Here is a 72,089-nt window from a genome sequence, read left to right as displayed (position 1 = left end):
GCTGTCCAGCTCGCTCTTGGTCTGCCAAGCCGAAATCACCACTTCTAAACCATGCAAACCACTTCTGACACGTTCGCTCAGCTAGAGCATGGTCACCATACACTTCCACCAAAATACGATGACTTTCAGTCGCACTTTTCTGCATGTTAAAGTAATGCAGCAGGACACCCCGCAAAAACACTTTATCAGGCACAAATTGCGCCATGTTCACTTAACTACAAACTGGTGTTGTTGACGCTTTAATCCACTGCCCTATACTACGAACGATACGCGATGACAGGGATTTGCAACACATGTGTGGATACACGGAACTGTGGGACGCTCCGTTCGTTGCGCCATCTCTTGTCCACCCGCACGAATTAATTCCTAGACCAAATATTTCATAGCTGTTAATAATCTTCAATTGTTTCAATATTTAATCTGTATTTTTCGATACATTTTTGATAGTTCATTTTTTTTGTTTTTTCTAAATAAAATAAGAAAAGAAAATATACTGATTTTCCGTTTAAAAGAACCTGATATTGAATTACCTATAAAACGGTATATTTCTAGTGCAGTTCGTAAGTGTATTATTAATATATTTGAATTTAATGTTAAATTTATTCAGATTCATAATCTTTAGCCATAGATTTGATAATACACCAGTTAATTTCTTATGATAGAGAAAATAGGTCTAACAACTCTAACCCCTTAAATACTTTATATAGTTGTCCTGGATCTAATATCCAGCGGCCCAGAACGGCGTCCATCGAGGCACGTTACAAGCATCACGAAATTTCATTTTTGATATATAGCAACCGCACTGAGAAAAATAATTGGGTTGAAATTGACTCTATTGGTGCATATTTTAACCCAACCACATGGCTAAAACTGCTCCGACCCAAATAGGGTCAAAGCGTTTAGTTAAATTGGGTTGAAATAAATTCAACCCAACGTGTAGTTAAATGTAGGAGTCCAACCCAACGACCCAATTGGTGTAAAATCGCATTACCGGTTAATACGTTTAACCCAACTTGGTGTACAATATGACTCAACAAAGTGTAAATTCTATTAACCCGATATTGCGTTTGACCAAACGTGTATTTAAAAGTGAACAAGCGTGGGGTCACTTGCAGAAGGGAAGGAATGCAAATAATCCAACAGTGAGGTAAAATTAACCACGGTGGAATTGAAACATGACGAAATAATGGGTTAAAAAACAAAATGTCACATTAACCGGTACTGGTTTTAACAAAACATGTGGTTAATATTAAACCATCACTTGGTTACAAATGTAACCCAATACTACACAGCACAAAATGATTACCACTTTAACGTGTTACTTGGAATTTTATTCGACACCAAGGATACATCGTGTTCCAAGCATATGAGAAATAATTATTTACTGGCTGTGCATATTTTTATTTCTCACAGCCAGTAGTAGTTATTTCAAAGCTTTGCGCAATATATTTAGCATTTGTGCGAAGCAACAAATAATGTTCTATGTCTCCTATAATTGGCCAAAATAATCGTTTTTCAAACTTATTAATAGTCTGACAACAGTTACATGGGTAACAGTGGCGTCATCTATTATTCTTATATGCTAGGACATAAGAATAACAGACAAGGAAAAAAAAAGATTACAGCTAGAGACCTGCACGGACCGTCACGGCAGGGCCCGAAAAGTTTTGCAGATTTTCGACCCGAGCCCAGCCCGGCCCGATAAGTTTTTTTTTTAATTTTTGGGCCAAGCCCGGCCCGGGCCCTATAAATTTTAAAAGTTTTGGCCCGACCCCGGCTCGATAAATTTTTTAAAAAATTAGCTCGAGCCCTAGTCTTTCCCAAAATTTAGCATTAGACTTGACCTAACCATCGCAAACATTTTCTAAACTCTGGTTTACAACCTGACGCTTGCCTCCCGAATAGCACCATTGCCTCCTAGAACTTTGCGTCATCGAGAGAACAAAAACTCCATTCCCTGTAACAAAAATCTAACTTAATTGATTTTTAGCATAAAGTGAAGATGGCAATATTGTTTAGCGACAGGCAAAACATTCCCACCCCTTCTTGTTATATTTTGAGTTCAGCGAAGGTCAAGGTCAGAGCTCAATTTACCGCATAATGCCTGCAATCTTCTATAGTGAAAGTGGAGCCGCTAAGAAACACAAAGTGTAAATAGCTATTGCATTGTTTGTAACATTTTTCACGAGCACACTTTTTCAACGTTTGGCTTTATTCTAATTATCGTTTAACGAAAGTCAATAATTATTAAAGAATTGCAATTAATCGGCCCAGCCCGGCCCGACCTCAAGAGAAATCAGTGTCGGCTCGCCCAAGCCCGGCCCGCTGGCCTGGCCGTTCTTCTGGCCTCGGGTCAAACCCGGCCCGTGCAGGTCTCTAGTACACAGGTGGGCGCTTCAGCAAATGAAATCGGTGCCTTATTGCCACTAAGACTGCATAGCTCTTTTGAGAAATAACGTGTAAGTGCAACATTAGATTAGTGCTTCATTGTAAAATTATAAAATAAGCGTATCAACCAATTTTGTAAACAAAGACCGATTTCTCGATAACTGATTTTTTAAATATATTTATTCTTGGGCGTTTTTCAGCGCTGGCGCCCTAGGCACGTGCCTACTGTGCCTGTGACTTAGTGTTGGAAAGTTTCATGAAAAGTTCGCGCGAAAGTTCGCCGAAAGTTCGGCTCATTTTTTAAATTGTCCATTTAAAAAAAATCCCTGTAAAATTACAAACATTTTGATATATAATATGGCTATATTAAAAATCGAACTAAATTTATTTTAGTTTTTTTCCTCTTTCTAATAGTACATAATTTTCACATTTTTTCAAAATTCGTTACGGAGCGTTACAAGCATGTATTTCAAATTTCAAGCCTATATCATAAAACAGTATGTTTTCGGCAGAAACCTTCAATTTTACATGATGCTGACAATCGAAAACTTAAATTTGACTTGCACAAACAAGTTTATATCATAAACTCAGGCATTACCAATAAAAGATTAATTTTGTGTGTGTGTGTGTGGGTGGGTGGGTGGAAAGGACTGGTTCAGTTACAATAATGTGTTTTACGTGTTTATCCATATCATGTATAATGTCAATATGTGTCAGTCCATCTTGTATCATTATGGTGCAAATAACTATACTGTATAACACATAGGTAGCTCACAGTCATCACACTATGTTCAGAATAAGTTATTATAAAAATGAGTGTCGCTAATTAGTAAATAAAAGAAAGCGAAAGTTCGGGAAAAGTTGCTTATGAAAAGTTCGGAAACGAAATTTCGAAAATGATAGTTCGCCTGAAAAGTTCGCTCATTTACATCTCTACTGTGACTTAATCCGCAACTAGTTATACTTATATTTATAGTCGCCTCTTCATGAATCATCCTGACACTTAAGCACATCATTGATTGAAACAAACAGTTCTTATTCTTGATATAAAACGTGGTCCAGTACAGGGTGTCATTTTTGACAGTTCAACGAAAACAAAATTTGACTCTCTGATAGTTGAATGTATACTTTACACAACATTATTTTATTCATTTATTTTTATTTTACGACTCCCAGCATAGGATAATGAATTGCAAGTGAAACACTGAAGTTGCTAATCATACACCATATATAAAACTGTACAGAAAACTGTCGATCTCGTCTATCACACTTAAAACATCACACTTGGCACAGCTTATAGAGACATTGTGTGTGAAATGCTACGTAATGTTGGGAGTTCAATGTTTTCTGAACTTGAAACACGTATCAACTGTTGGATTGAATAGTCCATATGTCAGTGACTAAGGATAATTATATCTTAAAGGTATTTTAACGACGTATGTCGTATATCTGGATATAAAATGTACTTATATACACATTGAGAGGTTAATGAATCTTGTTAATGTGGTTCTTTGACAATTTAGCTAACACTTAAGGGCTTGAGTGTAAAAGCTATAAGCCACAAAATGTAGAAATGGAGAAAACACATTTCAAAATTTGCAAGTTATTATTAGTAGTATTAGTAGAAATAGCAAGCACTAGTTGTTGAAAACGTATGCATATAGCGCTGAGGGATATGTTTATACCAACTTAAATGAGAACTACAGAGACAATGACATGTTAGCAATTTTTTATGTATCTGGGAATTGTTTCGGACAACTTGATTGGTTACTCGTCTGCTTCAGCGTTCTTGATTGATCATTTTATTCTCGATTCGAAATTCAATTGACTTTCTCGTAATCTTCCATTAACTAATACGAATATAGTAGTATAAACCAAATACCTCACGGGGTGAATACGAATATCCACATAAAGTGATTGATCAAACGACAACTTCCAGAACTGAGTATTAAACAAGACCGGTTCGAGCATAAAGCCTCTGCTCTACAGATGTGAAATGGAAGTATAAAAGTGAAATCACTTCAAGCTCTCTCCTGAGGCTGGTACCAGAGATGAAGTTGATTTTGAGTTTAACGTCCCGTTCAGCAGCGTGACTATATCAGACGTGGACCTACAGATTAACGTGGAATCCGAACCACCTGATCTCCCGCCGGGAATCGAACCCGGGTCTCACACGCCAAAGGCGCGTACGCTAAGCTCTTATCCACGGAGGAGCTCAGGTACCAGAGATGGAGTTGAGAAGTGGGTCAGCGAGGCGTGGGACAACAGGACGTGACCTATTGCGACCTACCACCCACAGTAACCCACTCTGACCCACCGACCCACCCTGCTCAGTGCACTGTGGACACCTTTTGTCTACGTTTTGGATTCAAGGCCTCAATTTTTCTTCCTTTTTCACTTATTTCTATTTACTTACATACGATAGGTAAGTGTAAAAAACCAGGCAGTTTTGAGTATTGATATTTTATGTTGATCTACTTTACCTTGATTTGATACTTTCAAATTTCATCCTATTTTCGACTAAAAAATATCTGTAATTTAAGAATGAAATACTTGTATTTTTTAAATGATAATGAAATTGGAACCCATCCTAATATGGTGACAAACACTTTACCATTTTATATCGTACAGGTCAGATTCTGTTACAGAGCGGTGCTTGAGCGATTGGCCGCAGAAATTCAAGGCGTGGATCATAGGTCAGAGTTGATGACAAAGTGTTTTTGGGTAGTTGATTAAAATTGGTCATGGCAGGTCGTGGGTCCAATGGGTCGTGAGTCACGTTAGGGTTACTACGGCTCATAGCGAGTCACTTTTTTTTAAACTAAAAGTTACTTTTTCTCAAGTTGGTCACTAAAAGTTACTTTTTTTTTCAAATTTGTCCCTAAAAGTTACTTTTTTGGGAGGTAAAGTGACTTTTTCGTGTGATTTATGTTTTGCATTGGCAGTTTTCTAAGAAAAATATTATAAAACTAAATGGAAAAAGGCAGAAACTTGCTTCTCATTACTCTTCTGAAAGCTTCAGTACTTCCTGCCACATAGGAAACTCAGCTTTATTCTCAGTGGATGGTTGGTGGATGCTTAAGCTCTCAAGGTGGGGTTGAGAACCCTTCTGTGTCTATTCTTTCTTCTATCATAATAGTCTTTTATGATAGTCTTCCCTCGTAATAGTTAACGCTCCGCTCAACGTTGTGTGTGTGTTTATATGGTTCATCATGTTCGTCTTGTGTTATGCTTCTTGTATGTTCTTCTTACGAGTAGGTGATGAATTTCAATATTTCATGGCTTTGAGAACTCTCAATGATAAGTTAAATATAATGTCTGGGATGAAGAAATTCGGAAATAGGCCAGAACTGGTTCCACTTACTCAGAAGCTTCTTACATCTGCTAAGTCTGCTTACCGTAATTACAAAGCATGTTTAGAAAACCTAAGAAAGAAGGAAGTTCAAAAAGAAGAAGAAGAAGAAAAGATAGGTCAAGTTTTCATTAATTCACAGCATCTCTGGTTGGTACCATCAATGCCCATCTTCATTCCGAACAGTTGAAACCGATGTATGCAAGCGAATACAAGGAAAAACACAGCACCTATAATTCACACTGGCTGCTATAGAAGACGTGGTTGTTTGTGTAAGGTTTGTTGAAATATGAAAGAAAGCGGAAGAACACTGACAAAAATTCACGGTCACAATGTTATTCGGGCAGAAGAGACATTAAGAATGGATCAAATCAAATATTTGGATGACATTATGATACAGCACGTAAAGTAAAACGCAAGTGGTCCTTCTTGAATAATGATACGGAATTTTTCTTTTCTTCGACAGCTTTCATTCTGAATATAACAAACGCATGAAGAATTAAATAAGTACACGCCTAGTCATTCAAACGGTTAATTTTAAATTCTATTAGCTTCTCACGCCACACCAGAGATGCGTATCATACTTTTACGAAATGAATGTTACCTAATATATTGTTTTTAATAAGCTATCATTACGTAAAATCGGTTGCTTCAAGTTTACGAAAGAAAGAAAGTCAAAAAAAAAAAAAAAAAAAAAACAGTTTTAATTTTCATTTAATCAATATAGGTTTGGTCCTAATTATATCTTCTGTTGTAGAAAAGACAGATAATAGAAAAGCCTATTATTGAGATCATGAATCTATTCAACAGACGGTGTCTGGTTACTTATTACCGTTCGATTTCTATAGAGATCAATATTTAAACGAGAAATGGCAGTAGATATCAACAACTTCTAGTTTTTGTTTACAAATAAAGCAGAAGGTGGAGCCTATTGTACCGAACCTGAATCTATACAAAATTTATATAAGTAACTACCCTTTCTGGCCACAAGTTAATACACCTATTTTATTAAAATTAAAAATAAGATCTTACAGTTTCAACAACTTAAGATTGTCTTCATCAGACGCTCAAAATGAGTGTTCGATTGAGAAAACGGTCACTTGCTGGAACTGTAACTATTTGTTTTATTTTTAATAAATAAGTGTGCCAAGCTCTGGTCAGAAAGGATAGTTATTTATTAAATAAGTTCTAGAGTAGAAATGGATTCGATATCTCTTATCATCAGGGCCGGTATTATCTTGATGGTAGCAGCTGACCGATCCGCTAGTGCCGTTTTTACTTAGGGTTGTGTCTGCGGACGCTACTGGCAATAATGGAGAGGCAATCTGCCTTATGCAGAGTCGTTTTCACGTATGATTAGCGTCATACTAAATGTCTCAGTACTGCAGGAAACATGTTAGTCGAACCCTTTAGTAAGACACTAATCACGCGTCAGAACGACTCTGCATAAGGCTCAATATGTCTACTCAGTAAGATAGTGTTACTAAAGTACTGAATGGATTATTGTAATGTTCTGTCTTGAAAGTCACTCATGTTTAGATTCGTCCACTTTAGGCAACAACAAGCAACTGTAAACGTGTTCGTTATTGTGAGGATAGACAGCGCTGCTCACGGTTAGCGAACCGAAATGCTGTGGATAAAAGGTCCAATATAATACAACGTAAATAGATAATGGATCTCTGTTTCGATCCACGGCCAAGTAAGTTTGTGGTGGACAACATTAATCTTGTGAGTGTCCTCGGGGTATTCCGCAGTGGCTCAGTGGTAGAGCGTTCACCTCCGGCGCTTGGGGTCCCTGGTTCGATCCCAGCTCGTGCAGTGTGGACTTTGTGGTGGACAAACACCGTGCTCGTGTGTTTTCTTGGGGTTCTCTCGTTTCCTCCCACTTTCTTCGTTCCACCATTTCACTCATTTCTCATTACCACCGTCTCCCTTAGTCTAACAGGCATAAACATGGGACGTTAAACTCAAAGATTTCATTTTACGACGTAAGTAGAAATCGATCCACCGCCGCGGATCGTAACTACCAGCAGTCGGATTTTCAGCCTGCGGGGTTGGAGAGCCGCACCGTCGTGTATAAAAATACTCTGTGACTCGATGTAGGGTGAAAACGCGGTCTGAAAACAAACAGATGGATGCAAAGATGGACAAAATCGTCTATAAAACTTGACATACTTAACCATCGCAGAATTTGAAAATATAGAAACGCTGTTCAACATAACACGTTATTTTAAACAAGACAAGTTTCACTTTACCAATTCGAGCCAGTGAATTCAAAAATGACATTAAAATTTGAAGATTACCTATTATTTTCGAATTATAGTCTTGATCTGATTTCTTTCGACTAAATTATGGTGTTCCAGGTTGACAACATTGCAAAAGGATATCATACTTTTCATAATATAAGAACTTGACGTCATCGGCTGCTCTTGGCTAGCTCTCGTGTTTATAATTTGTTGTGTAACCATAATACAGAGTTTTGAAATTGGTTGAGTTTAGCTTAAAGCTCAGCGTTCCATAAAGCAACGAAGCTATAAAACACTGGGATCCGAACTACATTAACCTACGCCGGGAATTGAACTCAGGTCTTCTGCGGTGAAGATTCGTACGCTGACCATATAGCCGCAAGAGAGGTCAGTTTTGGAAATGGGTCCATATTTTTTATACACCCTGTAGTACTGTTTTCTTTACGAGTGAAATAGCCGCAGAAGATATTGTATTAGAAAATGTTGATCTCGAAGACAAACACATTGCATCTGATCCACTAATAAATCAAGTAAGGTCTTCCTTGCCTCCCAATTCCCAAAACGTAAAATAGAAACTTATATAGAATGGCTTATATATACGAGGATCCGGTGTTTTTCTGTCCACTAATTTGTCACATTTTAAAGATCTGAAATCTGAATCAGTTTTAAGTGACAAAGAGAAAGAAGCTTGACAGTTATTTACGAATTTTTGGAATGATTTACTAGGTAAATTCGAAGCATAATATTGCAAAGAACGTGTAGCTGAGATGGATTAGCAAGAATAGATAAAGTGCATTGTCATTAAAAAGAAAAAAAAAAAACTTTTTGCAATTATATTTGGATATCTTCCCGTCAAATGCATCTAACAATACATATTGTTAGATAGTAGCTTTCGAAATGCACGATTGAACTTAGCAAACTCGCCAGCAAAGCAATCAATATGCTAATTTAGCAGTATGTACACTCATGTCCAAAATTATTGTCGCATGTCTATAAATATGTTGTTGTAGGAATATAATTTATAACAAATTCGCCCGGCATTTCTTATAATGATAGTATGTGTATAATCGGCAAAGACATGCATGTGGCAAATTTTATGTCAAAAGATCAGTAAATAGGAACAATAAAACGAAAATAAAACTTTCTTGTCCATTTAGCTCTATTTTGTTTTACTCACTCTAATTTTGGTATTTATAATTTGGAGAGTTTGGATGCCACTTGTGTCGTGACTAAAGAATATTTAGTGGAACATAATTTAATACAATGGACATTTCCACTGATTTTTCTTATTGCTCAAAAAATAATAATAATAATAATAATAATAATAATAATAAAAACCTTCAGAGCTAGCTGATTACGGAGAACACTTCCTTTTGTTCATGCGACGATCCTAACTAGTCGAAATTTGCGATTGAATTCCGGTCTGCTAATCGTGCGCTTAAAACAACGACCACCATGTTTGTACGTCACACATCAGTACAGGGGAAAAGGTCTGCGCCGCTCACTAGGGAAACGACTTAGCGAAAGATACGATGCATGTTTTTTCAAATGTGTACGACGTTGCTAATAACACAAAGAATAAGAAAAGTAACAGAATTTATGGTTTATTATAAAGCATAAGTTTTATTTCTTTATTACCAATTATTTGAATATACTTGAATATCTTAGGACAAAGTTGAAGTGTACTAATTTGCTGTATTATTGACATTGTTTGCAGTGTGAAGTAAGAAACTAATTAATATTCTCATGTTTCGGTCACCGATTGACCTTACTAAACGAATTTTATTCTTAAGAAAGAAAATAAACATTTAAAAGCATAGTTATTTGATAGTAGAATGCTGATTTCTTAACACTTTAAGCGCCATGTGCATATATTTTATGCACACTTGGTCTGTTCCAGGGGGCCATTGCATATATCTTGTGCACACTTTTGTTTTCTCCTGGAGGCCAACGCATAAATTTCATTTTTTTTTCTGTTTCGGGTCTCTCTTTTTTTATTCTTTGTTTGCTAAAAAAAATAATTATTTTGTTGTTCTATACATTTGATTATATTTTATGATGATTTTTGCGAAAATACGAGTGTGCATAAATGATATACACATGGCCCCTGAAATAAAATTGAGAAGTAAATTTTCATGTTATTGAAATTTACGATAAATTTATTTCTAAAGTTTGGCTAAATAAGTTCTTATAGTGCTCAAAATTACAAAGTATTTGGAGATAACATTTCAAACAAGTACATTTTTCTTATTTTTCTAAATATTCATTCTCCACTTTTATAAACCAAGAGATAACAAAGATTTTCTGATAAGAAAATATAAGAAAAAAATCACAGTTTATCTCAAGAGTTAGCAGGGAATATCACAATTTTTTTCAGTTTTTCACATTTACAATGTGTTTTTCAAGAAAACAATCTTGGCAATTCGCTTTGTCCTCTGAACACCCGGGACACACGGTTGAAACTTGCTTAGAGTGTTTCGCTGCATGTGCTCTTCCAAAGCTCTGAGACAGCTTGGTATAGCATTCTGTACAACGACGCCTTTTCTTATTTGATGTTTGAAGAATGTTTTTCTTGGAGAAGGTTTCCCATCGGGATGAACTGTGTCTTCTTTCTTCTTACGAAATATCTAAGCAAGGGAAAGCTTTTCACGAAAGTCAGTAATTTGGTAAGTTTCGCCCGTCACCTTTTTGAAACGCGTGCGCATTAAACACAGCCGTGTTAGTAAGTAGTTCTATTGCCACTTTTCGGTACCATTTCACTCCCTTCCGTGTTGTTTTTGCATAAGAAGCCATCTGGTCGGATAAATCAATATACGTCTTTGCTTCTTTGTATTCCAAAATCGTGGAAGGTTTTGTTGTTGTTGTTGTTGTTGTCGTTGTTGTTGTTGTGCTTCTGTCATGGTTGGCACATCTCTGGTGGAAAGAAATAAAACATCACGCTTATCCCTCCACTATACAACAATCACATTGGTATAGCTCTGCAGAGCGATAATTTCACCTTTTCGGACTTTCGCTGAAACTACGGGTTTTGGATTTCCTTTCCGTTTTTTCCTCAAGGTTCCTATCAAATGTGTTTGATTGCTGTTGAGTTCGTGAGCCAAAGCAACACTGGTATAAAAATTGTCTGTGAACAACGTTTTACCGGCATTCAATAATGGACTCATCATTTCCATCACTATCTTCGTTGACACAGCTTGCTTTGTTGATTTGGCCTCCTTTCCTCCGTAGAGTTTTACGTACCAAGTGTATCCACCCTTGACACAAAGCTTGAATAATTTCAGTCCATATTTGTGTCTCTTACGTGGTATGTACTGCTTGAAACTAAGTCTTCCTCGAAACGGTACCATTGTCTCATCAATGCATACATTTTGTTCGGGTATGTACACAGTCTTGAATTTTTCATTCAGCATGGCTTTAAGGGGATTGATCTTATGCATTCAGGGGCCGCGGTGGCTCAGTGGTAGAGCGTTCACCTCTGGTGCTTGGAGTCCCGGGTTCATTCCTAGCCCTCGCCAAGTGAACTTTGGGGTGGACAAACACCGTGTGTGTGGGTTTTCTCGGGGTTCTCCCGTTTCCTTCCACTTTCTTCATTCCACCATTTCAGTCATTACTCATCATCACCGTCTCCTTTAGCCTAACCGGCATAACCGTGGGACGTAAACCTCAACGATTTCATTTCATTTTTTTTCTTATGCATTCGATTAGATTTGTTTTCCACTGACTCGTTATCAGAGAAATGAAAGATACTATGAAGTAGTTCAAACCGGTTTCGAGGCATACACTTACTAATATTGTTTTCATACAGTGGGCTTTTAGAACAGTATTTCCTGATATGTTTTTTTATCCAACCCCATCCATAAAGTCAAGCCTAAGAACTGGAGTATTTCACTCTTATCTGTATCACACCACATGGACAATCGTGCATGATCATATGAGAAATAATACATTGCTCTGCGTATCTGTTCGTTTCAGTTACAATTAAGTCCAATACTGAGTCATCAACAAATAGCTCAACGTCTTTTGTACTTTGCAAAATGTGAATAACCTCGCCCGTCACACCACTATCGAAATCACATTCGAACTCGTGCAAGTTTCCAGACACTGGATACCACACAATTTCTTCTGTGGAACTAGTCCCAGATTCGGTTTCCTTTGGGTCTGTTTCGGAATCACTCAGTTGATGGCCACTAAATATTGATCCACTATTCTCTGATCTACGTCTTATTTTCCGGCATGGCTTAAGGATATCCTTCATATTCTTCACTGCTAGAAGAATCATTGACAGTCTTGGGTGTTGAAAAAGGAGGATCATCAGAATTAGTAATGTTACTAAATAAATCTTCACTCATATCACTTTCCATTCCTTGCAAAACATTATTTATTGCGTCCTCGTTTGCCATATTGAGGTGAAAAAGAATTATTACACGGAGCAGGTGCTTCTCACAACAGCGTAATGTTAAATGAAATGCACTACAATTTAGCTTCTAACAACAATGAAATTTGATTGCCTGCAGTGGTACCAACTTTTGAGTAATTAACGGCCTATCGCTGTATGCTGTTCCCAGGGGCCAGTACTAAATATTTGTACATTTGTTTCAGCGATAATTGTATAGAAAATCTCTACACAAGCCTATAATCAGTACACTGAATCATGCAGAAAATATATGCACATGGCCCACAGGTAAAAGCTTTTTGTGCATACAATTTATGCACATGGCCAAATAAGGGAAAATAGAAAATATATAGTTGGTCTGAAGAGGAAATTCTGATTTTGACCCTTGGCGCATAAAGTGTTAAATGCAAGTTCATCGTGGATTTGATAGTTATGCACTCAGGGGGAAGCCCAAGGAAATTAATACAGGCCCGTATTCAATGGGGGGGTTTAGGGAGGCCGGGGTCACCCTAAATTTTTACGGCCCCCCTTTACAATTTTCACGGTACGCTTGCAAATGAACTATAATATGATGATGAAATATGATATGGTTCGATCACCCTCCCCCCAGGCACGTAGCCAAGGGGTGGGTCCGGGGGGTCCGGACCCCCCCGTTCGAGACCAGAAATGAAAAAATTAAGGAAAGATGAAAACAAAATGAAATTAGAAAAAGAAGGATCAGCGTTAAATATAAACTACAGGAAGCTTTTGGTTACTCTTTCTTATGAGGAGATTTGTATTACTTGCAATACATAGTGGCGAGGTGAGCGAGATATCCTGGAAGAGTCAGGGAATTTGCAGTTTCTAGAAGTTACGGAGTTGTCAGAATTTCTGCTACTAGTCAGAGAGATTTCAAGCTTCCGAAAGCATAGTGCCGTTGTGTAACTGTGTGGACATTTTTATATATATATATAATTTTTCATCAAACATGTTATTTCGGTATCAAACGTGTTATTTCAAAAACAATTTTCTACTGCTCTTTTGACCTGTCATTTGGAACAGACAGTAGTTGACGGAATAATAATAATAAAAAAAAAATATGTGGAAAGTTCTATTAACATTTGATACAACAGAGAAAGGAACGCAGATATTGTAAAATACTTACATTATTGAGACAAGACAATACATTATCAACAAGACATAATTGAGTATGTACTGTTTATAATAGTGAATATGTACTTTTTATAATAATTGAGGTCATAATGAAAGGAAAATTGCTATATATGAATAAACAGAGCAAGCACGTAAATAGTTTATAATCTTTTCCAATACGTTTTTTATTATTATTTTACTCGAGATTTCTTCATAGTTTGTTATTAAAATACTTAGCAACATATCCTCATGTTATTGTCCTAACAAACCAATATATGTTGATAGTGAAGTAGTTTACATTGATCGAGCCTTCAGAATTTCATGTCACTCCCCCCCCCCCCCCCCGAAATCATTGCTAAACGAACCAATATGTATTCCAGTAAAAAAGTTTAGAATGATCGAGCCGCTAATTTGATGACCATAGTATTTCATATCACGGACCCCCCCCCTCTTCACGAAATCCTAGCTACGTGCCTGCTCCCCCTCCTACATTTTTGGGATGGCTACCGGCCAGAATTAATACACGAAAAAGCACTTCTCCAAGTAAAAATACTCTAAATTCTTTATTGAGTTCAACATAAGGACGCCCAAACTTACGATGATAATTATGTTCATGATCAGTCTGATAATTTACCAGTGCTATTATCGAACTATTTCACATATTAGCAATATTATTTCATCATAATATTTTCGCGGTTACTGTCATTTTCTCTAGCCCATGGAAGATACTCGCAAATTATTTATATTACTCCATGTGAACATTTACAAATTGGCTGAAGGATTTTGAACACAAGAGTTAATATTTAAAGCAACAAATAAACAGGTGTGGTCTCACAGTAATGATAACAAACTAGTTACAGTGGCCTATTACTGAATAAAATAAAATAAAATTTCTACTTTTATGTTCCACGAATACGTCCTGTAGGCAAAAGGAGATGGATGATTAATGAGAGTGAATGATTATAAAAGAATCGGTGGAATAGTCATGTGGGAGGAAACGTCTGTGATGTCCACCACAAAATCATATGGCTTGAATTTGAACCAGATACCCCTCACACTAGAGGTGAGCGCTCCACTATTGATGATCCAGTGTGTCCTTTGATAATGAATGTTTGTGATATGTCATGACGAGTAATGAACCCAATATTCTGTTCCAATGAGTGAAACAATATAAGAAATATATCTACTGGACGAAACCTATCAAAGGCGAAACTCTTCTAACGTTTGCTTTTATGATTTTTTTTTTTTTTTTTTTTTTTACCTGTGGACCTCAGAACATAAAAAATGCAATACTTTTTGGATATAATCTTTAGTAAATGTACTACCATATACCAAACATTAATTATCTCGGAGCTGAGGGCAATCTTGTAGCCACCGCAAAAATGTAGGAGGCCCGGTAAAAGTTGGGGGGGGGCTAATCCAACCATATTATAGTTCATCACCATATTATAGTTTATTTGCAAGCCTACTATGAAAATTTTAGGGGGCAGTAAAAATTTAGGGGGCTCCTTCCCGTGGAAACGGGCCTATCTGAAGTGGAGAAAGAATATAAATAAACTTATGTTTGTATAGTTAGAACACTATTTCGTGTGAGGTTATTGAAAAGAGATAACTGAAGTTGTAAAGTAACAACATACGTAACACATAATGAATTTCTGTCAATATTCCTCTTGTTGCGAGTAGCGACGATTCCAGTGACAACAGTAATTTTATTTCAATAATGTGTTACTACTAAAATTGACAATAACGCTCGTAATACCTACATAGTACTGATTGTTGATTTTTCTATAGTGATTCACTACAAGGAATCATTCACACATGTTCTTCGATTGCCCAATCACTTGTTGCCTTTTCTAACATAGTGTTATTCTTAATTATTGGGATATTTATGCATCTTAACCTAATTTTATGTATTGAGATAGTTGAAATTCAGTAAGTAAGTAAGTAGTCGATATATACTTGTATAGTCGTACAGAGTAATAGGAAGGATGTTTAGCCACAAACTAATAATTTTGAGCAGTTTTACAACTAAATGTCAGTTGAAGATTTGCCTCTACATGAAACAACAAAGGATTTGAGCTCAACTGGTTATTTCAACCAAAAGGATACGTCTGAACGTCAGAATGACCCTAATCGCACTCCATCCTCGTTAATTTGTTTTTTGGCACCGGACGACGGCGTTACAATTAGTTTGAGCAGAGGAAATACCATCTCAGCATTGATATATTCTCCGTTCTGTCGTATATGTTACGAGGACGCAGCACTAGAGTACTTAGTAGCGCCGTGTAATTGTTCCGGATCCATGGAGTACATACATAAGTCTTGCCTGGAAAGCTGGCTTTTACAATCTGGATTAACCATATGTGAACTCTGTGGTCACCAATATATTGTGGCTCACATTCGACCGCATACACGATCAACAGCCTTCTGTCTTTGGTTAGGTATTCTGTGTAGAACGAACCGATCTAGAACAAAATTGGTTGTAGACATATTAAAATTACTAATGTTTCTGCCATTTTGTTGCTTAGGTTTTTATATTAGCTTCCAAACTGTGAAAACTTTTCAATTGACTAAAGGAGCGAGTAAAGTTGGTACATGGTGGACAATCTTTGGAATGCATTTTATGATGGCGATACTTGCTATTTTTTATGCTTTGGTTGTTTAACTTATGTTTGATAAGTTAATAACCAGATAATAACCAGAAATTGTCGAAACTTTCGACTCTGGTGGAATAGTACAGACAAAATAGAAGTTATTTTACCTCGGGATTGTAAAACCATTTACACCGTTGATGATACCTAAGTTTTTTTTGTCAAAGGTATTGCAATTAATATAAAGATTATAAAACATATGAATTTTATTAATTAGAAATATGAACAGAGTATTAAGTAGCATTGGTGACAAGATTTCATCTAAAATGGCTGCAGTGAAGTTGATTGATTATTTTATCACAATTTTTTTTATAGTGATGTTGGTATGACAGGCCTATGGTGAGTTTGCACAAGGGAATTAAGTTCAAAATCCAAAGTTGTAAGAAAAAGAGAAGAAACTAGTAGTGTATGTTTGAAGTTCATAAATATATTAGTTTTTTTTATTATAAAAGAAATGTGTTCAAAATAACAAAAGTGGATCTGATTCCCTTGTGCACTAAACGCTACATATAGAAACAATAATGTAAAATGGGTTTCTTAAAAGTACTCGAGTTTGCAACCAAGATGTGGTATACTACTGGAGATTGAACCTAGGACTATGCACAGAGAAAGTTCAAGTGATAGACATTTTAATACAAAGAAATACTCCAGGGTAACCTGTTAGACTCTGTTGGAATACCGTACCCATTTGACTCAAGATACAAGATTGATGTCTAGACGAATATCCATCATGCGAGTGCATCTCCCCTAAGACAGAGTATAAGATTTTAGCGATTAGTTATCAAATGTTAAATCAAGAACGATTCATACAATTTAATTTAACATAATGGGAATACTTGTAAAACAGAAAAAAGTAGTGGGAAACATTATATCCGCTCTACAAAGTTTCGGAATCGAACCGAAACTAAAGTTACTTGATCGGTTCAGGGGCGTCATTCCAGACTTCACTTGAGGGGGGCAACAGCACCACCGAAATAAGACATTCACGTTTTGTACTAGTATATTAGTAGACAATCTATTAAACTCTTGGAGGGGCAATTGCCCCCTCCTGCTCCCCTTTAAATGACGCCCCTGAACCGTTAATTAATCGGTTAATTTGAAGTTTAGCGTATCGCTCAGTAACAGGTTATACGAGACATGGAACTACACCTTAACGTGGGACCTGAAACACATGAGCTCCCGTCTGGAATTAAACCCGGGATTTCTAGACCGAAGGAGCGTAGGAAGTTTGAAACCCGAAATAAAAATGTGTGCTTCGCACTCATTTTCATCCTTGATATAAGCATTGTCTGATATGAATCAAATTTTACGTTCTACATCATACTTCTTCAGAATTCTGATCGAAAAGCTGCTGAGTCGATTAGCTTATGCAAGCAGACAGATGTTGTTATGAACTACGTATTAAAGTAAGTGCCGTATCGAGTGGTTCAATATTTGTTGAGTTGATTTTGAGTTGATTTTAGTTTAGCGTCCCTTTCAGCAGCGAGGCTATATGAGACGTGGACCTACTGATTAACGTGGAATCCGAACCACATGAGCTCCCGCCGGGAATCGAACCCGGGTCTCCCACGCCAAAGGCGCGTGCGCTAACCGCTTAGCCACGAAGGAGCTCTGGTTCAATATTTGTGTCACCATATCGAGTAGTTTGAGTAGAGCGAACCGCTTGTGTGAAACGCAAATCCACAGTTCCAAGTTCATTCAACTCTTCTGGCTTGGATTTGTATTTTTTTTTTTTTTTCGCCGAAAAGAGAAATAGTTTTAGGTGTTTAATATGTCGAAAAACATTAACGGGTTCATAAAAGAAGTTGAACGTCAAGCCATAATTCTACTTAGCATCCAAATGAATATAGTAAATTTGAGGGAGAGGAGATAACCCAAATTGCTGCAGAAATTTAATAAAATGAATGTTAATGAATGTAACTGTATTATTATTATTATTATTATTATTATTATTATTATTATTATTATTATTATTATTATTATTATTATTATTATTATTATTTACCGTAATTATTAATTTCAAATTTCTCATGATAATTGAAAGATAGTCAATAGCATCGTAGCACATGACACTATCTTCAATTTTACTTTCAATATATAGAATTGTGTTTCTCAAAAGGTAGTACGAAGACTACCGGTGATCTACAGCGTGGACGATACATAGTAATTTTTCAATCACATCCAGAAGCTATATATAAAATGTATGCACTAGTAATTTTATTTTATTTTATTTTATTTTGTTTGAAATAGTGTTTGAATGATTCTTTTTATCCTAGGTTAGGAAGGATTATTTTTTGAATTATTATTTAATTTCAAACAGAAAGTAATAAAATAGTAATATATGAAATGTGATTATTTTAGGTTTGTAAAACAATTTCTGAGAATTTGCTTTTGTATCTACATACATACACACATTCTTGGTAAGATACCTATTGGAAAAGAATAAATATATCTAATTAAGTTGCATATTGAGTGGTAAACTCAAATGTAATTAAGTATTCTTTCTTTTCTCGTTTTCAGTTACCTCATGATAAGAAAATAGCTATAGTATAGTCGGTAAGGTTCTGGGTTCGATTCCTGGTGAGGAACGTAAATGTTTCTTATCCTACCCTCGTCACAATGCGGCTGTAAGATTCACCCAGTCTTTGTGAAGTGAGTACCTTGGGCAACCTGGGTAACTACCTTAGACAACCTGGACGACCGGAGCATAGTTTTGACTACATCTCCCGCACTATATGCTGAAATTCAGTAAACGTGTGAGTCCTTATTTTCATACATCCCGTGGGTTCATTAAATATGGCTCGTATTGGCTCACCTTTTACATATTACATGTCAAGTGGAAAGCATTAAATGGTTAACCAAAGAAGGAGTATGTACACCACTGAAAGAGATTCCAGATACTTTCTTTTAATAAAGCGTAATAGCTGGAATAGGTCATTAAACGTTTTCTTCCAGGGAAGGAGAATACAGATTCCAGGAATGACATGATTGGATATACATTGTACGTGTTGGTTGATTGGTTGTTTTGGCGATTAGAATTTCCTTCTTCAGCACCGACACTATACAAGATTTGGGTCTAATGGTTAAGATTGAGGTTGAATCACAGTAATACATTCAAAATTTTCAATTTTCTCCCACCGAGAATCAAAACTGGAACCTAGTGTACCAAAGGCATGCTCGACAACATTTGGACCAGCCGATATATAATAATAATAATAATAATAATAATAATAATAATAATACTCAGAATTGTGTAACTTCTGGCATTACTTTATAAAGCTTTTATGACACAACAATGCCCGCTAGATAATAGCTAGACGGATCGTGTATCTTTTCGTTTATAAAACAAAATACCAGAAATTATATATTTATATAATAAACAAAAATGTTAAACTATAATACTCTTTAAAATGTTTTTCATTATTACCTTTCGTAAAAAAAAATAAACATTATTGTATTTAATACCATATAGTAGTGATTGACGTGCTTTCTTACTATCGTCCTCTTCCATTTCAACTGCAAGCAATTAAGGCGATTGGAAAGTCTCAGAAAATAAATCGACTTTTTTTTTTTTTTTTTTTTTTTACACAAAACCTATCATAATTTTTATGTAAATCCTCGGGGAAAGGGACTAGAGTCCGGATATTTTAATGACTAACTGCAAGAGTGAGAGTTGTCAACCCCTCAGTAAGCACGTACGTCATGTTATGTTAAAATCGAATAAAATTAACGAAAGCTATGATAGAACTTTTTTAATCGGGGGAGGGGACAAGAGAGCGATCACTCTTTCGTTCTTAATTGATTTTAAACCCAAGTATAGTAGAAATGAGATTAAAGACTCAAAAAGTATACATCAGGTTTTTTTTTTTTTTTTTTTTTTTTTTTTTTTTTTTTTTTCTAAAGTTATCTTCGATCATATTTTTAAATCGGAGAGTGGAGGAGAATTAATCTATACCACATTAGGGCGCTAACTTCACAGCTCATTCTTGTTTTGATCCTAAAGATAGGGTATTATAAAAAAAGAGTCAAAGAAAATACATTGTACCAAAAAGGAATAAGTTTCATGTGTTATCCTGGAACTATAAAAAAAAAAAAAATCGACAGAGGGTAATTTCACTATTTCATTCCTGATTTATGCGGAGTGATTCATTGTGAAGCCTTAAAGAAAACGTACGACATATTACAGCAAATGAACAGCGTCGTGATACTTTTTTTTTCCTTTAAGTTGAGGGAGTAGACTAATTCATTCCACATGAGAATACTAAATTTATCTTCCGTTCTTAATTTGATTTACTTCGATCACGAGAAGTACAAAGACGAAGTAAAATGTAAAGTTTATTCGTACAGATTGAACCAAATAGTGATCATATGGATAACAACATTTTGTTTCGAAGCACATGCTTACAATTCGTGCTCATACTTTGAAGAATTTGTTTTCTCTTTTACTCATACAGCTCAATGAAGTTAGAAAACCAGCATTTCGTTATACGAAAATAATGAATGAGCTTTGAATTAAATATAAAGTTGTCATCCATCTGGCTTTTGCCCGATGTGTACCTTTTTCTTTCTTTCTTTCTTTCTTTCTTTTTGTCAATTTTCGTTGTCCGGTAAGAAATTATATTCGAGTATGGATAAGAGTGGGTATGATATAAATAGCGTGCTTTTAGTGATATAGACGAGGCCGAAAGTAAACATGATAGAACTCCATCAATTCCTGTAAACAACACAGTTTCATTTTCATCAACACAGTTATAAGTTTAGCTGTTTTTAAAATTATATTATAGGCTATACTTATAGATATACTCATAAAAGAATGACTTTTTAAATGAAAAACTAGTTTGTTTTTATTTTATAAAAAAAAAAGAATTTCCGACATTTGATAGGACTGCCATAACTAAGGTGACCGGGCAGGGAGGCAAACGCCACTACTTAAGTTCACCTTTATTTGAGGCAGGCGCACTTCAAAATCCAAACATTTTTACTCCACATGATACCAGATATAACACAACATGAATATATAAATGTGAAATATATATGTGAAATAGGTTCACATAAAAAAAAAACTCTTAAAGAAAACAAAAATGTGATCTGGACACATTTCCGTAAAATTTATTCTATTTGGACCCTCAGAAGTTATATATATTTCTTATGATTTTAAATTGTCAAATATTGTCCTTTCGATTCAACTAATGAAGTATGGAATAAGACCATTACATTATTTCTAAAAGAACTGAAAATAGTTTAACGTGGTGGTTCCATAAGATAAAACATAATTGTTATCTGAATCCTACTTCGTAAACTATCAACTTGTGGTCCCTAGAATAATTTTAAAATATTAATTATTTTTTTTAATTCTAAAGGAATCTAAATTTCGTATTTTGAATGCTTCTAGGAGTTTCAACTTGATATTTTTACAGGCCTCATACTGTATGTTAATATTTGTTCCCCGTTTCCAGGAAGAGTTGTAAGTTAGGGTGCTGTTGGCATCATGCTATGAAATGATTTCTTAAAACTTTTTGGTAGCATTCTTGAAAGTATTAGTACAAATGAGAAGTAACAAAGGTCTACACAATCTTTGATGCATTATTATATGATACAATTTCCGTAACATATTCAATTGACCCACATTTCACTTTCCTTTAACAGTGTAAATAAATCCACGCTTCAGTTACGACTCATGGCTTTCCAACGTAGGAAAAAACAAATGAAGTACACAATATTTCGATTGAGTAATAAATAATAAAAAAAAAATGATTAATAGTGAAAATACGTAGCAGCAGCATTAAAAACAACGATTTCATTGCCAGTCTGATTTCTCGTACTATGACCTTGAAGTTTACATGGCGTCAACCAGATAGCATGACCGTGAATTTGTTAACACTTGACTGTGCATGTGTGAGTTTTATTAATAGTGTTTTTTTTTTTTTTTATTTCTGTTATACCAGAACTTTATTTTCTTCTTTTTATTATAAAGAATATTTATCAGAGGCACTTGACAATCGCAGGAAAACACCTCACAAAAATAATGATGACACACAAATAATAAACAAAATAGAAATTCTATTTTGTACAATGCAACATTTTCTGTGACGTTGCACGTGGCAGCGATGTTCCTGTCAATCTTCGAATGACTTATAAAAATCTCTGCTTCATTGAGCATAGATATCAGTCGTTGGTTAGCGGTCGAACGAGCACACAACGAAACAACATGGAAGCCAAGTACTTACTTTTCTTAGTGTTAGCATGTGTCTTAGCTCAAGTAAGTAAAGTAGTGAATGATTTTTTTAAAAAACTATTACAGAGTGTACCGGTATTATGCGTGTTATGGTGAATTTGGTTATCTAGATAAAATAATATTAACAATCTTTGTTTTAGTTTAGTTAAAAGAATTTGTATTTGACAGTGAAAAAGAAATAGGATTCAAAAAAAAAAGAAATGTTTAAGAACCGTATACAAGTGATACTCTGTATTATAGAAGTTCGTGATCCACTGTCTCACTAAATTCAACCTCAAATGTAGGAATAATTATGTAATTTCTGACAAAGCGAACACTATGCTGTATAAAGATCGGAGTGCTTTACGAAATCTTTCCAAAACATACGTATTTTATTTCAAATTCAGGGGACGAATTCACTTCTTTCGTATTGATCTATTTTACTTCAAGTAGTAGAGATTATACAACTCAGAAACGAAATTATACTCGAGTTTTTTTTTTTTTTTTTTTTTTTTTTTTTTTTTTTAATCGTAGTGTTTGGGAATGGAGGAAGGCAAGACATGAATCCTCATGGGGCGTTTACACTTGGTCGATTTAGTCGCACGGCTAAATTGACTCGCTGCATTTGCGACTAAATCGAAGCAACTAGGCCGAATCAGATCGATGGATGTGTTCAATTGTTTCAACCGAAAATGAATGCTGCTTGTCGACTCGCTCTCCTCTGGTCGATTCGAAATCGACTGGCAATTTTAAAGATGTCCAAGCAAAAAGTAATTGGTACAATTTACGGTGTTATAGCAGAAGAAAATAGAATCGACCACAGAAAATAGAACGTCTTTCAATTCAGTTGCTAGTCGATTAGTCGCTTTCGATCAATAAGCGATTAAGTTGAAGTCCTGTTTACACGGTCGATTAAGTTGAAAGTGACATCAATTCAACTGAATCGAACGCAAATCGACTAAGTGTAAATGCCCCATCACTGTTGACTGTTTTCAACTTCAAACACTACAAAATGTGTGAAAGCATTAATAAACATAGGCCTTTACATAATATGTCAAATAGTTTTCTTTCTTTTTTCTTTTTTAATAAACGTTATCATAGGACATTTTCCGAAAACTTAGCTGGAGACGGGGAGGGATTATAAGAGAAATTGACTCTCATATTCTCAATTGTGAAGCCTCAAGAATATGCGACAGATTGCACCAAATCTTTTTTTTTTTTTTTTTTTTTTTTTTTTTTTTTTTTACGAAAGATATTTTGAATATACAAATGACATCTTTAACGTCTCACAGTTATGCCGGTTAGGCTAAAGGAGCCGGTGATGATGAGAATAGATGAAATGGTGGAATGAAAAAAGTGGGAGGAAGCCCACGCTTTCTGATGAGCTCACTTGGTGCGAGCTGGTGTCGAACCAAGGATCCCATGCACCAGAGGTGAACGCTGTACCAGTGCCAGTGACTATGGTGGCCCCGTTCTCTAAAAGGGACTGTAGTATGAAATCTGTTGAGGAAACCTAAGTGAATTGAGAAACAGACAGACACCACAGTACCTTGCCTGTCATGGTTGTATTTTCTCTTATTTGAGGATCTGTGACATGCGCAGCATATATAATTTCTGTATGGTGATCAGTGCCGTTGCGTGGGAAATCAGCGCCCGGGACGAGAGTATACGACGGCTCCCCCAGACGTATATACCAACTAATTTTTTCGAAAGCGGTATCGAATTTTCGATAGCGCTTAAACACGTACTCTGTTATTTTTAATGAAGATTAGAAAATGAAATGAAATATTTGAGTTTTACGTCCACGGTTATGCCGGTTAGGCTAAAGAGGACGGGATGATGAGTAATGAATGAATTGGTGGAATGAATAAAGTGGGAGGAAACGGGAGAACCGCGAGAAAACCCACGCACACGGTGTTTGTGCACCACAAAGTTTACTTGGCGGGAGCTGGGATCGATTCCGGGACCCCAAGCACTAGAGGCGAACGCTTTAGCACTGAGCCACCGTGGCCCCGTAATGAAGATTAGAGTTTATATGCCGAGTTTCATCACTGTAGCTTCAGGATTTCGTGAGGTACTCCATCCTTATAAGAAAAATTGCCAAGTAAGCAATGATGATATCAGATGGTGGGGTTAGATAAGTGGGCGCTCATACTGGCTATGCCTGCCACCCCGATCTCCGGACTGCAAACATAGACAGTGGTGTGGTAACGAAAATCAACTAATATAAATAATATTCTTTCTGGTATACAGTAAAATGCCTCCTAAAAATGACTTTCCCTTCTGTTTGTCCCGCTCAAGGAATAAAGAAATTAAACCTGGCGTTGCTAATTGAGAGAACGTGCCGTCTTTCTTTCTTTTTCACACAATGTAATGTCCACGATACGAGAAATAAAGTTGTCTAGTCTCGTCTGATCTCATAAATTTTGTAGATTTATTGTCTCGTTTCGAATCCCGAAGAATTCTTTCCCGTCTTGTCTCGATTCTCAAAGGAGCATGATGGCTCATTGGTATTACATTCACCTTTGGAGCATGGGGTTCCTGATTCGATCGCAGCTCGCGTCAAGTGGGCTTTGTGTCGGTTAAAGATCTGTGTTCGTGGATTTTCTCAAGATTCTCCCATTTCCTCTTACTTAATGCATTCCACCATTGCCTTAATTTATCATTATCACCGTCTCCTTTAGTCTAGCCGGCATAATCATGGGACGTAAAGCCCAAAGATTTCATTTAATTTCATTTCATTTTGATTCTCCAGAAAGCTTTTCTCGTCTTTCTTTTTTTTTCTTTTTTTTTTTTGTACAAAGATTGTCCTGATGTATATTTTTTTTTTAATTTCATCTAGAAGTTATCAGAATCTCTTCACGTCACGAGAGATCTACGAATGGTGTGATATTACAATATTCAAATCATATTCGTTATTGGAGCAACGGCGCCGACTTTCCAAAATGTATGTGGGTGCGTATCAATGGCGAGACGTGTTATATGTTTTCAAGGGAGTTTCAATATTTTTTGATTGATTTCATTTTAGTTAAAATCTGTTATGAGCACTGTCTTAAAGATCTGTGCTGTGACGCAAGCCGAAAATATGCGATTATATTAACAATATAATTCCCTTTTTTAATATTTTTATTTATTTATTGTGGGGACTGTCTTTGACTAGGTTAGAGACAGGCAAGGAAGCGGGAAGTGGGTTGTTTGGTTGCCTTCGCAGAAACACATTTAAAACAAACAATAAGGTTTAGTGGTTAGAAATTTTAACTTCCACCTCAATGTTTTAATTGCTTATTATTTTTTGATAGTGGCAAATGAGAAATATTTATTTTATTTTGTTTCTATCAAACTAAAAATCTTGTGAGTGCGGTGCACCCACAAGATTATTTGTGTGAGTGCTGGAGCCCCGCAGCACCCACGTAGTCGGCGCGCATGTATTAGAGTATATTGTGTATTGACTTTCTAATCTTCTAACGTTGATAAATGCTCTTCATTAGGTTCATACACTCGGTTAGTCACTTTTATACTATGAATCATGTAACACAAAAATAAGTGTTTGGGATCCAAGACTTGATAAACGAGTGTTGCCCAAGGAAACTCCAATCATTTTCTCTTATCTCGAATATAAAATATATATTTCTCTTTTTGTTTAAGTGACGAGACGAGAAATTCGACTCCACCAATCCAAAGATGTTCATTTTACAATCGAGCGTCAATCGAGTTCGCGCCGGTTCTGCCTCACTATCGCCAATAATCTTCCACCTCTTTAAAATCAATGAGACTAAAATATCTAAAGATGATACTCACAAGAGCTGGTGCTCATCATTTACAATGAGGGTTTTGCTTACTTTATCCTTTAACTACTCTGGTTAATATACACTTCTGTGGGGTCTTCCGAACCCCGATTGCCTCTTAAGCGAATATTGACTTTGTGGTGCCTTTTCGTTGTCTCACGTCAGTCAGTAATCTTCTATTTCTTTTTTGTATTACAAAGTTAAAAGAAATAGGACCTGTTAAGATAATAAAAAAATAATAAATTGTAATAACAATAGAATTTACTGAAATGGTGAAACAGACGTCTGGAGAACTATTGTCCTCCACGCAACTACTCCAGTGTTAAATCTAGAAAGGAACATCTGGCACAAGTTACAAGTGTGAGAGTTTATCTCACACTCCCTGAAGGTTTCGGCTTACTATTCTCACTGAAGGTTGCACTGGTTTTGGGCTTACTTTCACTAACTTTAGTTTGGCTCGAAATCACTCAGACTCGACTCTAACTTGCTATCCACATACAGAGCTCGTGTCCACAGGGCCTGCGCTGCAGATTGAAGATATTTTTGGTAAGCTTCGTTGACTGCAGAACACGGCTACTTCTTGTTACCATTTTTACTCTGTAGCAATCAATATTAAAATCCAACGTGGTTGATTTGCTTCCACTTCCGGTTTGAATAGAGAGTTAAGAGGCTTCATCCCGGCGAAATTAAAATACCGCTAATTTTACAGTAATTATGTGATATCTTCAAATAGATAAAAGATAATTGAAATGTGGAACAAGGGCGCCCTGGGCAATATTATTTTGCGTGAGGTACCGTTATCACAAGTCACCTAGTGGCTTTCCGTTTTCAGCCGTTTAGAAACGCGAAAATAAATGCTGATTTTCAAAATGGCTCAAAATCGGAAGCAGATAAGTGAGTCGTGATAACGGTATCTCATGTAAAATTATATTGTCTAGGGCGGTCTTGTTCCACATTTCGATTATCTATTATATATTTGAAGATAACATATAATTACTGTAAAATTAGCGGTATTTTAATTTCACCGGGATGAGGCATCTTAAGAGAGAGAATATTGGACCTATTCCTAGAATGAGCAAGCGATTTCAGAAAATAAACGTTTCTTACTCTCTCTTAATATTTGCTCTACGTACATTAATACTGAAACCGGAAATTGTGAATTTCTATAACTTCCGGATTTAGTACAGAGGTTAACCATATGGATAAAATGTATTCATGGAAGACTCAATCGATTGCAGAAAACCGCATCTCGCTATCTATTACCGCTTTTGCTCTGTAGTGATCAATATAGAAACCAAGAATGGTTGATTTGCACCCACCTCCTTCAAAGAACTCATTTTTTAACTTTTGACCTTCTACAGGGTGTTTCAAAACAACTCCGACAACGTTTGGGAGGTGATTCCTGACACCAAGATAAGACAAAAAGCATAGATAAACCTGGGTGCACAAATGCTTCCTTTAGGAGTTATAGACTGCCCAAAACATGAAAAAAATGAAATTTAAAGGTCCAAAGCTCCAAAACTATGGGATCTACCGTAGTCGGGTTAAGACTTCACTTAGGAACTAGTATGTGCCCTATTCAAAAATACAGGTTTCAGAATCCTAAGGTACTCATGCAACAATTTTTATAGAGGTAGTTGAAGAGTACTTCTAAGTATATGCCTGTAGGCAAACTCCCTCGATAAAAATATCTTAGGATTCTGAAACATGGATTTTTGGATAGTGCATATATTTGTTCCTAAGTGAAGTCTTGACCGGACTGCGGTAGGTCCCATAGTTTTGGATCTATGGACCTTTAAAGTTCATTTTTCCATGTTTTCGGCTGCTTATAACTCCAAAACGAAGCATTTGTGCACCCAGGTTTGTCTATACTTTTCGTCTTATCTTGGTGTCAGGAATCACCTCCCAAACGTTGTTGTTGTTGTTTTGAAACATCCTGTATATCCTGTCAAAATTGTTGGTGATTCATCACGCAGCTCTTGACTTTTGTTTGTTTCTCGGGTTGACAGACACAAACTTTTTTTTGTTTGTTTGTTTTGGTTTCCAAACAAACAGGCGTACGAGTAACGGTTTTGGTAAACAAATTGCTTCAACTTGCGATTCCATATTCAAACTAATAAGCATAAAAAAGTGCCTAAAGTTTGTAATAAAAAACTCAACTGTAAACAGTGTTTATACATAATTTCCCTTAAGACAAAATACTTTCTCACTCTTCACTTGCAGTATATGTTGTAGTACAGTACGTTCTCGCTTGCTTATGCTATTGAGTATGTTTCTTTTATCTTTTCTGTAAAGTATGCTTCTATAAAATACCATTCCAAACAATTTTTAATGTGGGAAGGGGGTGCAAACAGTGGCGTAAATATTGGCCCCGCAGAACCCGTATTGTGAGCGTCCCAAGGTATCAAGGGGCTCCGAAATCGTGAAGTGGGACGCAGAGAAGGGGCCCTACTCCACATTGTTTGCGGGGGGGCCCCCTCAAGCCTTTAGTTAGGGGGCCACTGGGTGCGAACAGGACGGAATGAGGTCTCCTCAATTTTTATAGTAAAATTCGGGACACGGGATGTTTAAGATACGAGCAACTTTGTCCAATAGATTAATATCATAATCTGGCCATTAAAATGATAACAAGGCGATCATTCAATTTTGGGACACAGAGTTCAATGAGAGCTTTGTTTCTAAATTTTTGAAACCTTATTCTTCAAATATTTAATTGTTATAAATTTTATTATTACTGTGGTAATTTCAAATAACCTTTCCAAGAAAAATAAAGCGTTATTAACATTTTCTTTTCCGAAACAGAACTCATACGTAATACTTAAACTGAACCTTGGGTGCCTCTTGTTTACGGTATTCTATTTAATATTCACAGATTGATAACTTTTACACTGATCGGGTCTCTACTGACAGATAGCAAGTGGACTTTGAAACTGCAAAATAACCGAACTTCACTCTTTGAATTTCATATTCCTTGCATTTAACTACACCCCTGACCTTCAAAAAAACAATCATGCAAAGGAATATGAAATTTATTGTTTATTTTTAATAGGAAATGGGAGCACTCCATCACTTTCTGGTTCAATAAGTCAGTGGTGCAATATTGTTATTTATAAGTGCTGACATATGGATTCCGGTGTTGCTAAATTATGGTTTATGGAACACTGGATTTATATCCTGCTTTTCTTCTTAACAAAAATATAAAGGAAATAAAAACGTATGTTTCTTTCATATGATATATTAGTTGGTTGAATCAATTTGAAGTTCATATTGAAGTTTATTTAAAATTCAATTTAAGTTCATGTTGATGTTGGTTGAATCTCATACCTTTCAACTCCGAAATGATATGAGATTTAAGTGCTAGCCAATAAATCAGCAGAGAAGGCTAGCTGATTCGTGTAACACTGCATTTAATAGAGACTTTGTGTATCTGAAATTATAATTGTTTCGGTTAGAGATAGCAGTATGATAAAAACATGCTATTACTGAAACCAACACTTTGTTTCATCTTTATATAATATTAAAAAAATATTAGTGTTATTACACACCTTTCAACACATACATAATCGTTGCAGAGTATTCTGTATAAGAAATAAAATTTGTTATCCCTTTGATGTACGGATACTTCTAAAAAAACATCACCTTATTTACATAATCAGGATCATATTGACTCATATACACAGTGGCGTACTTAAGGGAGGTTTCTGGGCTTAACCTCCTCCTCCGAAATTTTATTTACTATATTAAAAGAAATTAAATATCTTGCAGAATTTTTACATTTATAGAATGAAGTTAGTAAAGCTCTTAAAACAAAATCGTTAATACGCCTCTACATATCAGAGCCCTGCACGGGCCGGGCACATTCCGGGCCGAACCGAACCGTACCAGCCCGGCTCGGCCCGGACACTCTGAAAGACGGATCGGAAACTAATGTTAGCCTATGCTAATCGTAATGTGTTTGGGAAACTAACTCTTTATTCAAGACTGCAGAATACTGTAATACTACTACTATTACCACTTCTACTACTAATACTACTACTTCTACTATTACTACTACGACCGCTACTAATACTATTACAACTGCTACGACTTCGAGTCAGAGTTGAAATGTCTGGTGGTACCAAATTTACCTTCTAAGTACAGAAAAAAAAGGAGAAATACTAGTTACTATGGCCGGTATGCGTAGAATGTGAGCCAATGCTTGATCTACGAGGGACTACGGTGGCTCAGTAGTTAAAACACTCTCATCTGGTGCTAGAGATCGTCGGATCAATCCATGTTCGTGCTATATGAGCTTTGTGGTGGACAAACACCGTGTGCGTGGGAGTTTCCGGGGTGGTCCCTCTTCCTCCCACTGTTTTTATTCCACCAATTCATCCCATCATTCATACGCCCTGAGCCGTAGTTACCTAATGAACGTATGATAGTCAAGTATTTGACCTACTAAGTAGAATTTGGTACGCTACCATTGGACCACGGATGCTAAAACCGTGAACTGACATGCTCATAAGATCAGCGCAATTTGTAGTAATGTTCAATTAGCAATGGAAATACCAAATAGTGTTACATGTTCCTGTATTTTTTATAGTATGATACTACAAATATAACAAAATATAATGATCAAATAAACCACCAAGATGCGAGGGTCGATTAGATGTTCCTGGAACGCTGGCTTAATGGTTGAGCGTTCACCTCTGGTGCATGGGGTCCCTGGTTCGATCCCAGCTCTCGCCAAGGGAACTTTGTGGTGGATAAACACCGTGTGGGAGGGGGGTTCTCGTCGTTCTCCCGTTTCCTCTCACTTTATTCATTCACTATTTCTCCTTTAGGCTAGCCGGCATAACTGTCGGACTTAAAACTCAAAGATTTTATTTTCATTGCTTCGTTTTCGTATTACTAGTAACAGCAGTAATTACTAGTGATATTCGCTGTCGTATTAGTATAGTAATGAGTAGTAGCAGTAGTGGTAGTAGTAATAGTAGTAGCAGTGGAAGCAATAGTGGAATTAGCACTAGCATTCGTAATCGTAATAGTAGTATTAGCAGTAGTAGTTGTAGTATTAGTATCACACATGGTGTAGCAGTTTTACATATCTTCTCTGTTACTCGTAATGCACTAATGAGTGTAGTATAAGACTTTTAAGTCCATGAGCTGTATTATTGTACCTAGGTATAATAAACATGGCTGGACAGAGCAAGCACAAATAACAAATATAGACACAGTATAAGGATATAGAAAACAAACCTTGGGTAACCTTTCACACGATTTTTCCACTCGAGAAGGACAAATAGACATTGCAATATTATGACGACGCATTTTTCATTTTCCATTACATATTGAAGGATTGACTTGATTTATCAGACTTGGTTCTTCTCAGGCCGGTTACGCCCGGCCTGTTTAGAGCCTGACCCATTTGTGCCCGGCCAGTTTAGGGTCCGGCCCGTTCTCCGCCCGGCTCGAGATTCGGGCCGGGCCGGGTCGAGCTGGGCACAGAATACAGATCCATCCGGGCCGCGCCGGGTCGTCTTCGGGCCTGGGTTTGCAGGGCTCTGCTGCATATACAGCATATTTGACTAGAAAATATACTCAAAAGGAACATTAAAAAAAAAAAAAATCTTCTGTAATATTCTTGTGGCACATTAGTGCTAATGCATGTTCCATGTACCTTATATTTCAGGATTTGAACTTCATAGATTTAGCGACTTTTCTCCTGGATTGCTAACACTGTATATGACAATGATTTAGCGTCTTTGAGTTCAATTCAATGTGTTGCTGTTCAACTACGTAGTTATATGGATATAGTATAGATCATTGTAAAACATAAACTAATTAAAAACAGAAAAAAAATGTGATTGAAATTTTAGGAAGGGTCAAGAAACAGGTCTAGTTAGGGGGGGAAAAATTGTCATTCATTAATGTTAGGATTTTCTAATTAAAAGTGCACAATAGCAATTAGTGATTATTATTATTATTATTATTATTATTATTATTATTATTATTATTATTATTATTATTATTATTATTGGTTTCATTAACATGAGCGATAACTTGGTAACTAGGAAAATATTTCACGTGCGTACTCACCACTCTCAGGTCTAATTCCGTACCAAGTTCGGTGAACGTTGGTCGAATTTTGTAAATTACGTTTGATAGCCTATATACAAAGATCGTGTAGCTGATTTGAAAGAAAAAATATAGCGTCGGAGTATGCCACATTAAGAAGTTCTGGTTTCTATGATATCAAAAATGTAGGAAGTGAGACAGCTAGTATGTTCAAAACGCTATTATATGAATTAATAACTGTCCAGGGTTCGATTCCCGTTCGAGATCCTAAGCCGGTAAGGAATTTTTTTCTAATCATCTTGAAAATATTTGAGAATATAATCCTGAGACGAATATTCGGATCCGAGAGGAACGGTAATTTTGAAAGGCGGATACTTCATAACAAGAAAATGCATAATTTGTACCATTTACCAAACATTGTTAGGGTCATAAAGTCTAGGAAGCTCAGGTGGGCACGTTATGTAGGCAGAATGGATGAAAGTAGGAACGCTTTCGAAGTTTTGACTGGAAATACAATCGGAAGACGTCCATTAGGAAGACCTAAGCGCAAATGGGAGAACAATACTAGGATGGATCTCGCAAAGATAGGAATAGAAAGTAGAAACTGAATCCAGTTGGCTCAGGACAGAAGTCAATGGGGAGCTTTAGCGAATGCAGCATTGAGCCTCCGGGTTCCACAGTCACGGAATTAGTTAGTTAGTCAGCCATCTAGAGTGAGAGGCTCCTGGGTTTTCCTTATTAACACTAGACAAATGGACAGATGGTACTTAACGTACAGGTCCCAGACCGCTTTCTTCCTTTCTTATTCCTTTCTTCCTTCCCAGCGTAGTGTGCTCGCCGAAGGAAGTCATCCCTCATACGTGACGGGATTAAGGTCGTAGATGTCATAGTATCTACAAATATATAAATAAATAAAGTAATAACCATTTCTAAATCTTTTCTTACAGACCAGATATTTGGATGAGAAACTTATTGCGTCAAATTGTTGGCACTCAAATTTATACACTATACGAAATATATATAAAAATAAAAGCAACTATGATTGTAACTTAATAACTCTTGAACCATCCGACCGATCCCGATCAAATTTTCAGCATAGATGAGGTTCTAATCTGGGATGGACACCCCCAAAAACATACGTTTTTCATATTAAAGGCATTGTGCTGCCACCTTCTGCCAGGTACTCATTATCAGCGACCTCAGTAGTCATTAGACATCGTGAGAAAGCAGAATGGAGCGCTCCGCGAAGCTCATGGACTTCGAACGTGGTTAGATGATTGGGTGTCACTTGGATCAGAAGTCTGTACGCGAGATTTGCACACTCCTAAACATCCCTAGGTCCACTGTGTCTGATGTGATAGTGAAATTTAAATGTGAAGGGACACGTACAGCACAAAAGCATACAGGCCGACCTCGTCTGTTGACTGACAGAGATCGCCGACAGTTGAAGAGGGTCGTAAAGTGTAATAGGCAGACATCTATCCAGACCATCACACAGGAATTCCAAACTGTATCAGGATCCACTCCAAGTACTATGACAGTTAAGAGTGAGGTGAGAAAGCTTGGATTTCATGGTCGAGCAGCTGCTCATAAGCTACACATCACGCAGGTAAATGCCAAACGACGCCTCGCTTGGTGTAAGGAGCGTAAACATTGGACGATTGAACAGTGGAAAAGTGTTGTGTGGAGTGACGAATCACGGTACACAATTTGGAGATCCGATGGCAGGGTGTGGGTATGGCGAATGCCCGGTGAACATCATCTGTCGGCGAGTGTTGTGCCAACAGTAAAATTCGGAAGTGGTGGTGTTATGGTGTGGTCGTATTTTTCTTGGAGGGGTCTTGCATCCCTTGTTGTTTTGCATGGCACTCTCACCGCGCAGCCTAAATTGATGTTTTAAGCACCTTCTTGCTTCCCACTGTCGAAGAGCGATTCGGGGATAGCGATTCCATCTTTCAACACGATCGAGCACCTGTTCATACGAGCACCTGTGGCGGAATGGTTACCCGAATATAACATCCCTGTAATGGACTGGCCTGCACAGTCCTGACTTGAATGCTATAGAAAACTTTTGGGATGTTTTGAAAAGCCGACTTCGTGCCAGGCCTCGTCGACCTACATCGATACCTCTCCTCAGTTCAGCACTCCGTGAGGAATTGGCTGCCATTCCCCAAGAAACCTTCCAGCACCTGATTGAAAGTGTGTCTGCGAGAGTGGACTGTTGTCAACGCTAACGGTGGGCCATATTGAATTACAGCAGTACCGATGGAGGGCGCCACGAACCTGTAAGTCCTTTCCAGCCAGGTGTCCAGATACTTTTGATCACATAGTATATATATATATGTGACTATGTTTGTGACTTAATAACACCTGAACCTTCCAACCGATTTCGACCAAATTTTCAGCACAGATGAAGTTTGGGTCTGGGATGCTTTATATCATTATTCATTTTGACGGTGAAACTTAGGGAAGGGGGACGGTGAAGATATTTAAACATGATCAAAAATGATCGATATTATTCTCAAATCTATATAGGTTTCGGGGTCGTTGAGATGAACAGTGACACTTTCGATGCCCTTTAAATCCAAATTCAGCTCCCTTTGCTCTTTATGTCCAAACTGAAACGTATTCTCCGCTATTTTTCTCCTAAAAATTATTTTATTTGATTTTCTTTCTGGTAACCTAACAAGGAGAACACTGACAAGCAGAAGAAATCTCACAAAGAGGGGAAATCACGATCCTGTGGTTTGTCTTTTTTAGCACCGAGCCTACATGAGACGGTGCTCTATAGTTTAAGATGGAATTCAAATCATCAGAAGTTATCGCATGGGACCTCATACACCAAACGCGTACACTAGCCACTATACCAGCGGCGAGGGCTGGAAAAAGCGATCCTGATACATTCTACAATACACTATTCAATGATGAGATTTATTTTCTGCTGATTTAGTCTTTAATATTTACTATGCAAGTAGGGGGTAAGGGGGTGGTGGTGGTGATGCACTTGGTACCTCTTGTGCGTGGCGTACCTGGTTCAATCCCCAAGAAAGTAAGTTTATGGTGCACATCATTTCCTTGGGTTTCCTCGGGGTACTCCCGTTTCCTCCCACATACTTATTAATTTTTTTATCATCATCATTCACTTGCTTTATTCATCGTCTCTTTTAGCTTAAAGAGCATAATTGTGGAACGATAAACCGTACGATTTCATTAAATTTTCATTATGCAGCCAAAAACTTATACAGCAAAGTTTAGTATCTGTTTGAAGAAATGTACTAATATGGGAGAATAAGGCCAATATAATAAATGTATTTTTCTACAGCTGTAATCAACAGTACTTTAAACACACTTTGAAAGTTTTTTCCTACTGTTTCTTGAAATGAAATTAGTCCTACCTCACTCACATGAAACTTAATGTGATTTATTTACATTTTTTTTCGCTGTTTATCATGTTAACTCTTGTAAAAGAATGATGTTTTATTTTGTTTAAATTTATATCCAGAAATAGTATGAAGCAATTTTTGTAAGAAAATTTAACAATTACGTAATATGTTTTGGAAAGTTATCGTATTAGGGTTATCACCATAGCCTGCTAGTTCAAGGAACGAAGTAGTGATTAAGTCCGTCGCGACAAATATACATTGATACAAGGAAGAATGAAGCAATAGCTTCGTTATATGTTATTCGTAATTATAATTATTAGAGAGTTTTGTGTGTCTTTTAACCTTTCTTATATTCAACTATTAGATTTTGCCACTGCGTAGTTGTTTTTCCATCTACCTACCAACAGGGTGGTCCAGCTTCGATCCCCGGTACGCAAAAGGATTTTATTCTTTACATTTTGCCCTCATTCTAATACGGCTCAGTTTCACATATCATGTGTGAAATAGGTACTTGTAGAAACTTAGGTGGTGGATAAAACTATCAGAGATGATGGTGACTACGTTCTTTACTACATGCCTGAAGTCTAGAAATAATTATTTGAGTATTTATTAACACTTTCAGCCCCATGTGTATCTTTTTGATACACAGTGAGGGTTTACTGATGGACCACGTGTATCAAATAGATACACATTGGCTGACAGTGTTCATAGCAAACTGTAGTCTGGTCCCGGGGTGAAATTTACTCAAACAGGGTTGGGGCTGAAAGTGTTAATCATGTACTTTGTTCTATCTCCACCCAGTCTTTGGCTTCTTAGGGCTTATCCTCAGTGACGAATTTAAATATTTCCCCTACCATTACCTAATCAAATAAAGCATGGGATATAATCAATGGTATATGTTAGAACAGCCTTTCCCAACCTGACGTCCGCGGACCCCCAAGAGTCCACAAGAGGATGTCAAGGGGTCCGCAAACCAATCTGAGAAAGGCACACACGGTGGTGAAAAATACACCTTTTAAGTTAAATGATTGAATTAATAACGACAAGTCAAGCGATATTCGACCTACAAGATGCTAAGGCGGATTTTCACTTGAAAGTTTCTTCGTTTGATCCTGACATTTCCAAGTTAGTGGCTGAAAGACAACACCAACCATCAAATTGTCTAAATTTGTGTACCTCGGTGAGTCGTACACTTATTATCATGTTAACTTGTTGAAGCTAATAAATTTTATTTATTTATTCTTTTTTTCTTTCTTTTGTTTCTTTTTCTTTTTCTTTCTTTTCTTTTTTTTTTTTTAGAAGAAACACTTTTTCTATACCTGATGGGTAGGCTATTGTTGTTTAGTTTCGTTTACATCCTACATTAATTTACATATTTGCAACATCTTACTGAAGATTTGAAACAGGACCTTCCGATTACGGAGTAAGCATGGTATCACTCTAACATGATTATATCACTGCAAAGAAAAACACTCACACCCAAACTCATATATATATATATATATATATATATATATATATATATATATATATATATATATATATATATATATATATATATATATATATATATATATATATATATCTGGCCTATATAACTCTATGGCCTAACTAACTAACTCTATGGCCTATGGAACCCGGAGGTTCAGTGCCGCGTTCACAAAAGCTCTCCACTGACTTCTATCCTTAGCTAATTGCATCCAGTTTCTACTTTGTATTCCTATCTCTGCGAGATCCATCTTAATATTGTCCTCCCATCTGCGCCTAGGTCTTCCTAATGGTCGTTTTCCTATGGGTCTACCAGTCAAGACTTTGAAAGTGTTTGTACTTTCTTCCATTCTAGCTACATGACCTGCCCACCTAAGCCTCCTAGACTTGACGACCCTAACAATGTTGGGTAAACCGTATAAACTATGTAGTTCATCGTTATGAAGCTTCCGCCATTCCCCATTCTCGTTCCACTTGGGTCCGAATATTCTTCTCAGGATCCTGTTCTCAAATAATTTCAGTCTATGTTCTTCCCTCAGAGTAAGCGACCATGTTTCACAACCATACAGAACAACAGGCATGATTATCGTTTTATATATTTTAAGCTTCAAATTCCTCGACAGAATTCGCGACGACAAGAGATTTTGAACCGAATAGTAACACGAATTCCCTGCTTTTAGTCGACATTTAATTTCTTCGTGAATATGATTTTCGTCTGTTAATATTGATCCTAAATATTTGAAAGTATCCACTTTATCAAAAGCATTATTTAATATTTTAACGCCTCCACAATTTGCCGTATTACGGTCCCGACGCACTTCCATGTATTTAGTTTTCTCTGCATTTACTTCTAAACCCATGTCCCTGCAAGCGTTTAATAAGATCTCTGCATTTATTTCTACTGTTCTCCTATCATCCCCTATTAAATTTACATCATCAGCATATGCCATAACCTGGTGAATGCCGTTCAACTCTAGGCCCTGGTTGCTATCTTTGATTTTCCTTATGGCGTATTCCAGCACAAAGTTAAATAATAATGGCGACAACGCATCTCCTTGTTTCAGGCCATTTTCGACGTGGAAGCTCGTGGACAAGAATTTTCCTACCCGGACTTTACTTTGGGATTCATTTAAACATATCTTAATTAATCTAATTAGCTTTCTCGGTATTCCAATTTCTGTAAGAACGTTTTATAATGTTTCTCTCCTAACCGAGTCGTAAGCCTTTCTAAAATCAATAAATAGTTGATGTACCGGGGTATTGTATTCCCACTTCTTTTCGAGTATTTGGCGAATGGTAAATATTTGGTCGATAGTTGATCGATTTCGTCTAAATCCGCGCTGATAATCTCCAATAATTTCATCTGCGTATGGGGTCAATCTTGCTAACAGAATATTTGAAAGGATTTTATAGGATGTTGACAGAAGAGAAATGCCTCGATAATTATTACAGTCAGTTTTGTCGCCTTTCTTGTGAATTGGAACAATGATTGATTCTTTCCACTCTTGTGGCAATTCTTCCTTGTTCCAGATAAGGAGAATGAGTTTGTGTATCTTGTTCCACAATTTTTCGCCTCCAGCTAAAATTAACTCAGCCGGAATTTCATCTACACCCGGAGATTTGTGTTTCTTCAATTTCTTTATAGCGGCTTCCACTTCTATTCGATTGGGTTCTGGTATACGGTTCTGCGGTGTGTATCTCCTTTTCTCCACGCACATTAGTTTTTGGCTGCGTGTTCAGCAAATCGTCAAAGAAATCTTTCCATCTATTTAAGAGGCTATCCGTATCGGTGAGAACTGTTCCGTCAGATTTCTTTAATATATAAGCACGAGGTTGATAACCTTTCTTAAATTCGCTGATCCCCTTATACATGTCCCGAATATTTTTATTTTTACTATTATCTTCAAGTTCCTTAATTTTAGCTTTCAAAAAATCCCGTTTCTTTGTTCTAAAAGTTTTGGAAGTTTCCCGCCTGATATCTGCGAAATTTTGTGTAGTTGTTTCATTCGGATTTTGTAGCCACCGTAATTTTGCCTGTTTTCTCTTCTCTGCTAGTTTAATGCATTCTTGGTCAAACCATGGTTTGTTCCTACGTATTTCCGCGTGTCCCAATTTTTCTATTGCTGAACTTTTAATGCTATCTCTAATTTCAATCCAAGTATCCTCATATATATGGGGGCGCGGTAGCTCAGTGGTAGAGCGTTCACCTCCGGTGCTTGGGGACCCTGGTTCGATCCCAGCTCGAGCCGTGTGGACTGTGGTGGACTAACACCGTGCTCGTGGTTTTTCTCGGGGTTCTCCCGTTTCCTCCCACTTTCTTCATTCCACCATTTCACTCATCTTTCATCATCACAGTCTCTTTAGCCCAACCGGCATAACCGTGGGACGTAAAACTTAAAAATTTCATTTAATTTTTCATATATATATATATATATATATATATATATATATATATATATATATATATATATACTAACATGGGGAAGAAATATAAATACAAACCTTATATATTACATGGAGTCCTTTACATGTATTGTAGACTCCAAAGGGGGCCGCAGTGTGAAAAAGGTTGGGAATGGCTATGTTATGGGGTATACGAGGGAACGGTATCGCTCAAGTAAAAGTTCAAGAAAGATCGTTGATTTTGAATTTCTATGGTAGTTGTTAGTTTTGCATCAAACGCTGACAATTTAGTAGGTCACCCACGAAAGTTTGCTTGTGCCCTCGAACCCTGAGTTTTTGTAACGTAGCCTTATCAGACTGTATCTATTAATAATTGCCCCCCTTCGGTAGGTTAGGGTAATGGAATGAAGACTTTGACGCGACGTTGTCGTGTCATAAATGGATTTGGTTAAACAGACGCGTTACAACGCGAACAAGTGCCAGATACATCTTGCTCTCTGCTTTAACAAAGTAAGGAAAGACGTGCCAACATCCCAGTCTTCTGAACTGCTAACAGCGTTTTAAGGATTCGGAGCACCGCCTTGAAATACTATAAGCGCTGTCCCCTACTACGAGGTTGTATCAAAAAGTAATACAACCTGTATTGATGAAAAATATATTGATGAACATATAACAGCAAAAGGTATTACAGATCATATCCTGAAATATTCTTTACAGAAAACTACTGTTCAACATAGTTAGTCTCCACGATTTTGAACACATTTGTGACATCATCGAACCAGCAATCAAAACCATTTTGGAAAAATTCAATTTTTTGCTTCTTGACCCATGATTTAAAACTGTTTCAGCAGAACCTTTGTGATATCTCAAGTCAGCGATTATTCCTTGGGCAGAGCCAATACATCAACAACATTCTGAAAAGTAATGCGTTTGTCTCGTCGAATCAATTCACCAGCACTTTCTCGATTTGCATCTATGACTGATGTTGTTGGGTGGCCACTTGTCGATTTATCTTCAATTTCTGTTGCTCCGTTTCGAAACTTCTTCACCAAACGCCGCACATTGCTGATGTCTGTTACAGCGGACGTATCAACATTTTTCAAGCTATCATGAATTTATTTAGGAGGACAATCTTCTCTTGCCAGACATTCAATGACGACTCTTTCTTTTAGCTTGCGATCCATGGTTGTAACCACTCAATCTTAAAAAGAAGAGACTACATTAGTAGACTAAGGTTACCTCTATATCATGCACATATAGTTCAGTAGCTCTAAAAGAAACAAAATTATAGCTACGGAGGCATTAGTTTTTGGTTCACCCTCGTACAATTGTTTCATTGATAGGCGAAGGACACATAAGGAATTTTAATATTAAAGCAAGACGTAATGTGTGACAAGTTACCCACTTTTTCCTATTATAAAATATAGTTCTCCGTGATATTTATAGCATGTTATAAAAAATTATGGTAAGACCGGAAGTAGAGTACTAGAAGTAGTTCAAATTTACTTCTCGGAAAATAAACCTTCTTCATGGTTGAACGAATACAGGCATTTGTTTGGTACTATGGATTAACATTTTATTTCCGACAGGAGTGTACATTATGTTAGTAAATTACCTGTAGGGTTGCCCATGAAACGAAACCAGACAGAATTTTGGTGACGATATACGAGACGAGACTCTTGCAATAGACACGTATACATTTTTCGAGATGAGACACCACTTTCTTCAGTGTGTCTTCTCGTAGGTCTCTTACGCAATCCTACTGTGTACGGTACTTTAATTCCACTTCCCATAAGAGCTTCAGTAATGAAAAGGTTTGTCAACTGTGTAACTTCCTATCTTCTAGCAAAGAAAGAAGAAAAATGTGGAGAAAGGTCATTTAAAAGAAACGTTGCTGTTTCAAACTTGAAATTAAGTTTCTTCGTCTAGCAAATTGCTGCGTCTCAAATAGACTAATTGAATGGTGTATCAGTGATAAGAAAGTTCTGTTCTGATTCATGATTTCTAGAAGCTATTTTGTCCTATTCTGCTTTATAAATATGTATATACAGTAAGTATTTCTAAACCATATAACTACAGGAACGAAGAAAATGTATGTATATTGACCTTCTTACTCATAGCTGGCGGGAAGAGTTGCAACATGTACTAGAAGAAAAGGGTTAATATACCATGTTACACCAGATCACTGTAGTTAGATTTACACGTTTGAAGGTCAATATATGGAGTAAGACGATAAGGTATTGTTTGCGCAATACACATATTCCTTGTATTTTGTGATGTAAAGGTACTGTTTGCAACAGCAAGTGTTGATAAAAGCAGGAGCTTAAGCAATTAAGGTTAAGTCCAATTTCATCATCATCATAGGTGTTTTGCCATTATTGGTTGGTCATTTGCTGCAACGAGAAGCTTCCATGCCTCACGGTCTTCAGCTAGCTTCTTCGTCTTCATGTACAAATTTTATGTTTTAATACCACCGTCCATCAATTCCAATCTCCTCCTCAGGACGTCCTTCTGCAGCAGTACACCCTCAACACGTCCTTCTTATATATATATATATATATATATATATATATATATATATATATATATATATATATCGGGTGTTCTAAAAATGGCGCCCACGGACCATAGAGCACTATTCTACAGGCCAAAATAAAGCGAAAATGTTATATGATGAAATGCTCTCCGGGGCCTCCTTCAGCCGCTACGGGGCATCAAAATTTCACAATATGGCAACGTCGCAGATTAATTTTGAACCATTTGCATTACTGTACGAATATAACAAGCATCTGAATCGATTGCTACACTAATAAGTTATGCTAGTTTCAATTAATATCGACTTTAGCTGCCATCTGGAAAGAATTGATAAAATCATTTGATAGATTGGTAGATCTAATCTATGGTTCTTTATTTGCGACGTTGCCACATAGTGCAATTTATGTCTCCAGACAAGGACTCGAAAGGTATACAAATATATATATGTATAATCATAAAACTCCTACCGTCATCTTATTCGTTATTTACATCACAAGGTCGAAAAATGAGGCAGTCTACCAATCTGTATGAAAGTATAGATTGGATGAAATTAAATATTATTAAATTATTGCTTATTTTTTCGACGGATGTATTTCATATCATATACATATTTTAACTATTTGCTTAAGATTACAGATTGTTATATATTTCAAAGTGTGTCAAAGGTTAAAACGTGTTTTAAAACAAGATCAAAATTCTTGTAATTACCGGATTATTTTTTGGTCAAGTTTTTCTTCTACAAATGTACCGTGCACAGTTTACATAATGGTTTCATACATTTAAAATAGTATATTTACATACTTTTAGGTACCAATCTAAAGCATATCATATTTATAATATTTCTGCCCATTTGAAAGTGGCGGCGCTACAGAGGGACGAGTAGGGGCGACCGCCGTCCCAAAACTTTTCTCACCCCTTCTTCCCCCCAATTTTTCAATGTGCAAGTAGTGAACTCATGATCACGAACTGCTGCTGTGGAATTTGCCACTGAAATTTATATGACATTGAAATCTTTGTTGTTCGTTGACATGTTTACAGATATAAAAGCTGCCTTTGTTAATAAACGCATTCTTTAATGCTGGTTTTGATCCCTATTTAACTAAACTCTTCTGAGTGTGGCTAACCACTGATTATTTCCATGTTTCCATGTTTTAAGTTGAATATTTTACAATCTCTTTGTACTTCCGTCTTTTGATAACTATTGACAAATTGCAGCCACATGTGTGTTATAAAGTTAAATGACAAACACAACACCTTTTATATATCTTCAAAGAACAGAATTTCTTAATTGGTTTTATGAATAGCAAAAAGAAGCACGAATCGTTATATTTAAAAAGTTACAATGGAACTCACTTGACATTAAAAGCACATGGGAAGTTAATTTGTGACACGAGTTGAATTATAAATACAAAAATTACAGAGTAAAACAAAATATTGCTAAATGGACAAAAAAAGGTTTTTTCGTTATATTGTTCTTATTTACTGCTTTTTTGACATGAAATTTACCATACGTGTCTTTGCCGATTATACATTATAAGAAATACCGTGCAAAATCATTATCCAATTATTCCTACAACAACATATTTATAGATATGCGACAATCATTTTGGACATGACTGTGCATTTTTATAGCATGTAGGCCATAGGCATACATGTTTCTAACATTCACAATTCACTCTGCTGTGTTTGTGTGATATGCTTCTTTCAATATTTGTTCTAAGTTTATGTTCCTGAGTTGTGCTTATATTAAAGTGTGCCCAGAAACTTGCCGATATTCATTTACTACTCACACGCATACAACTGTGCAGTAAGAAATAAATTGAATTGGTAGAAGCTCAGAATTAAATAATAATAATAATAATAATAATAATAATAATAATAATATATTGGCATCCCGCTAATCCGAACTAATTGGGACCAAACCCTGTTCGGATTATGTGACCTCCTGAAAAAAATGTAGGAGAAAACTACGCGTCGTCCAAAAATGAAATGAAATCTTTGAGTTTTACGTCCCACGGTTATGCCGGTTAGGCTAAAGGAGACGGTGATGATGAGTAATGAATGAAATGGTGGAATGAAGAAAGTGGGAGGAAACGGAAGAACCCCGAGAAAACCCACGCACACGGTGTTTGTCCACCACAAAGTTCACTTGGCGGGGGCTGGAATCGAACCCGGGACCCCAAGCACCAGAGGTGAACGCTCTACGCGTCGTCCAATAGACTCTCCTCACTGCGACGAAAGACAATAACTGAGTTCATGTCTTGTAACAAGTAATACTAGTACGATAGTATGGTACTATAGTAGATACTAGTACTACACACTACTGAGTAGTGTACGTTCAGTTTTATGTTACAGTAGAGTACTTATTCTACTACATTACTGTATTTCACTCATACTAAACCTATAAGTTTCAATATTGTACAGTACGTACACTGTATTCTATTTCAAACTTTGGGTAATTGTCGTAATGTAGCTTAAGGCCTAAATACAGGTATTAAAGAAAAAACTATATTTAACGAAAGTTTACTTTGTTTTCTACGAAAACATGCATCCATTTTCATCTTTTTAGTTATTAATTTCATAAAACTGCGTATTTTTGCCACGAGAAACAAAGTAAAATTTTTCTCCCGAACCTGTTCGGATTAACCAGATGTTTGGATTAAACGTGTACGGGAGCCCCCGCCAAGTGAAATTTCTGGTGGACAAACACCGTGTGCGTGGGTTTTCTCGGGGTTCTCCCGTTTCCTTCCACTTTCTTCATTCCACCATTTCATTCATTACTCATCATCACCGTCTCCTTTAGCCTAACCGGCACAACCGTGGGACGTAAAACTCAAAGATTTCATTTCATTTCATTGAACGTGTACGGATTACAGGGACTCCACTGTAATAATAATAATAATAATAATAATAATAATAATAATAATAATAATAATAATAATAATAATAAAAGCAAAACAAGTGTTATTGAATCTCCTTCCCTCTTTCCCCATACTATTACGAGTCTAGCGCCGCCACTGCCATTTGAAATATGCAATTTGCAATTTGATATGACTAACCACCTAACAGGGACACGTTTCGTTATCAAGATAGAATTTGCTTAAGTTATTTTTTCTAATGCAGACCCGGGATGTCTTTCCAGTTGAAATTATGTGCTTTGAATCCAACGTTCAACTATATATTTTGATCTTATATAGTGTTGGTGCTGAATTTGGTGTTAATATAAAAAATATGCAATTATTCAATAGTACATAGTTTAAAATGTAAACATTTTATATATACCATAAACATTAATTCACTTATAATAACGTAATTCTAGAATCCACGTACGTATTTGGCATCTATTACCTTCATAGGAAATTATATTTATTAAAAACAAAAACTGAGTAAATTTGATAGTTGGAAGTTCATCTGGAGAAAGGTCTTCCAAAGCTTAGAATATCTATGTGGGATGATAGATAACATATTGAATTCCCTGGTAATCTCATTAAACAACATACTTGAAAAGGAGTATTTTTCTTGATTCCATTCTGCATGAAACATTTCACTAGAACGTAAACAATACCTAAGAAGACAAAATAAGTATTATTAATGCTATTACCCTTTGTATTACGTTACATCTACCTGAATAACAATGGTAATTTCTCCTTCCCTCAATAACGTGTTTCACAGTCATTAAAACTATCATGCAATACTAAAGAGACCAATATACCTAATGACTGTCTATTGTATACTGCTTCATACTTCCTATACAAGTTTTCTATTATTAGTAAGTAATCACATGGTTAAAGAGATTCTATCTAGGTAATATCTAATAATAGTATCTAACAAGAAAATAAAATTGTTAGCAACTTAGTTAGGTTATTATTTTCTGTCAACATTACGTACAAGTTATAAACTTATCTTATAGTTTATACCAGTGGTTTCCAAGTTTTTAATTTCACTTTCGCACAAAAAAAGGAAAAATATTTTCCAGATCTGAAACCAGTAACTGAGTGCATATTCTTACGCAGTCATCATTCAAAAACTAACTATACAGCTGCCGTGCACTAATACTTGTAACTTATCATGTTCATCTCTCTAATTTTCGGAAACAAGGGCACTGTGTGGGTTGGATTCATTTAGAATAGTCGGGTAAAAGAGGGTAAAATCAACCAGATGCTGCAAGTGTGTACATATACGTAAGTTAGAATAACGAAACATTTTACGGTATATTTTTGATTTAAAAAAAAAATAATGTTAATATTCTTTGAAGTTGAAATTAGTCAGGGAAAACAGAGTATAATTACTGGTTTTACTCTCAACTTAGAAATTTCCTTTAAATATGATAATATAATAATTTTCCACGGTAATTATTGTAAAATCATGTATTGTTGATATAACAGGTAGTATAATTTCTTTCAGGCTTCGTTGTAGAGACACGATAACTCTGTGGTAGAATGCTTACCTCTCGTGTGTGGGGTTTCTGGTTTGATCTCCAGCCTAGCAAGTTTTTGGTGAACAATATTGTGCCCGTGTTTTTTTCTCGGGGTACTGCCGTTTCCTTCCACATTCTCATTATACATGTTCTTCCATCACCATTCACTTGACTTACTTACCCGCCTTCTTTAACCTAACGATCATAAACGTGGGACGTTAAACTGAAAGATTTCATTTTATTTTTCTTTCACGCTTTGCAATCATTACAATGGTACGTTCGTTAAAGTTCGTCAAAAGTGAGCTGAATTTACCACTCTCAATTTCGTAAAATTTTCCTTGCTCCATGAATCATTGCATGTCTTGTTTCATAACTCATGATCACCTTTTAGTATTTAGAATTGAAATTAATCTCAAAGCAGAGTGATAAATTCATCAAACCTTGGAAAAATTAAGACGACATGTTTCACTGTGTTTCGGTCTTTCCTAGAAATTATCTGGTATCATTATGAAGCAAAGCGTTGTGGTTTTCGACGTTTCCGAATGAAGCCTAAAAGTTCGCGGTGGACATCAACCAGAGCGATAGATTGAATTCATTTATTGGGTTGTTTTTGAAATTTCTGAAAAGCTAAGGAGTGATTTTCTAAACAAATTGTCTTGCAATAAATTCGTACATTCTTTGATCTGATTTGTGTAAAACATATGGTATGTTTTAACACTTGCTTTTATATTTATTGTTTGAGGTTAAAATTATAGGCAAGAACGTAAAATCGTAAGTCCATCTTTAAGAAACTAGCTACCAATCATATTTTTAAAATAACATGCGTATTATCAAATGTATGTGCAATGGGGTATATCGCTAGAAATTGAAATCAATAGAGGGAGAAAGGTATAAAGTCGTCCTATCTTAAAAAGGAAAGAGTTTAAGCAAATCTTTCCCAAAACTTACCTAATATAAATTAAACATGATATGACATTAATACATTCTTAATTTCTTCCCAATATGCCATACTTCTTTAGACGGACGTGTCTCCGAGTTCAAGAGCAAATCCAGCTCTGACTTTGAGCATCTTTCATGATAAGTTTCATATCTTGATATTTTTATTCTTCGGTCAGCAATCTCACTATTGCTTTGATGCAGTTTTCCATTTTTCCTTATCCTGAGCCATACTTTTCATTTCCTTGAATCTTTTCTGTTGTGCAACTTTTATTATTTGATTCGTATCTTTGAATCGCGACCTTTCTTTGGGGATTTCCCCTTCTGCCATTCATTCTGTAGCCAATAGTGTCGTTCTTCCATGCCTCTTGTATGTCCAAGCATCGTATTTACTCTTTTCGAAGTAGCCTATATTGTATGCTTCTTTTTTCACCTATCATGTCTAACATTTTCATTTAAGCCTTATTCATCGATCTAATCCCAATTTCTTCTGTAGCACTGCATTTCGAAGGTTTCTATTCTTCATTTCTATTTCCGAGAGTTCATGTCTTACATTCATGCAACAACAAAAGCTATACATACATATGCTTTCATCTTCCTTAACCTTAGTCCTGTAAAGAAACGTTCTTCCTTTTCTAGAAGTCAAAAGGTCCGTAGGAAGAAAGAATGAAAAACTGAAAAAAGAAATAAAGAAAATAATTGAAAACGCATGAGCTTCCTTCCAAGCTTAAGCATTATATTCATTGGTTTATCTCAAGAGTAAGATGCTGTAAACCTCCTATTTGAGCTTTTTTTTTAATGCTACTAAAGTCATGAAAAAGTAGGTATCTGACTGCACAATGCTTACTATATACGTATTTCAGATAATCCTTATTTTGCATGTAACACTTAGCTAACTCGCTATATTTTGAAAAGGTCAGAATTTGTCCAGACAGTAGATGCTTTTCAATATCCTTTATCGTTGTCATTTTATATAAGTGCACTTCATTAACAATAATAATAATGATAATTGAAAATTTTAAACATTAAAATCTGCAAAGAAATATAAAGAGTGATATGTGTAAAGTGTTCTGGTTTATATGCGACGGATTTTCGAAGAGTAATTACCTAGTGGAAAGCCGTTCCACCAGAACTACTGATTGTGTTCTACTGGACCGCCAGCATTATAGGCTGTTGTCTGAAATCGCAGATTGCACTATAAAAGACAGAGGAATCCTAGTCCATTCTTGTCAATAGATTTACCATAGACAGTGAATGTGATGTTGCAGACATCGTTTTAACAGTTCAAATGCACAGAAATCAAATGGACTGACGTCAGGGCTTTGTATATATTACCTTTACATATATATCCAATATCTTCTTGTAATTATATTCAGTGACAATCACATTTTACGGAAAACATTCTCTGCACTGATGGTAATGCTCGGTGGAACCCTCGCAGGAAGTGTCACGATATGAAATTGCCCGAATGATATCATTATGCATGAGATAATTGTCAACTTCATTTAGTGTGACAGCCGTAATTCATTTAGAGTCCAGCAAATATATTTCCCATAGTTTGTGCCAATCTCTTCTGTTCATCAATTTGTGACCTGAACGAAGTTGTAAAACCATGATGGTAATGGTTGACGGTGGAGTGCGCTAGAATTAATCTCTGAGTCATGTTGCGTTGAGATGGTGAATGCTTATAATTTTCAGGTCAAAGAATTCAACTTAGTATCTCCAACGACTCTTTTACTGATAACATCAAACGGACGCTTTTGTTATCGAATTTCTGAAATGAACCGAATAGTCTTCCGTATAAATAAGTCTGTAAATTTGTCGCATATTTCGGTCTATTCTTATACATTTACATCCAATCTCAAGTTTCATTACGTTGGGTTTATTTTGAATTTTGAAATGCAAATTCATGTTTTATACATCTATGTATTAGGAATAATGATTATCTAAAAATGAAAATGTGAATATACACTTTATAACACTTTCTATTCTTATTCCTATAAATACGTATGTATAGGTTAGCTTTAATGATTTGATTTTGTCTTGATCCTATTCTCATTTCACTATTTTAAATATATTATTAATATAGCATTGTTTCGTTCAGATTATCCACACACTTGAGCATAATTAGTCCTTGAAACTCCGCTAACGAACGCCTTTACTGATTGAGTATTCATGTTGGAGAAAGGAAAAGATTATTAACGGAATAGACAAGATAGTCATAGATAAAATTGTGTATGACCAGAAGAACCGCCCAAGAGATATTGCGATCGAAGCTAACGAAAAGAGGAATGATGAAGAAAACGGTTCCAGTATACTGAAAAGTGAAGTAAAAGAAGCCATCAAAGATATGTAAAGATATGTCCACTAGAAAGAACAACATACTAATGAGTTTGCTCAAGGGATTAAGAAAGACTACAATGAAAATATTGTCTTCACTTATCATGTAAAGACCTACCTGAGTGAAGAATACCCAAAGGATTTTCTGGGTGTTACAATGGTTGCATTGCCTGGAGACTAAGAATGTAGTGATCACAGAAGCATTAGACTTATTTGTCTCACTGGAAGGATTATCGCACGAATACTGAATAGGTGGCTAGTAAGAAAGATGGAAGAGATGTTGATCGAAGATCAGTTTGGATTCCGAATAGGAAATCACTGGATATGCTATTGGGTTAATGAGAGTATACCCTTTGGACGAAGGGAGACGGATAATTAAGGCAAGTAAAAAATTATGGGATAATTATGGTGATGGAATGATGATGGTGGAATGAGAAAGTGGGAGGAAATGGGAGTACCCCGAAGAAATCCACGTACACGATTTTGTCCACCACAAACTTACTTGGCTGCAGATCGAACCAAGAACCTCACGCACCAGAAGAAAGCACTAACCCCCCAATATCCATATGAGGAAATATCTGTTAGAGCGAGATAAGACGACCGGGATGAACATAGTGGCTTGAAAATTGTGCGCCCAGGTATCAACGGTTCCAAATATTCTGTGATCATATGAACGATATGGTAAATTACACTGTTCTATTGAAACAGTAATTTTCTTTTCCTCATTACCAACCGAAGATAACGTTTGATGTTGATCGTTGTTAAGAACAAGAAAATCAAAATTCTATTTCGAGACATTGAACACCATACGCCGTTCTTTGAACATGAAGGGGAAACTCATGGATTACATGTCAATTGTCAGTCGACGATAAAGGAGATTTGAATGCTTACCATGGTGGCCTCAAGACTCTCTCTCTTTGTACAATTTCAGAATTAAATTTATTGCCTCCAGTGCATAAACCATGCTACTGTGTTACAGTAATACTAGTTCACTGCCTCAATTATCACTACTTGCAACCTGCAACTGAAGAAGAAATATATCATGGATTGCTTGACATTTGACTATTCTGTATATCAGCATGTTTTATTTCTTGTTTCTTGCCTGGAAACTCCATACTTACGGTCAATATATGTAAGGCGACGTTTTCTGTATACATACAAATTTTTCATCATTTCTGAATTACATATCCTAATATTGACTTGTCTTCATAGTGAATTACACTAATAGAAAATATTAGTATCATTTTATTTTATTGTTAAGTTCTACACTAAACGCGTTAAAATGTTATAACATTTATTTATATATCTATTCTACGCAACAATATCAATACCCAGTTACAGTGTTATTCTTATGTAAATATAGTACAGTTACTTACGGTTCAAACTTTGAAGAAGATTATACATTTTTAATATTTTCATTATTGCATACACTTTCAAGTCTGTTTCTCACGTCTCAGAAACATATATGTCAAACATCCGTTCAACTGCATTCTAGGACGCAATTTTCCTCTGGAAGACTTAAAAAAGAATATTTATTCTTAGCGTTTTGCAGCTTACATACATTATGTCAGTTTTCTTGTTCTCTTTACAAAAACAATATCCGGACTTCGTTCTCAGAGAAAACATTTGAATATTTAGACAAATAACATAGTTATGAAATTTAAGGTAAAGGGACAATATTTTTTTCCTGGAAACAGCAATTCATGGAACATAAAGTAATACAGAATTTTATTAAGCATAAGGGTCAATCCGTACGAAGTGGTCCAGAGGTGGTTGCTCGACCATCTCTGAAAATTATGAATCTTTGAATGTAACGAACCTTGTGTATGAGAAGGTCAATAACATCATTCACGTTATATGTACACTCATGTCCAAAGTGATTGTCGCATATCTATAACTGTCTTCTTGTAAGAATATAATTTGATAATGATTTTGCAGGGTACTTTTAATACTGATATTATGTGTATAATCGGGAAATGTATATTTCTGGAAAATTTCATAGGAAAAGAATTATAAATACGAAAATTAGAATGAGTTAAACAAAATGTTGATAAATGGACAAGAAAGTTTTATTTTCATTTTATTCTTATTTACTACCCTTTGGATATGAAATTTGCCACATACGTGTCTTTGCCGATTATACACATACTAACATTATTAGAAATACCGGGCGAATTCGTTATTAAATTATATTCCTACAAAAACATATTTATAGACATGCGACAATCATTTTGGATATGAGTGTACAAGTGTTCCTAAATGGCGGCCAACTTTGTTATCGGTTGAGTGCCATTTTTTTTTTTTCATTTGCAAGCATTTACGGAAACTACAGTTGCTTAGGACGTACGTATCAGACGAATTCCAAACAAAAATGAATGTTTAGAAGAGAAACAGAACTAAACGGAGAACATAAACTCTTGCTTCTAAATAAATATACAGGGTTGCAAACTAATACATGAAATCACTAGAAAAGTACAGAAAATTACACTTGTAAAGGGACTGTAATTTGGAATGGGTGTCTGAAGTGGGAGTATCATAAGTTTTGTGCTGAGCGCACACATGTAAAGAGTCTGCATAAATATGCATAGTTATGATACTACTGGCATCGTAGATTTATGAGGGTTCGAAAGTTAAAGTTTGTGATTTTGATGACATTTGTGGGGCGTAATATCTCAGAAGAGCAAAGCGCTAAAAATTGCTGCTTAGGCCACAAAGTAATTCTGTATGTGAATAAGCTATTGCAAAAAAAAAAAAAAAAAAAAAAAAAAAATCCAAACATATTACCTGAAGAAAAAAGTGAGGACATGGTAGAAACACGAAGAAAGCACGCGCGTCACGATATAATTTAAAGGTTCGAAAAAATTTAAACGTTTTGATATGTTTCATGCTAGACCTCTAAAACTACGCATGATCCAGCAGTTAGACCCGTTTTTGTTTGTGTTCAGTTGTGCAAAAGCTTGCAAGTGGCTTCTGTTCCATTTTTCTACCTCCATGATTGTCACGTCTACAGAGTAGACAATTTATCTTGACCATCCGCTATAACGGACAAATCAAAAGAGAGAGGAAAGCGAAACTTTGCACAAAGCAACTATAAGAAGGGGGACATCTTTGTATGTGTTAAAGAGAAGACTCAACCGTATTGCCAACCCGATATAAAGTTATTTTTTTTAATGGCGCTACGTCAGATTATTACATGTTTCAAATCAACGTACCGAACGCAGACTTAAAATACCACGTTTATTGTTCAGTGTTGCAAACTAAGAATGTTTTAGTATCACAAACTTCCAAAGTTCGGAAACCTTTAACGCAAATACAGCATTAGGGAGATGCACAGGATAATACACATCGAAAGTACTTTAGCGTTGTATACCGTGGTTATGGTATGACTTGTTTCGAATGAATAGGAACGGTTACCAGGGCTTGAAAATTTTATTTTTTGAAACATTTTTTCAAAAAAGTGCTGAGATAAGTATCATATCTAGTTACTTGCGTGGTTTGAATTGGATGTGAAAATTTTGTCATTTACAGCGCTCCGGTATCTCAAATCATTCCCGAGATATGATAAACATTGCTGGAGTTTGCAACACTGTTTAAATCGTGTAATTGCCAGAATTTGTTGTAATTACAGCTACTAAACGCTATTGCTGTACAGGAGAAGGGAAACAACAATCGTTTTAAATATTTTACACAAATACTCCATTTTCAGCAGGATAGGTTAGATAGGTGTAACGCAAACTTGTGAACATGTTAACTTCAGTAACTGAGATTGGATTTCAATGTTACTTTGCTGATACATTAAGTGTCTTAATACCGCGGTCCAGTTCGACGATGGGTGTCGTGGGTGCAAAGGGGAGCTAAGCACCTTACCATATACACGTTTCAATGATCATGGAGCTAGAAGGATGGAACAAATGCCACTCGCAAGCATTTTCACAACCGAACACAAATAAAAGCGAACCTAATTGCTGAACCATGCGTAGTTTTTGAGATCTAGCATGAAATATATAAAAATATTTAAATATTTCCGGGCTACGACCATTGTCACGTGCGTGCTGTCTTCGTGTTTTTACCACGTCCTCACTTTTTTCTCCATGTAATATCAGTCATGATTTTTTTGCAGTAGCTTATTCACATACAGAATTACTTTGTGGCCTAAGCAGCAATTTTTAGCACTTTGCCCTCCTGAGATATTACGAACCATAAATGGTATCAAAATCACAAATTTTAACTTTTGGACCCCCCATAAATCTATGACGCCAGCAGTATAATAGCTGTGGATATTTCTACAGACGCTTTACATGCAATAGTATTAAGCACAAAACTTATGAACTCTCCACTTTATGCCACTCCAAAATACATCCCCTTTAAAAGTGTAACTTTCTGTACTTTTTCTAGTGATTTCATGTATTCGTTTACAACCCTGTATATTTATTTAGAAGCAAAAGTATATATTCCCCGTGTACCTTAGTCTCTCCTCTAAACGTTCGTTTTTGTTTGGAGTTTGTCTGATACATACGTCCTGAGCAACTGTAGTTTTCGTAAACGTTTTCAAATGTAACAAAGATGACACTCCTCCGAAAACAAAGATGGCCGCCATTCAGGAACACTTGTACATACGATAACGTGAACGATGATATTGACCTTCTCATGCACAATGTTCATCACACTTCAATTTCTATAATTTTCGGAGATGGTTGAGCAACCATTTTCCCAATCTTTGGACCACTTCAAATGGATTGACCGATAATTGTTTCACATGATTTCAAAAAAGTTTTAATGTCCTGTCCAAGGATGTTATAAAATAGAGGATCTACGTACACAACAAAATCATAAAGCTATGCTTCACAGTTTCGCCACCTCGACTCCACAAGCTCCAACTAATAAGATCGCAATGCTTCGAGCCAAAAGTCGTGGCGGAAACGAGAATAGCCAATCAGGCGTGCCAATGTTCGGTTATTTTCAGGCTTTATTGAGTTAATAGGGTGAAGCTACATATGGGCAGATCCTCTATTTTGTAACACCCTTGGTTGAGTCACTATGAAACAAATTTCGTCTAATCTATCAAATTATTAGATGTTAATACGACATTTCTTTCTGTACTTTCAGAGTCTGGAAGGCAGATCCATTTCCTCTGTGAACGAAGGAGACCCAAACCAAAGCTTCCAGGATTTCCAGAATCAACTTCAGCAGTATTCGGACAGCATCTCCCGACAATTGACAACAGCTGTTGAACGTTTAGATACCTCATGGGACAGAGAAAGTAGAAGGGTACAAGATCGGTTTGGTCGACTAGCTGATAGAGTGCAAAGCCTAGTGGAGAGGATTGTGTCTACGTTGACTCAATTTAATGCTGGAGAAGCTGTAACCAACATCCGAAACAGTTTAGAAGAACTTAGAAGAACAAGCCAAGAACGAGGTCAAGCAATCAGAGGTCAATATGAAATAGCAATACAAAATGCTACTCAACAGGTTCAGGCCGTTCTAGACTCTATACGTCAATCCATTGAAGAAAGGCGTCAGCAAGTAGAACAATTACGTCAAGATCTACAACAAAGAATTGACAGTCAAATTACAACATTAGGTGATATTAGAAATCAGTCACTATCAGCAATACGTGATATTTTATCACGCTCTAATATCACAATAGTGAACGATTCACAAATTCAAGAAATAGCCAATCGATTCCAGTCTATTGCAAGTGGGATTCAACAGTTGATTCAACAAGGCATCCAAGATGCTAATCAAAGTGTTCAGGAGGTACGAGGACAACTTGAAACCCAAATTCAACCTTACGTAGAACAGGCGAAGAATTCTGTGAGTGACTTTAGTACCAATGTTCAGAGTATCATTCAAAATATTCAAAATCAAGGAATAGAAATTTCTAGACAGACCCAACGAAGATTGGAGCAGCTGAGAACCCAACTTGAAACAACTGGACGAAATATAGTTGAACAAGTCAAACAATATGCGCAACAAATTCAACGCCAGTTACAAAATGGAGCACAACAGTTCCAAAACTACGTTACAAGTGCACGACAATACGTGGAACAAAGCTTGCAACAAGGAATTCAACAAGTCAATGCTACCCTTCAAACAGTGAGACAACAGGTACAGCAAAGATATCAGGAGTTCGTTGGAACTCTTAGTAACACGCTGGAGCAAGCATTTGAAAACCAAGTGAGTGGAGCACAGGATACTGCCAATCAAATATCTGAAAATCTCCAAAATGCTATTCAGAACGGTGAAGATTTTTTCAATTCCTGGCTCAATGGAATTTCATCTAGCTTGAATAACACGTTATCGAGTGGCAGCGGTAGCAGCGCTTCATCAGGAAACAGTTTCTCTTTCTTTGGCTAAATTTTCTGTTTGAATGTTCAAAATAGTATGCAATAAACCATAATTCCAGGGAGTCTTGATTTAAATTAACGAAATGGAGAAATTCATTTTAGGGTCAAACATATTTTCAACTTGTGCAAATTTGTTAGTGATATACTTCAAATAACATTTGAAATATGTTCGCTTCATTCCTTTACGACTTAAAAACTTCAAATAATCTGAATTAGTTGATACTGTCCCTGGTCATGTAGATTGTTTTGTTAGTGTTAAGAATAATAAACCATGGTTTTCCTTAAGCCTGGTTATTGAAACTAAGAAATCAATACCAAAGTGTACTTTAATCATTGAGCGGTTAATGTGTTATTATATGCATGGTTCATGCCAAGTTATTAGGAAAGTGCGTTTCATAAAGAAGGCACAAAAAAGATATCAATGTAGTGAGGAAAAACACAAAGTACAAATGTTAAACCATATAAGATGTAGTTGAAGTTTATAAGTATTCAGTGCACTGCTGAGTTCAAGAATGTACATAATTACACTATTTTGTGTGTGTGTGTGTGTCTGCCCTTTTTGTTTGGTTCATAAATAATATATCTGTTGTTGATTTGTTCTGTAACCGTTTTGGCTTTCTTATTTAATTCACTTGTTCTTAGTCACTATTAATGAACATTCGATTTTTCAATGTCTATAGTAGTCAATGTACCTAATTTATCTGCTCTGAAGTACTTTTATTCCTATTTCCTACCTTCCTCATTTAAGGATGCTATATAGAATAGTGTGTCTTAGTGTATTTGCTGGCAATTAGTGATGATGGATGTTATTTACTTATTTCACTCAGTCTTCTGATTGTTTGCAGTTTAAAGTTTTTGTTCAAAGTTTTTCGATAGTTTGTCAGCGGAAAAGTAAATAGGAGGTATAATTGCCGATATCCAAATTCTAATTCAAATTTCTTCTAGTTAAAACATGTTTGCCCAGGTCGGAAAGCGAAACTTACAAAAGGATACCAAAGCTCTTAGGTATGTAATGCTCGCTTGCAGGGTTAACAGTTTTAATATAAAATATATAGTGAAGAAGTTACCATAATCACTATTTGTGTGATAAGTGGCAGACGTTTTACACAGAAATATGTTACTTCGTTTTCTATATCTTTATGATTTGACACTTTCTGGATCGTTTTTGAACGTATCTAGAGTATCCGAACATAGTAAAGCTTGAATAATATTATTCACTATGTATTTAGTAGGATTTAATTCTCCTTACAACATGTTTCGCAATAGTATCCATAAATAATTAAGCGTTGTCTAGCCTTAAGTATATGAGATTATTTCCTATGTAGAATTTAATTTCATATGCGTAGCTTATTTCCTTATGCTAAAAACGTTTTTGTTGTTAAATTCATACAAACATTAATTCATATGAACTATTTTCCTTGTATGCAATTATTATAATAACGCTGTTGTAATAACTTGCAGTTTTAAATGACACGTCATCGAGTAATAAGATGTATAACTCATACCAGATGTTTTTCTTCTTATTATTTTGAGCTTATAGATGATGTAAAGAAATACTTTATTTATTAATTTTATTATAGTTAGATTTAGCCTTTCCTGGGCATTACGCATTCCCAACGTTTGTAACATTACACACGAATACGAATACAGAATTCTATACGAATACAGATTAATGTACAAAATCAGCAATTTTTGGCCCAGATGTCTGTATCATTTAAACGTAATGTAAGTTAACATTTGTAGCTATTTGGTAAGATGATACCTTCATGTTATCTAATTATTCACATAAAAATTCCTTTTAGTAAAACCAGATGTTACTGAACTGAAAGGATGATATAAAACGCATTACTCTGTTATCAACTCTCTCGAAAATCATTGTGAAATATTGTGTATATATATTTACAAACAGTGTACATTATGTAAATTATCATGCAAGTGTCATAAATTATGCAGAATTCTATTCAAATAATAAAATTAAGCAGTTTCTGAATATATTTTTCTTTTATTTGTTTTATTATAGAAAAGAAAGAAACAAACACATCTTGGTAATACAAACTCTTCTATTTGAATTTAATTCCTTGAGTCTACTAGTTTTAAGAGGGTTTCTTTTTCGAAATATTAGCTAACTTTCTAAGTACATAGCTACAGTATAAAACTAAAATAGAATTAAGTACTTTACATGTTGCTTTGACAACACATTACGAATGAACTGGCCAATGGAACAACAAATTTCAGCTCTGGACAGAGAATGACGTTCCACAGAGAGGAACTGGCTATGAACTGGACCACAGCTAGTGTTGTTGGTTTGCTGTGCTGTACACATGAAATAATTCGTAAAGAAAAATAAACGTCAACACACGTCAGAGTGACAGACGCCAACACACGTTTGAGTGGTGACATTTCTGGAAATCAGACGTGTACTACCGGTAGGAAGCGTAAAATAAATTAGTGTAAGGTAAATATACGAGTAGTTTATACGTATTTATATCAAATATAAAAATGGGAATCTGGTGCTAAGACTGACAAATACATAATAGGTGTGTCCTGGTTGAAAGTAATGAACTGCAATAACGAGAGTTTATTTGGTGACATTGGTCACAGACAAATACGTTAATACAAGTTCAGTGTGAAGAGATATGCATAGTGGTTTTCATTTTTATTCGATACAGTGGATCACCTGTAATGGGTGAAGCGGATTCTTAGCTTTAGGGAGATATGAATAAGATGCTAACTTCAAAGTGAAATATAACTTGTAAGTTTTCTGAAAGCTTCTATAGATGTTTTTGTTTGCCAACACAACATAAGGAGAAAGAAAGCAGCTTAGAAAGTGGCTACCAGATATATAACAATTTATTTAATTTACAGTAAAATAGTACCATAAAATGAAGATAACAAACAAAACTTTTATTTTGTATTTGTAAAGAAAATAATGCAATGCTAAATAATGAACATATAATTAACTTATATTATAATAGAACTTGGGAAACACGGTGGCTCAGTGGCAGAGCACTCACTTCTGGTTAAAACCCATTAGTGCACAGCGTCCGATAAATCGGACGCGTGCTTTTATTCATTTTTCGAAGAAACTGTGTTTTCAGCCCTTTAATTCTTTGTAGTTCGTGATTCTACTACCTATTCCTCCTACGTTTTCTGTGGTTGACTCGATAACATTGATTGTCTGTACTTCATTTGTCGAAGACTAAAACATGGCGGCGACGCAGTATGCTGTTTCACGAATGGCTTTACTTTTTACATATAAATAAATATAAAGGTGTTCATAAAGCTTTAAATTTTGTATAAAAAATAAACTGTATATATATATATATATATATATATATATATATATATATATATATATATATATATTTAAACATTTGTTACTAACTACATATTTAGTTACGATTTCCATTAGCACGAGATAGGTGAGATGAAAAATTTTAGGCGTCCGATTTATCGGACGATGTGCATGAGGGACATTTTGCATCACTACAAGCTCAATTTTTGACTACGTAATACACATTGTTTGTTTTAAATTTTGCTTGTATTGAGTCTATGGTTAATTTCAGAACCACCTTACATTAAATGCGTTGTATTTTTAAAATGAGTACCTACTATTACGTAGGAATAACGCAATTACTTCTAATTATTAAATGCTTATGTAACGTAATATACAGTGTAACATCATTTGAACAACGATGCCCAACGAGTCGCTGTTGTGAATCCTTTATACAAGCTGAAACCATAGGCAAGCTTTCGTCTTAGTTCCAAAAACGTTGTGGTCTTGAAGAAATAATTTCAATTGACGAAAGTATGATACTTATGCAAAACAATTTATAAGAGGAAAGCCCATCCGCTTAGGGTTCCAAAACTGAATCATTTGTACCAGTTCAGGTTATATGATGTTTCCAATTGAATACAGGAAGAGAAAAAGAGACTATCAATATGGACTTAATGGGAGTGTCGTATTGTATTTGCTAACTTCCAAGTAATGCTAGGTATAAAATATTCTTCGCCAATTACTTTACTTCCATAGATATCATGAATTATCTAAGTATGGGTATTCGTGCACAAGATACAAATCAGCAAGGACGAATTCGCAACCGCCCACTAAGGAACATCAAAGAAATGAAGAAAGAACCAGGAGTTGCATATGACTATCCTAGCAACGAAAAGGCCAACCTTGTTAGGTTGAACGACAGCAATGTAGTTACAGTGGCAACGAGCAAAAAATTTCGTTGGGTTCAACAATTTGGTGATCTCACGAAAAGATGTTAAGGATAAGTGTGGAGCAGCCTACCAATATACAATAAAGGAATTGAAGGAGTAGATTTACAAGATCAGTTTGGTATCGTACTAAACAAGAACAAGGAAGCGAAAATGGTACTGGGCAATATTTGCATATTTCCTACTTGTTTCAGTTGTGAATTCTTGGTTATTGGCAAAGAAGCTTCAATCCAAGAAATATATTGTTTCACTTCTCAGTTTTAGAAGGCACTTTCATTATTGACGAAGTACGGAACTGAGTTTCGACAAGGAAAGTCAATAAACAAGGCCCTTCAAGATGAGCGCAATGATCGCTATGATCATTGGCCAATAGTAAGCAAACCTGAACGAAAATGTGCTTATAATAAATAATTATATATATATATATATATATATATATATATATATATATATATATATATATATATATATATATATATATATATATATATATATATATATATATATATATATAAATGCGTTCTTCGTTATGCAAAATTATGTATATTACCGTCTTTCGTTGTAAGGACATTCTAAGAAAATCCAAAATCATTATAAGAGAGTCCTAACGATTTAAATGACTATCGTGCACAGCGTCCGATTTATCGGACGTTACGTAACTACCCTATTATGACGTAACAAAAAATATATATTGATCAAAATCTGTTCATAGCAGTCCCCTGCATGAAAAACAACCAAATAATCTGAAATAACATAGCTGATAAACTTTGTGCACTAATGGGTTAAGAAGTCCCTTGTTCGATCACAGACCAAGTGAGTTTGTTGTGGATAACGTCATTTCCGTGAGTTTGGTCATAGTTGCCCCGTTTCTTCCCACATGTTCATTGGACTAATTATATAACAATCATCCACTTCCATTAACTATTCTTCTAGTTTTCCTCAAGGGACATAATCGTGGGATATTAAACTAGAAATTTAATTTCCTTATTTTTTTCATTATAACAAAATTATTGTTTTGTAGTGATATAAAAGTTTGTGCCAAAATACTGTCATTAGCGTATTACAGTAGAGCGTCGATTATCCGAACGTCGGTCAACCGAACGACCGCTTAACCGAACTGTGTACTCGCTCGCACCTGTTACTCTCCCACCCTACCGTCCATCATCCGCCTCACTCCCAAACCAAGTTTCCCACAGTAGTTGCCGCACTGAGCCACCGTTGGCGGAACATTGCTTCTAATGGGGCCTTCATAAGGCGCTGCTGACCGGCCAAGCCGCCAGTCGCTGTGTTTCAACAATCAGCACACTTCTGTCGGTTTGGCACTGGCTGTAGAAGTAGCGGCAGTATCAAAGCTGTTCACAGCAACAGCTGCGCCAGCTTAGAGTTGAGGCGTGCCGCTCCGCGCATGGCAAGTAAACATGTACAGTTCGATTATCCGAACAAACCAGTTTTCCGAACACCCATGTCCCCCAATTACTTCGAATAATCGACGCTCCACTGTAATTAGTAAAGATGTTTTCTTATTTTGAGTAGATGCTAAGACTAACACCATCAGTTTCCTTTCATACACCTACTGGACTTCTGCATCAAAAGCTGTGAACATAGATTATGAAATATCATTCATAATATAAATAAACGAAACATTTCCAGTAAATTTGGACCTGCATACCAACAAAATACTAAAATAATATTGTTAAACAAACTTTTCAGATAAAAACTCAAAACTCGTTTCATCACATACATACAGAAAAAGCAACAACTTATAATAATAAACAAAATCCTGCCAAGTGCCAAATTTGCTGTTGAAAGCACACTTTAAATTGGAGGGCACGGTTGTTCAGTGATAGAGCTCTTACTTCTAGTGCGTGGGATCCCTGTTTCGATCACCGGCCAAGTTTGTGGTTGACAACATCGTACCCATGGGTTTTCTCGGTGTATCCCCGTTTTCTCGCTCATTCTCATTCCATCAATTTTTCAACCATCATTCATTTGTCTTAAACATCCGCCTTCCTTAGACTAAAGGACAATCATGGGAATTTAAACTGAAAAATTTCACTTCATTAAACTATATTTACACAATCTCATGTTCTATCCATAGAGTAGAGTACATTCGCTCAGATTCTTTTGTATAAGATCAAGATTTAAATTTACTTTATGTATGAAGCAGATATGAATTACAAGCAACAAATAAGGTTTGAACAAGCAGAGTACAGTCAGTGAACTGAACTCAGAAGTTGCCGGTGTGCATAACTGTGTAAAGCAGCGAACATTGCCAGCCGAGCCTTTGCCTGGTCAAGCTCGGCTACCAAATAAAGCGATCTTGGCTCCTTAGGGGACGAGCTACATGCCCACCAAACTTGATTGAGATCTGGTCAGTAGTTAGAAGTGAAGTCCCACACACATAATAATACAGTTGGAGTGAGACTTATAATGTTCCTTATACCTACGCCGAGATCAAAAAATTTGATACTATCTAGGCATCTTTGCTATATTGAATCTTTATTTGACTGTATAGTATCTGTAAATGTCCGCTCAAAGTTTTATATCTTCTGAAGAAACCATGAACCCAGAGCCTAAAGCGGAGACGACTTCAAGTATACTTGCTTGAATCTTCTATTGCATTCAATAAACCAGTTTACTAGAAAAAATGGTTATGAATGCCATTGCAACTATAGTTCCTAAGCTTGAAAGAAGTCAGCAAAACATGGTTACACATGTTGTAATAAAAATAGAGACAATGTTGTGGCATTATTTTTTAAATAAAAATATATCAGTACAATATTTTGTATTCTCAAAACGGAACAATCTCGATTAATGGGAACATTTGGTTACCTTATACCGGAAGATATGGGCAATTCATTGAATGCTGTAGTTAACTGTAGTATCATTCCTTTGCGCAAAATATACAGGAATTCAATGTACTCACTGAAACTTGAAATCAGATCGTTAGGTATAGTAAATACGAAACCTGCGTTCTGCCCTTTTCAACAACAACAACAACAACAACAACACGCCCTGTGTGAATCGAGTGTCATAACTTGAGGATCCCTAAAACTCAACCCTCTCGTACTGTAGGGTCCACAAACCCATTACCACCGCCGCTGCTCAAATGTACTACCAATTCATACCAAACACAAAGGAAAAACATTTATTGAGAAGTTACTTTGTTTGAAATCAATAGGATTTCCACTGATGCTACAAGACGTATCGTCGTGCTGCTTGTACATGCAACAATGCTACAAAAAATTTATGAAACATAATTCTCAATACTGATATAGGGCTGATAGAACGGAATAGGCTTGTATTATTTATGAAATGGCATCCAGAGCCATACTGAGAAGGCCGATAGAACTATTGCATGCCGATCCAATTAGTTTATCTTATGATCCACATAACCCAAGATATTATTCACTTAACACGTTCGCTGCTGAGAACGCCCATCGGCGTCCAGTACTGAATTTGGCATATGCGCCGGACGCCTCTCGGCGCTTGTCCCTGCAGCTGATTCACTTTCCCGCCAATACCTGCACTAGCGCTGGCGGGAAAGTGAATAAGCTGCAGGGACAAGCGCCGAGAGGCGTCCGGCGCATATGCCAAATTCAGTACTGGACGCCGATAGGCGTTCTCAGCAGCGAACATGTTAAATCTTGAGTTTTGAAGTGAAATAGATTAATGTATGGTAAAGTACAGTTTTACATAGCTACATAATTATTTAATCTTGGCTTCTATGAATTTTATCCGTTAATGTTGAAGGTTCAATTAATATGTTATTATTTCATTTCGGACTTTAGTTAGTTTATTAGAATGGCGAATGTCTGAACTGATAAACTTCAACCCCATTGCACTACGTCGAAAAGAAACTAATCACAGTTACTCGGCTCCCTTCACATCTCTTGTCAGAAGACCATAAATGGATATATATTCCAACTTTGCCTTGTTTCTCGGCAAGATTTAATATCATACAAGTTTATATTCTAATGATCGGAAGAGTTTTAAGAATCATACATTTAAAAGAAGACACATATAGTAATGTTAAGGTTAGATGGACGAAAAGGTCAATCTTACAAACAAACACTTCCCGTAATATGGCTTTGATAGATCGAAAGAGGACGTAGATCTATTATGAGAATAGATTTACCATTCCCAACTAACGAACCTTTCAAATGTCTTTAAACGAACGTATAGTTGACTATAAGGAAGATATTATTTTCTGAAATTTACCTTCTTTATTTTAAGGAATTTTGTACAGCAAAACTTCTCTATACATTTACAGTGTCTGAGTATGAGTCCGTCCGTCCGTCCGGTGTGCAAGAAATCTCAATTACTACTTGATGGATCAATATCAATTTTTACAGGATATTGAGTTCATTGGTGGGCATGATATTCAAACTGGAAGTTTTAGAAATCAACCATTTGCAGTTTTAACGTTGATCACCATAGAACAAAACAAAAGCGAGAAACGATTTCAATTTTTATCCCTGTAGTTAATTTTCTACTTGAACCGGAAGTGATAGACATCCCCCATAATTTTCGGTTTCCGTGTTAATCTACAATGTAGATTAGAGCATATACTATAACAGATAGCGAAAAGCGGTTTTCAAAAAAAAAAATAAAAATAAAAATAATTTAGCGTTTTAAGAGTGGCTAGCGTAGTCGCTAACAATCTCGCCTTTGATGCGAGCAATCCCGGTCGGGACACTGAGTTGAAAAGGTGTTACAGCTATTTCATGCCGGCCTTCCTAAGTGAAACTTTTCCTGAGTTTTCCTCAACCATACCAGGCAAATGCCATGATGGTATCTAACATAAAGGTCCCAGGTCGCTTCATTTCTTCCTCATTCCCTTCTTCCTCTCCAAATCCCCGGGGAAGTGGATCGCCAAAGGCCGTCGCCCCTCATATGTGTGACGGGCTAACATGGCCATACATGTCGAAAGCCCAGAAGTCTCATCTCTAATGGGGCGTTTACACTTAGTCGATTTGCGTTCGATTCAGTTGAATTGACGTCACTTTTAACTTAATCGACCGTGTAAACGGGACTTCAACTTAATCGCTTGTTGATCGAAGGCGACTAATCGACTGGCAAGTGAATTGAAAGACGTTCTATTTTCTGTGGTTGAAATAATTGAACACATCCATCGATCTGATTCAGCCTAGTTGCTTCGATTTAGTGGCAAATGCAGCGAGTCGATTTAGTCGTGCGACTAAATCGACCAAGTGTAAACGCCCCTAACGTAACGTGTAGCGTTTTAAGGATAGGTCTCTTTAAACCAAAAGTGCTGGAAAGCAACAGTTTTCTGTTTTAATGTTGGCCATTATAGATTAAAAACGGTAATATATATCAAAAAGTGGTTTCCAACATTCAAATAAGCGTTCCAACAATATATTTCATGCCAACCCCAGTATGTCTATTAAAACCGTAAGTGGTAAAAATCTCCTACCACTTCCGGTTTTGGTATTAATTGAGAAAATATTACTCATACAAAACATACTTCTCCATACAACTTGTTTTAATTCAAGAAGCAACCCATTTTCGACATGACGTTGCATGAACAGAAAAATCTGTCTCGAACGGAAACCGGCCCATGTTTGATAGCTACTCAACTACACGAGAGTTAAGTTGTTCTCATACATATTTCTTTTAGAGTTCGAAACTATAATATGCAGAAATGTAGAAAGTGTTATAGAAAGGCTATGTCCATCCGTCTGTCGACAAGTATCAGAACAAAAGTAGTAAGATATATCGAGATGCGTGTTACTGCAATCGGTTTAGCGTCCAAACGATAGTATTCATTAACTCACTATTGAAATCCGAACTGGTTCAAACTAGCCGTTTCCGATTTCAACGTTTATCGCCATAGAACGAAAACAGTAACATATAGCGCGAAACGTTTTTCTTTCCCATAACTCAGCGTTTCAAGACAACTTATTGTGACTACGCTAAACACTACCGAAGTCTGAAGTACACACATTTCTTATTACTTCGGGTTTCAACATTTATCACCGTAGAACAAAAACGATAACAGCTAGCGAGAAGTGGTTCAATGTAAATGGTTCAGCGTCTCAAGACATCATATCCTAACTATTCACAACACTCTATACAAAACAAAAGTGGTTTAAATTTTCCATTACTTCCGGTTTCAATACTGATTTCTGTAGAGCATATACTATAAATTTTATCAATTTTTTGTTTCTTGTAATCGATTCAGCGTATGAAGAATATGTTCCATCTGCTCCATTAAAACCGGCAAATGAGTCATTTCCTGTTTCAATGTTGATCACCATAGAATGAAACGGTAACAGCAACAATTAATTTTCTGCATACCATTCATCATCTCAAGACAAAATTTCACGACTACCTGCATCACTCTACCGAAATCGGAATTAGTTCAAATTTACTATTACTTCCGGTTCAAATACTGATTTCCGTAGAGCGAGAGTGGTAAATGTAATGAGAATGCGTTTTTATGCAATCGTTTCAGTGTTCAAAGAATAGCTTGTTTGTGCAACGTTAACTTTCTGTTTAAACAGAAGTTGTTCAAATTTGTCATTTCCGGTTGAACGTTTACCCCCATAGAACGGAAACGCTAACTGATAGAGAGAGCTGTATCTTGTAAATAAGTTGGACCCGTGTGCCCCCTCCTTCCCGCGTGGGTCTACCACTGTTTGACACTCATCATCTCTAAATGCTTAGCATAAGGACGGGTAAATTCATTATGCACAACAATGAAGCTTAGCACTTTATTTTATTTTTTAACAATTCAGTTCTTACTGGAAATTTAATTCAATATTAATAACAGTATCTCCTTCACATATGAACCTTTGAGATAAGAATCAACGGCGGAAATAGCGATTCTAAGAAGTGTAAATGAAATTGTAGGCTATACTTTAATGTTCTACAGTGATTTAGGCATAACGCCAAGAACAGTGAGCTCATGTCACATTATTTCTAAAATAGAGAAACGAAGATATTATCTTTTTTTTTAAATAGTATTCTCTTATTTTCTTTGTCAGATAAAAGAACGTAAGTTAGAAACATGTGATGTTAAGCGAATAGCGTGACTAATATAAATGAGCAAAGGTCAATTTAAAGACCTATGCACAACAAATCCAAGGATGCTAAATTGCAAAACAAGAATATCATAGAACATGGTCCTTCCTTTTCGTCTCGTACTTTGAAAACAAACACTACAATACTTAGAAAATGCAAACTAGATATAATATTCAACGTCAGTAAATGATGTATTTTTCTTTTGGGTCCCCCAAATTACATTTCTTTTATTGCCAAGGTCTTGCAAATCTGAAAGGATAGATCACACATCTTCAACCTCCTAATACAAAATTTCTTCATAATGACTAAATTATCATCATTATCATCATAGGTATTCTATCATTATTGGCAGGTCTCTTGTCACAACTAAGGCGCTTTCATACTCCACAGTCTTCCGCTACCTCTTCATCTTCACCTTCGACGTTTTTGTTTTCGTTTCGCTCATTAATTGTAGTCTCCTTCGTCCCTCACTCTCTCTCTTGCCAACATACCCTCTAGCACGTCCCTCTGATACAGTTTCTTTAACCAATATCCCAACCATTTTCTCTTAGTCTTTCAATAATATCTCAAGCTGTCCTTTTCTCTAACTCCATTTCTAAGACCCTCTCATTCGTTTTCCGCTCGACACAGCTAATTCTCTCCATTCTTCTCCACACACACATTTCAAAAGCTTCCAGTCTTTTTTTAATCATTTTTGCGTAATGACTATATTTTCTACATTTATTGATCATATTAAAATTTAGGGAACAGTAAAGGAAAAGAAATTATAGGAATTATGAATTAACATACCTTTATATTCACCTTTATAGATTAAGTTGACGATCGCCTATAGAAATAATAACGAAAATAAATATGTTTGACGGGTAATCCTAGATCGCTGCATTGGTCTTGATTTATGGTACATGACTGAAAGTGACCTATCGTGGTTTTGAGGCACATGTTCAACAAGACGTGAGAGGGGACACGTAAAAATAATCGAAATGACTAATATTAATTACTAGTTTTTGGGGTGACTGAAATTAATAGTACCAGTCTAGACTTTTGTCTCGGTAAATCAAAATCACGGATACATTTCTAATTGGAAGATTCGAGAACTTTTTCAACATTACTAAGTATCCAATATTGTATAAATCATTGGTAACAAGGAAACTGACAGTAAAATGAACTGAGAGTCATATCTCTACCTTGAGTATCAACATTTATTATGAAGGAAATAATTTGGCACATACATGATTTGAGAAGTGTTGTATGCTCTCCCACACGCCCTATAACAGAATTGTGTTTCGTTATGTGTGCTAAATGAATTGTTATGAGAAATATGTTTTCTTTAAGACAATTTAGTTCCAGACACATGAACCTCAAAACATACTGTTAACGTTATAATGTGCTCACGTATTTTCGCAGATGCATGATAACAATTCAAGAATATGTGACGCAACAACATGCTACTAAATCCAACTAGACAAATGGTTTGGAAGACTTTTTTCTTTAGCATGGAAATGTAAATTATTGGATTCTTACGTTTCTTGAAGACAGTGGAACGCGAAGGACTTTAACAAACTTAATGATGTCTTCAATGTACTATAATGCATTTGTCATCTTTACGGTTATAGTTTTGCAGGTAATTAAATTAAAATGTGATGATTATATAGATAATAATATACTAGGTCTCTCATAAGTTAAGGTCCATACTTTTACCTTAGAAACAGTTCATGTTTGTGAATATGGTCAATATTCTATTATTTTCGGGAGCTGATATTGTAAGCTAATTAAATATGAACATGCCAGTTATATCTTAGGTGACAGAGTGAATTTAGGCTTAACCTCTACAGTCCCGAATTTTTTTCAGACCCAAAGTACTCATTTGGAAACTTACATTTCGTGGCTTGTAGTGACAAAACCAGTGACTATTACAAATAACTTGTAAATTGTGTCATTAAATAACGTCAATTAGGCGATAGAAATATTTTTTTCAAATACTTGTAGCATAAAACTTACTGAGTACAAACTTCTTTTGTTGACACAATTTTCCGGTCTCTTTCAACAGTCAGAAATATTGATATAAGACGTCACTCCTCCCTTGCGTTGCCAACCACTGAGAAAAATAACTTGGGAAACGATACTGAAAATGTTTCGAAGTAGAGTAAGATCGAGAAGTATGATATACCTATATTTATGAATAAGAACTAATGAAAAAGAAATATGTTCTCAACTGAGAACACTGGGACCGTAGAGGTTAAATATTATCCTGTTTAGCTATTCCGTAAACTAGAATATATTACAATTATATTTTAATTTCCTTTATGCTACTAATTAAGCTGATTTTAAAATACTATAGATACGCGTTACCATCGTTTTTCAGAGGAAAGATTAATATAAAACATTAGTGTGTCATAATGTAGATATTGAAAAAGCTCTAGGAACACACTAAATTAATGAAAAAAAACTTGCCTTAAGTCAGTATTCTCAACCTATATTCTGACACGTTCCAGTATAGATCTCTTTATTTGCTCCAACATATGATGAGTTAGGGTGTGTGTTCTAATGGCAACATTCTCAAAAGAAAGTGATCCAGATGACATTACTTAGCCCAAGAAGTAATGAGACTGGCGTCCGTGCAGCTCTCCAGCCGCCACCAAAGCGCCTCAATGGGTGGTATCGGTGGTGGGAGTCTTACCTAAGCATTTCACCGCGCGGCAGTCGCTTCTGAGCAGTGAGAGAATGAAGATGGATTGTTGCGCAAAATGTGTTCTTTCAATTTGGTCATGGGGTAGAAACCGCAAAATGGTGCTGATGATAGAGCAGCGATACGCCATCCAAATCTGCGTTCACTTAGCAGAACTGCTTCGGAGACTCGTGCCTTGATTGAGCAGGTCAACGGCGAGAATTCCATGTCGAAAGCCCAGCCTTTTCGCTCTCATAAGGACTTCAAGGACGGAAGGGAGACAGTTGAGGACCTAAATCGATCTGGACGCCATTCGACAAGTTCTTCGGAGGAAAACGTGTCAAAGGTGAAAGAATTCTTGAACTCTGACCGTCGCTTGAGTCTGAGATTAATAGTGGAAAAACTTAACATGTGCAAGTCAACAGTACACAGCATTGCAACCGAAAATTGAAACATGAGAAAAGTTTGTCCAAAATTGGTACCAAAAGTATTGAGTAATGAACAAAACCAACGACGAGTTACGTGTGCCGTAAATGATGGAGGTTGTGGAAGGTAAAGCAGACTTTTTCCTGTTTCCGAAAGTGAAAACCACCTTGAAAGATCGCCGTTTTGATGACGTTGCCTCATCCAGAAGGCCGTAACCAAATCTTTAAAAGACATCGGAGCTGACTTCTAGGGTGCGTATGAATCATGGAAATCGCGTTGGCAGCGGTGCATCGACGCCCAAATGGATTATTTTGAAGAATTTTGAGGAGTTGTTAAAATCGCATGAATAAATTCCTGTTTATAGACTAAGTCTCATTACTTCTTGGACAAATCCTGTAATTTCCAAAATACTATGTATCTTTTAAACAGGATAAAATTTCAACAAAATGAGATGGCCCGGTTTATTGCATACTCTATTGTCATCGTTTATGCAGCTCACTCTAGTTTTCTTCTACTACTTTACTTATCAGAAATAAGAAATTACCTAGGTAATAAGCTCACAAGAAAGGGTCATGCAGTGGCTCCGCTGAGATCCGAACGAGACACAATTCTGTTTGCATTTGATATGTTATAACTAGATGAATTCCAAGGTTATATGTGTCACCGGCCGGAATATTATGAGTTACAACATATTTTGTAATAGGAAAAAAATGTAAGAACTATAAAAAAATACCTGGTAGAATAGTTTGAATCGAGTCATTTGTTCGGAAACAGTTGGGTAAGTGGAAAACTCGGGCAACACTTATCCCATCAATTTCAACGTCAAACTTTTTGGGGTAAAAAATATTGTCCCAGGGTCCCCCGCAGGGTCCCAGAGGGGGCCAACTCGAAATTTTCAAATAGCAAGGGGTGTTCAGTGGCACATCACCTGAAAGCTGTTATAAAATAAATGAAAATGCAGCAAGTCTCGACTCTCTACAACAACTCTGTGCAAAATGGCGACGGGTCAAAGTGTAAACAAAAACTTAATTGAAAAATCCATGGTCGGTGAGACAAATGTGAAAAGAGAAAAGAAAGTGTGGCATTATTTTAAAAGTACAACGATTTAAGTTTAAACGTCTTTGACCAGGCTCCCCACATGGTCCCCTCTTGTTAAATGAAAGAAGATGGAACACGTCTCGACTTTCTACAACCCTGTCCAAAATTGCGGTGGGTAAAAATGTAAACAAAAGCTTAATTGAAAATCTGGCCACATTGAATCCAAGATGGACGCTTAAAACCTATAACGAAAGGATAAGCACACCAAACTGGTGAAGTTAGGGAAACAAATTTGGCATTAATGTTGATTAGTGACTAAAATATGCAAAGTGTTAATAAAACGCGACATCTTGAGTTCAAAATGCCGCACTATGCATCGAACGCATACCCAGCTCACACCACTGGTGTTGGAGAAGCGAATGTTTATGGTTAATTGTAGATATAAACAAAATATCAAAGAGTATAATTTGTAATCCAATATGGTTGCCAGCGTGAAAAAGAGTTTGTATATAAATATGCTATTTCTTGGAATACTGTGACCAAACCAACAAAGTTTGACGAAGTTCGATGTACAAAACTGACTTACAAATGTTTGGTACTACTATCCAATCTTGAAAATG

At 36.1% G+C, this 72,089-nt stretch overlaps 1 protein-coding gene across 1 annotated transcript; it reads left to right on the top strand.

Annotated features, from left to right (window-relative positions):
* Window positions 1–22,252: 22,252 nt before the first annotated feature.
* On the top strand, window positions 22,253–58,061 carry LOC145694685 (uncharacterized). The gene is made up of 2 exons (XM_081771191.1): window positions 22,253–22,420; window positions 54,829–58,061. The coding sequence occupies exons 1-2, from the start codon at window positions 22,289–22,291 to the stop codon at window positions 56,077–56,079; spliced, it is 1,383 nt and encodes a 460-aa protein (XP_081627317.1). The 5' UTR covers window positions 22,253–22,288; the 3' UTR covers window positions 56,080–58,061.
* The last annotated feature ends 14,028 nt before the right edge of the window (window positions 58,062–72,089 follow it).

The sequence above is a fragment of the Thermobia domestica genome, chromosome 9 (assembly GCF_964235325.1).
Source record: "Thermobia domestica chromosome 9, izTheDome1.hap1.1, whole genome shotgun sequence".
Taxonomy (NCBI): Eukaryota; Metazoa; Arthropoda; class Insecta; order Zygentoma; family Lepismatidae; genus Thermobia; species Thermobia domestica.
This window is presented reverse-complemented; position numbering and strand designations above follow the sequence as displayed.

What these genes read in the sequence shown, in the direction of transcription:
- LOC145694685 (XM_081771191.1), top strand. Translation starts at nt 22,289, where the DNA reads ATGACTTATAAAAATCTCTGCTTCATTGAGCATAGATATCAGTCGTTG. An exon ending in TAGCATGTGTCTTAGCTCAA is followed by an intron (nt 22,421 to 54,828) that starts GTAAGTAAAGTA and finishes CTGTACTTTCAG; the next exon opens with AGTCTGGAAGGCAGATCCAT.